This window comes from Zootoca vivipara, chromosome 13 (genome assembly GCF_963506605.1).
Source record: "Zootoca vivipara chromosome 13, rZooViv1.1, whole genome shotgun sequence".
In the NCBI taxonomy this organism is placed as follows: Eukaryota; Metazoa; Chordata; class Lepidosauria; order Squamata; family Lacertidae; genus Zootoca; species Zootoca vivipara.
In genome coordinates, this window is record NC_083288.1 from 14,900,710 (window position 1) to 14,971,859 (window position 71,150).

The following is a 71,150-nucleotide window of genomic DNA, read 5'->3' on the forward strand; positions in this document are numbered from 1 at the left end:
TGCCAGGGAATTCCCAGGTGTTAAGAAAGATTATTTATACATGCCACTACTGCAGGGGTCAGCAACCTTTTCCAGCCGTGGGCCAGTCCACCGTCCCACAGACCATGTGGTGGGCCGCACTATATTTGGGGAAATAATATGAACTAATTCCTAAGCCCCACAAATAACCCAGAGATGCATTTTAAATAAAAGCACACATTCTACTCATGTAAAAACACCAGGCAAGTCCCACAAATAACCCAGAGATGCATTTTAAATAAAAGGACACATTCTACTCATGTAAAAACACGCTGATTCCTGGACCGTCCATGGGTCGGATTGAGAAGGCGATTGGGCCGGATCCGGCCCCTGGGCCTTAGGTTGCCTACCCCTGCACTATTGCATCTGGTGTTTTGTTAGCCCCCAAATGGAAATTGAGCAAAGTCCCAAGTGAAGACGAATGGCAACTTAAAGACTTTCCTTTTTCAATGAGCTTTCTAAGAGGAGATTTCTATTTGTGTCGGATCTTGAAGCAGTTCTGTACATGCGATTGTTTTAACTGTTTTTAGATAGGTGTTTAATGTTTATTGCCTGGATAAGCTTCAGATGAAATGATTTGTAAATCGAAAAGGACACTAACGACTCTGAAGTAATTTACTGCTGAGTAGTTTGGCCGCACACAAACGCAACACAGAAGCTGCCTTATCTCTGTGACTCTCGTTTATCTCATTTGTTTCCGTGTCCTCCATGCAGGGAGTTCTGCGAGGTTTCAAAGAGCCCCTCATCCACACCTACAACAAGAACAACACGGTCCTGAAGGATACAGAATATTTCCAGCAGCTGTGCACAAGGACGAACATCTTACTCCTTGGAGATTCCATGGGCGATCTCACTATGGCAGATGGCGTAGTTGATGTGGAGAACATCCTCCGGGTTGGTTTCCTGAATGACAGGGTGAGTTTGGATTACCCAGCTGGACACAGCTGGCTGTGGAAGGGCTGGGAGACAAGGTGAGATGGCCCTTTTGGGTGGCAGACTTGGAGAGTTGGGAAAGTGGCCAGCGGACCATGGAAAAAATCTTGCCCCACCCCTTCTTGTGCTGCCAACAGAGGCTTGATCTACAGAAATTAGCAGAACGAACCATGGATATATATATATATATATATATATATATATATATATATATATATATATATATATAGGGGCCCCTGACCATCAGGTCCAGTCGTGTCCAACTCTGGGGTGCGCTCATCTCGCTCTATAGGCTGAGGGAGCCGGCGTTTGTCCGCAGACAGCTTCCGGGTCATGTGACCAGCATGACAAAGCTGCTTCTGGCGAACCAGAGCAGCGTACGGAAACGCCGTTTACCTTCCCACCGGAGCGGTCCCTATTTATCTACTTGCACTTTGATGTGCTTTCGAACTGCTAGGTGGGCAGGAGCTGGGACCGAGCAACGGCTCACCCCGTCGCGGGGATTCGAACCGCCGACCTTCTGATCAGCAAGCCCTAGACTCTGTGGTTTAACCCCACAGTGCCACCTGGGTCCCCATATATATATATATGGTGCTGGAGGAGACTCTTGAGAGTCCCATGGACTGCAAGAAGATCAAACCTATCCATTCTTAAGGAAATCAGCCCTGAGTGCTCACTGGAAGGACAGATCCTGAAGCTGAGGCTCCAATACTTGGGCCACCTCATGAGAAGAGAAGACTCCCTGGAAAAGACCCTGATGTTGGGAAAGATGGAGGGCACAAGAAGGGGACGACAGAGGGCGAGATGGTTGGACAGTGTTCTCGAAGCTACCAACATGAGTTTGACCAAACTGCGGGAGGCAGTGCAGGACAGGAGTGCCTGGCGTGCTCTGGTCCATGGGGTCACGAAGAGTCGGACATGACTAAACAACAACAACAATTATTACCTGCAGATCAAAATTGGTGCTAAAGGCATTGCTGCGGTGGCTGATTATAAGACAAAGCAGTAGGCAAATATGAAGATTCATTCAAGTGGCTAAACAAAGGAAGCATACAGTTTTCTTGCAAGCCTGCAGTTCTCATTCTCAACTGTGACACCCCCTTTTCTTGGATCTTTTGCTGTTGATATCTGAATGCATTCCGGAATTTGTGAGAACTGCAGACTTGCAGGAAAACGGCACACTTTGTAACAAACAGTAAATCTAACCTTGCGGATTAATTTAAACCACCCTTAAAACACATGTTCTGGTGCAAGGCTGAACTAACAGTTAGGTTAGAGGTTACTGGCTCCTCTGGGATCATTTTGGGTGATGAAGACCAGGGTGGAAGCAATAGCTGATCTCCTGAGGATCTTTGAAGTAACTTCAGGCTAGAACACCGCTTGGAAACCACTGTGCTAGCCAATGCTGAGTGCCTGTAAGACCTATTCATCCTCCCTATGAAGATGACCCAGAAACTACAACTAATCCAAAATGCAGCAGCTAGACTGGTGACTGGGAGCGGCCGCCGAGACCACATAACACCGGCCCTGAAAGACCTACATTGGCTCCCAGTACGTTTCCGAGCACAATTCAAAGTGTTGGTGCTGACCTTTAAAGCCCTAAACAGCCTTGGCCCAGTATACCTGAAGGAGCATCTCCACCCCCATCGTTCAGCCCGGACACTGAGGTCCAGCTCCGAGGGCCTTTGGGCGGTTCCCTCCCTGTGAGAAGTGAGGTTACAGGGAACCCGGCAGAGGGCCTTCTTGGTGGTGGCGCCCACCCTGTGTAACGCCCTCCCACCACATGTCAAGGCGATAAAGCAACTACCTGACTTTTAGAAGACATCTGAAGGCAGCCCTGTTTCGGGAAGTTTTTTTGTTTGATGTTTTATCGTGTTTTTAACATTCTGTTGGGAGCCACCCAGAGTGGCCCGGGAAACCCAACCAGATGGGTGGGGTATGTATGTATGTATGTATGTATGTACCATGTTTCTCCAAAAATAAGACACAGTCTTATATTTATTTTTCCTCAAAAAAAACACACGGTGGCTTATTTTCAGGGGATGTCTTATTTTTTAAAATTAAGTATGGTACAGTTTAACCTACAAGGTTAAACTGCCTATCACTTTGGCTTATTTAGGGAGGCTTTTAATGTTTAACAAATTCGTGTATTTTAATGTTTCTGTTGGAAGCCACCCAGAGTGGCTGGGGAAACCCGGCCAGATGGGCGGGGTATAAGTAATAAATTATTATTATTATTATTATTATTATTATTATTATTATTATTATTATTATTATTATTTTCGGGGTATGGATTATTTTCGGAGGAACACGGTATGTATAAATAATAAAATAAAATAACAACAATTCCTTCCATGCAGGTGGAGGAACAGCGGGGGAAGTACCTTGAAGCCTATGATATTGTGCTGGAGAAAGATGAAACACTGGACGTGGCAAATGGCATCCTTCGTTTTGTTTTGGCCGAAACGGCCCAAGCTACACAGCCTACTTGCCCTTGATGAGAAGCTGCCAAGAGATGCTCCGTATGTTTACACTGCGGCAAGATCCCTCCGTTTCTTACTGCCCTTTCCTATGCCATAGACACCTACCAGTTCTCCCCGTTTCTTGCCATTGTCAGTATCATAGATCATTAAAACTGAGCCGAGCTGACATGTAGCCCCTCCTCTCAACCACCCTGTTCCTTACTTAAAACCCAACCCTGGCTGCACATGTGGAATCGCCTTGCGGTACATTTCTCTGCGGACCAAAATGTAGAATTTGCGAGGAAGCAATCGGGACTCCAAAAGGCAAGCCCAACGCTTGAAGTTTCTCCTTTCGGGTACTGCTAGATTTAGTTACGAGGACAAATTTCCAGAGCGAACCAGCTGCATTTTGAATCGCGCCAGGTCTGTGGCAACTTCCAGGTTTGAGTTCCTGCTGGTTTCTTGTTTGCAGCAGGCTGATGATGTGAAGGGGTTGTGGACTCCAAACTGGGCTGTTTCCACCTCCTTGTGGCTTTGCCGCATTGTGCAATCCGATTGTGCGCATAGCGATCGCTTCATATAAGCAGAGAACACCCAGATTCCATGTTCTGGCAGTGGATTCTTGCAAAGTTTTGCTGCTGCTGTCTGCTAAGTGTGGGCCAATGCAATTTCAGCCACTCTGTTTCTCTGTAAGCCACATCATCCCTGGCTCTCCTATGGCTTTCTCTGTTGCAGCAGCACTCGGACAGTAAGGGCATTGTCTTATTGTTTTAAAAGGACACAATTTGTGTTTATTCATATGCCGTGTTCCCCTGCCCCGCTGCATGCGAAACATCTCTTTAAATGAAAATCTAAACAGAATAGGGGGTGCCACTGGTGAAATTAACTTTTCAGTCAAAGCACAAGCCAGTGATTTAAGAGGACATGAATGTTCGTCTGCTGTATTGAACCAATCTGATAAAGTTGGAGGTCTTTGGCAGAAACTCAGGCCTGTAAAGTTGGGTAAAATACATTGGCTATACTCTTGGCAGGTGTTCAACAGCCTAGCTGGAATCCTACAAGCTTGGGGTAAATGTTTTGTTTGGGTGGAACTGGTGTGAGCTGGTACAGTTTCAGTTTCCTCTAGGAGTGTTAACTGTTGTTGCACGCTGGACGAAACAAATGTTTACCTTGGGTAGTTTTGCCCTTCAAATGCCAGTTCAAATGTGTGGTAAATCATCTTTTCAAAAGATACCTTGTTTGTTACCGGGGGGGGGGGGGGAGCTTAATATGATTGGAAGTTTGAAAGCCAGGTTGAATATTCATCATTGAGACAGCACAGTAGAATGGGATATTCTTGTATGAGTCATACAAGACAGTTTTAAATAAGAGCAGGGGAATGGCATCTTCTGAGCATTCAATCCACCCCTTAAAAAGAGATACGTTTTGACAGGGTTTCTTTTGCACTATTTTTGGTTTCACCTTTCACCTGCCCAATTTTTTTTTTTACAAAGAACAAATCACCCCTCCCAGTTTTCTGCACAGAATCCAAGAACATTGAATTGTTTGGGTGTGTTTGTCTTTATTATTCAAAGGACATGTAAAGATAATAAAACAGAGATTTCCTATTTTGGAAAAAAAAAATATGGTATGCATATTGCTTGCCTGGCTGCTTTAATCTAAATTCTTTTTTCTTTTTCAAATACAACCACCACCACCACAATATGCAAGGAAGCTATGAAGCACTCTGTAACCTTTGTAAGATGGGATCTTTGACCAAAACTTTCATGCCTCCTCCTTCTCCTTCAAGAAACCTGGATCCTGTCGGTTTGAGAGGGAGCTTACAATTGTGCTAGGAGTTCCTACCCATTGTCACAGAGCCACGGGTCCTGGAATGCTTTGAGCCGGGTTTAGGATATGACAAAGCAATTAAGCTCATGGCCTAGTATGACGATAAAAATTTCTTCAAGCTCTTAAAATGGCCACACGGTTAAAACTATGCAGCTAAATTGCTCCATTCACAAGAGTTGCTGGCTTTTTATCCGGCACGGCCTCTGTGTCTTCAAGGCCTGACTGAAGTGCAGAAATTCAGCAAGCCAGGCTTTGCATTGAAAAGAAGAGCTTTGCCTGCTGAATAGCTGAATGTCCTATAGCTATTCTGAGGCATAGGAGCCCTGCCCAAAGAAGAAAGGGCTGGCCAACTTGCCAACACTCTTTGTTGCTTCTACTTCTCAGGCTGAGCAACCATACTCCTGATTTAGCAAGGGCACAGTTGCCCTGACCTTACACCTTCATCAGAGCAGTAGCAAAACTTCTTAAGAGCTCTTATAACCTACAATAGTTCGGGATAAAGTGAACGGATCTAGTTGCAGAACGCAACCAAAGTGGCTAAAGGGGACAGCAACAAGGCACCTAATTGCCGTCTTTACTGCAACTGCACACAATATACTTGGTTGTATATTGCAGCCAGGATTCCAAGATGGCAGTAGGCGAAGACAAAATGGCCGCCACTGTTGCCTGAAATCTCCCTTGCTCTGCTGCCCCCGTTATAAAACGCGAGGTGCAGGTGTGTTTGGAATAGGGAAATATCACAACCGAAAGAAAGCCAGCGGTCTCACCACCCTGTTCCTCCTTAACACTCAATCCTTGCAGTTAATTTAGTCAAGAGACAAATCGGAACAAACCAACCCCTCACTTCAATGGAAGGGTGGTAATGTGCATGTCTCACAAGCTGTTTTTTAAAATAGTAAAACGGGGTCTACTCATTTCTAAAGTTGGGGGTCTTGCGGCCCCCATGGTATTGAGGCTTTCACCAATACCATGTGCCCACGATGGTGTTTGCTTCCCAGAATGGAGATTAGCCGGGGGGGGGAGGGGAATAGCGATAGGCTATGCAGAGCTAGTCATCTCTCTCTTGGATAGTAACCACCACAGCAGTTTGGGGGGGGGGCTGGTAAGGCCCAGCCCTGTGTTTCAGATTTAAGGTGTTTTGCAAGCCTTGAATGACCCCATTCCTTCCAGAGGTTTTGGGAGACCCAGGATTAGAGTCATAACAAAACAAAACCACCAAAAGGAGAAGCAATGGGGAATGTTTGCAGACGGAAATGTGCTACACTCACCTAAGATCCAGAAATGGTCAAGCCTTTTCTGGAACCCCACAATTGCCAAAAAACCCCACTGACATGCCACATGATGCAACGCTGAACAAGGTTGTGGGGCTGTAATCTCTTCAGACTGCAGATGGAGGGCAATGGTTTTTGAATGCTCTCCCCCTGTAAATTCACTGGGGACAGCTTTACTACATGCAGGGTTGTTTTTTAAAATTTGTTCTTTAGTGTGGGGGAGTATTAAAAAAAAAAAAGCATTTCCCCATCTTCCCTCAATAGGTATTGCAGTCCAGAATTTTTTCCACCTCATTTATCTCCACCAGCGCATAGGGCAAATGAAACAAACTGGTTGCAGTGAGAAAAAAATGAAGATGCAGAACTACTAGGAAAGGTACAGGCAGGAAGGATGAGTTTGTTTAATGTTCAGGTTGAAGTAGATGGTATGTTTGTATTCATTGGTGGCTCTGTAAGAAGAGTTTACTGCAAAAAGGCAGCTGGCGTGGTATGTGGTTTGCAAAGCAAAACAAGGGCATTTTTCTTACCTACTTTATATCCAAAGTAGTCAGCTGGTCTGCTCTCCTCTTAGACCTTTTAACAGGAGCTTGTCCGCAAAACCCCCCCACAGCTGAGCATTTTCACAACCTGAAGAGAAAACCATCATCACCTGCTATGCTTCTATTATAGAGGAGGGTGAAAGGTTGTTTGTTTTCTGCTGCTCCAGAGAAGCGGACCCGGAGCAATGGATTCAAACTACAAGAAAGAAGATTCCACCTAAACATCAGGAAGAACTTCCCGACAGTAAGAGCTGTTCGACAGTGGAATTTGCTGCCAAGAAGTGTGGTGGAGTCTCCTTCTTTGGAGGTCTTTAAGCAGAGGCTTGACAACCATATGTCAAGAATGCTTTGATGGTGTTTCCTGCTTGGCAGGGGGTTGGACTGGATGGCCCTTGTGGTCTCTTCCAACTCTATGTTTCTATGCTATTGTCTGCCGCCGAGCAAGCTAATGTTGAAACGCACAGATGCAGTGGGAAAGCCGAAAAGTTGGCAACCCCTTGCATGCTTTGACTAGCAAGGCAGGTGATGGAAGGCTGCTCCCCCCTCCCCCACCCTCCTTGCACTTAAATCTCCAGTTTCTATCTCAGCCTAATCATCTGAAGTAGGGCTTGTGGAAACAAGAGTGGGCATCATCTATGAATTCAGAATCCTCAGAAGTAGGACAACACTTGTTGGAAGGCTCATGAAAATGGAAACCCAGGTGGCACTTAAAAGAAACCCTGCAGTGTGCGTGATTGTGTGCGAGAGAACAAGACTGCAAGTAGCGGTTATGTGCACTGCACATTTTTTGGGTGGGGGCCGGGAAGGGAGAAGTAGAGCTTGGAATAAACGGTATTTGCTTTGCTTATGTTATGCTCCTTCCAAGATTTGCAGCTGAATGAACTTGGGATTTTGTTGATGTACGCAAGATGTCAAATCAGTGAGGAGGAGGCAAGCAGGACTAGTATAGGGAAAGAGCAGTGCTTATTCCCTACCCTTTTGGCTGCAGGGAGCCCAGACTCACTCATCTTAAAATTCCCAAGTCTGTCCTTTTAACATCTAGCAGTTGCTAAGCCATCTTAAAAAATACCAGTACAGTGGTGCCTCGCTAGACGAATTTAATTTGTTCCACAGGTCTTTTCTTATAACGAAAAATTTGTCTAGCAAATCCCATAGGAATGCATTGATTTTTTTGATATTTTTTTTGCCCATAGGAACGCATTAATTGAATTTCAATGCATTCCTATGGGAAACCGCGATTCGCTAGACAATTTTTTCGTAAAATGAATTCGTCTAGCGAGGCAACCTCCACTAGAAAAAACCTTTCGTTAAGCGGAAATTTCGTTAAGCATGGCATTCGTTAAGCGAGGCACCACTGTACCAGTTGCTGCAGAAATCCAGCAGGTATTTCTGAGAGTGTCGTTGCACTCTGGTCCTCCCTGCCTGTAGGCATCTTGCGAGAACAGGATGCTGCGACTAAATGGGCCACTGGCCTGATCTAGCCGGGTTCCTTATGTAGGCACAAGCAGCAATGAGGGAAAGCTGCACCTATTAAGAGTCCCGCCATCACAACTTGGTCACAGAGCTCAGCAGCCCCTTGGCCTAATCTCATGTAGTCCTTGAACTGATTTCAGAAGCCCTCAGGGGGCAATACGGGCAGCTCAGAACCACTACAAGAGTGAGCAGTCCTTTCCTCAGGAGCCTGCTGGGTGAGGAGGGAGACGGAGAGAGAAGCAGGGCCAGAAAAAGGAGGAAAGAGGGACAGAAAGAAAAGGATGTGGCAGAAAGAATGGGGGAAGCAGTGTGCCCACTTTGGCCACACCCACTCCTGTCTTCTGCTCCGCCCACTGCCACTGCAGTCTGATTACATCAGAAGCAAGGCATCCCTTGACAGATTAAAAGGCTGCCCACGCACCTGCCATTCAAACAATATTGGAGCAGATAGGTAAACCTTATCTCCACGTTTCCGCTCCTCTCCTTTCTAGTTTTGCCCGAAAGAAAAACTTAATGCCCCATTCTTGGAAATACACTTAAGCAATGCATTTGTTTCGTTCCCGTCACACGTTTCGGGAATCCTTAATATAGAATTCAGCTTCCTCGATTTGGCAAGAGAACACACAAAAATCCAACGGGGTGTCTGTGTAATGGCACGCCTCCTGCTCGCGACAATTTTGTTGCAGATCGGATGCCTGATGAAAAGGAAGGGCTTCAATAAATGGTGTGGGTGTGTGGTGGTTGCCTGGAAAGGCAACCATAGCAAGCGCTAACTCCCTGATTTTGGTATGTCCAAACAGGATCTCAGTTAAATAGTTCTCAAAAAAAGGGGAGAGGGGGGAAAAAAGAGCAAAGGTACAACATGTGGAACAAAATAGGTTTGCTTCTGTAGGTTCAGTCTCTTTAACTCAGGAAAGGGAGTTAGTGAGCATCTGGCCCTGCAAGGTAGGGGAAGAGGCACCAAACTGGAGTGCTTTTTAAAAAAACAAAACAAAAAACAACAACAACAACGAAGCCCAATCCCAGAGTCTTTTAAAGTTCCTCGTGTTTAACTTGATCCTCATCTGATTTCAGCTTCAGTTCCTCCGCTGTGATCTTCCCATCCTTATTCCGGTCTTGGTTTTGGAACATGTCAGTGACCACTTTTTCTGGGTCAGGGCCTGGCATGAGACGACCTTTGCCTTCAGCGATCTGAGCTTTGATGAACTCTGAGAACTGCAAGGGGGTGGGGAGAGAGAAAGCACGGAAAGGATAAGCCATTTCCACGGGGGGGGGGCGGGGGCGGCAAATGCATCCAACAACATGGAAAACACAATTTCAAGATACAGTGGTACCTCTACTTACGAATTTAATGCGTTCCAAACGCACATTTGTAAGTAGAAAAAAATTGTAAGTCGAATCCCATAGGAATGCATTGGGAGAAAAAAATCATAAGTAGAAAAAATCCTACCTAAAAATTCGTAAGTAGAAAAAATCCTACCTAAAAATTCGTAAGTAGAAAAAATCCTATCTAAACCGCATCCAAGATGGCGGACGGAGCTCCATTCGTATGTAGAAACATTCGTAAGTAGAGGTACCACTGTACCCAGCTCCTATGTCTGGCTTCCTTTATATCAGTCTCTTAACTTTCCTTTGCCTACTGCTTGCCATTTTTTTCAAGGTTGAGCAAGATGCTGGACTGATGGGGGGGGGAACATTGCTAAAGGGGCATTAACCTGAGTGGCTGTGGATGACAATGCAAGAGAGGGACAAGGCAACTAGAAATGGGCTGCAGTGTTCACAGGCTGTGTCCTCTGCAGCAAGGCGAAGGAAAACCAGGTCCTTAATTGTGCTGTGAGTTTCCATGAGTATATCTCTACTGCAAGTTTCATGGGAATGCAGAGAAGCCAGAAGGACCCACCAGATGATGGGGTGGAGTCTCCTTTGGAGGACTTTAAGCGGAGGCTTGACAGCCACCTGTCAGGAATGCTTTGATGGTGTTTCCTGCTTGGCAGGGGGTTGGACTGGATGGCCCTTGTGGTCTCTTCCAACTCTATGATTCCATGATTCTATGAAATGCATGGACCCAGGTGGCGTTGTGGGTTAAACCACAGAGTCTAGGGCTTGCTGATCAGAAGGTCAGCGGTTCGAATCCCTGCAACGGGGTGAGCTCCCGTTGCTCGGTCCCAGCTCCTGCCAACCTAGCAGTTCAAAAGCACATCAAAGTGCAAGTAGATAAATAGGAACCGCTCCGGCGGGAAGGTAAACGGCGTTTCCGTGCGCTGCTCTGGTTCGCCAGAAGCAGCTTTGTCATGCTGGCCACATGACCCGGAAGCTGTTTGCGGACAAACGCCGGCTCCCTCGGCCTATAGAGCGAGATGAGCGCCGCAACCCCAGAGTCGGACACGACTGGACCCGATGGTCAGGGGCCCCTTTACCTTTTTACAACCCTTTTCTACCCAAGTTGCTCCCCTCACATCTGTAACACCTTAAAAGGGCCCCCATCTCACTGCAGGTTATGACCAAAATATTTAGCATCGGCTACACATAGCTGCCCTGGCTTCCTCTAGCAACCCAGTAACGTACAGATTGTTTTTGGGTGTGTGATGTAAAGTTGCATTTTTGATTTCACCATCGTTGCAGAAGGGAAAGGACTTCTATATATGATTTGTTAATTGTCTTATATGATTTATGCTGTATTTGTGATGTTCTGTTATGTTTTATTACACTATTGCTATGTCTTGTTTGTAAGCCACAGGTTCATATGAATGAAAAGCAGTATACATGTACAAAAAATCAAATCAAAACGAACAAACAAACAAGCAAACAGTCAATGGGAAGTTGGGCTACAATGTTTAATCAATTGGCTAGTTAGTTTCTTTTATGCTTTTCAGTTAACTGATACGATGCTCCTGATTGACCAGCTAACCAAATTTCTAAAAAGAAAAATATTTTCAGTGCAATGCTTATACAAACTGTAAATGGTGAGCACCATTGTATAGGCAGGGTTTCCTCTTCCAAGACAATGCCCCCAAGACAACACACGTGCATCTTCTTAAAATAAGAAAGTTTGCTTCTTGTTTCAAAGCTATTGTTTTTACCCGTATACAAATGGAATAAATTTCCCCTATTAATTTACTAAAACTCGAACTAACTACCGCATCGGCCTGAATATAAGCCACACTTTCCCCCCAAATTCTGCCAGTGAGAAGTTCAAGTATGGCTTATGTTCACAACCTTACGGTATGCAGCCAGGAGCCGCGAGGAAGGGAGCGGCTTATATTTGAGTATCCCCCCCCTCCAATTTTAAAGGTGTGGCTTATATTTGGGTGCGGCTTATATTCAGGCCAATACGGTATTGGGTAGATGCTCTTACTCAAGTGGAACAAACAGTTAGTACAAATGGATCCAGCCGTGGATCCTGTCTCCCCCCCACCCCACCCCCCAGTTCAGATCCTTCAGTACCAGTTGCACACTTTCTAATACGGAATGCAAAATCTCACCTCCTCAGGTGGGACTTCACCATCCTTGTTGAGATCCATGGCTTCAAACAGGTTTTCTGGTAGGTCGCTGTGCCAGACAAACAGGTATCCGTCTGGAACTCCTGGCTCCCGGTGTAGAAGCTCTAACTCAAAGTAGAGAACGGCACTGCCAGGTACACCCCGGGCTGAAAATGCAAGGTACACATATCAACAGGGCGAGGTCATCTATAGAGGCACTGGGTAGGCAGCATTGACCCGGAGTCAAAGCTAGGAGAAACCTATTGACAGGAAGTGACCTCGCTTCTTGACAGGAAGTCATATCAAGAGGGTTTAGCGACTATGTCTCCTCCTGCTCACTGTTTAATGGCATCACTAGGCCATATAAGGAGCTGTATTACCACCACCTACTGGCTATAATGTTATTACTCCTAAATTATAATCATGAATTCAATTCACATAGCCTAGTTTCTCACAAGAACTGCTATAAAACCTGGACCTCAAAATATTTTTGTCCTGAAGCACAGCTCCCATCATAAACTGACAATGCCCATGTTTGAACTACTCTTCCTTAGCATTCGGGCTCTGTAAATATTGGCTACTAATCATGGCTAGTGATGAGTAGCGAAAAAGTTTCTGTACGTTCTGTGCTAAAAAATGACAATGGTAAAACTCTACAAAAGGTGATGCAAATCATGCTAAGTTGCGCGTGTTGCCTTGCATCATTTATTTTCCTGCTAGCCATTGGGAAGACCACTCTGTCCTACTCTGGCTTCTGAGATTTTACCAGACTATGCATGCAGAGACTTCCAACCATACAGTGGTACTTCTGGTTGCGAACGGGATCCGTTCCGGAGACCCGTTCACAACATGAAAAGGCCACATCCTGAAGCGCCACATCTGCGCATGCACGTGATGCAATTCGGCGCTTCTGCGCATGTGCAAAGTACGATTTAGCGCTTCTGCGCCAAACCCAGAAGTAACCCGTTCCGGGACTTCCGGGTTCAGCACATCCATAACTTGAAAAGACGTAACCCGCAGCAGACGTAACATGAGGTATGACTGTAGTTCTGTAGCCTTTGGAGCTATAAAGTCGCTTTAGGGGAAAAAGAACAAAAAAAGAAGGGACTCTCCAGATGCTGAACTCTGAGCCCAGTATCCATTTCTTCTGCTGTCCCTGTGATGTGGACTCTGAAAACAGCTGCCAGGGGCATTGCCCACAGCCTTACCTCCACTTTCGCCGTGACCCAAATGGGGAGGAACGATGACGGAACGTTTTTCCCCCACGCACATGTTGAGCAGGCCGTTGTTCAGGCCTTCAATTATCTTGTTGGTCCCTAGTGTGGCTTCTTGAGGGTTTTCATAGTCGTGACTGTCAAGTGGGGAAACAGGGAAGACCATTGGAATCCTTGGAAATATGATCTCCAGGAATCTCAGAAGTGTGTCCGGGGACCTCTTCCCCAGAATCCTGCTCTTAAGAAAATATTTTTTATATATATGCACTGATTGGCATATATATTCATTTTGCGTAATTTACTTTGCTACTCCCAGTGATGGGAAGGGGGAAATGTGCTGTCAGGTTTCAGAGAATTTTGATCCTCCCCACTCTCATGGCAGACAGCCAAGGAAGTAGACAAGGAAGCTCTTACCGAGTCTTTATTCAATATTCACAGAGTGAGGCCTCTGTACGCTGCCTCTTAGGTCAATGCCGTTGCTCCAACCGAGCTCCTCCCCCTCCCTTCCCCTTACGGTGGCCGCCAGGGGCTAAATTGTCCCTGAGTCTTTTGCTCTTCCACTTTCAATGCATGCTGGGTTCTGGGAAAAGGAGGGTCAGAAATGCTCTCCAGTGATAACGCGTCAGCTGGCTGCTCTGGCCCTGTCTCCCCCTTCTCTTCTCCCAACACCTCCAAACTCTTCTGTTCACCTGTCTCTGAGCTGTGACCTTCCTCAAACCACTGCTGTAATTCAATACTGCCTTCCTCTTCTCTGGAAGGTTCAGGAGTTTCATCCCCCTCAGTCCAGTCCCTGACATGTGCTGATGTGGCAGCCGTGGACCCAGGTTAGGAGAATTCCCTAAGGAGGCCCACCTTAGTCTTAGAACAGGGGTCAGCAACCTTTTTCAGCCGTGGGCCGGTCCACCGTCCCTCAGACCATGTGGTGGGCCGGACTACGGTGAAATGGCCCAAGGGAGGCCAGAGGAGTGCTGCTGCCCCATCAGGTCGTCCACTACTTCCCTTTAGGTTACTTTGTGATAAGGCAATGTGGGTATTTGTTGACATTTAAATTCCTGCATTGCAGGGGGTTGAGAGCAGGTGACCCTTGGGGTGTCCCTCCCAACTCTACAATTCTATGAGATAAGCTGAACTCTTAAGCAAAAGACTCACGAGGAGAAGAGCTTGGTGCCATCCAGGAGGGAGCAGTTGTAATGGTAGCGAACAAAATCCCTGTCTTGGGTGGTGACGTTGCAGTCCGCAGGCCGGTGGATAGTCTGTATTTCCACAGGGTCTGTGGGATTGTGGAAATCGATGACGTGGACGTCGAAGATGAGCACAGCCGAGCCAGGGATCTTGTTCCCTAGGGGACAAGAAGGACAGACTTGGTTTTTTTGGGAGGTTTTAAAGAGTGAGGATGCATACACATTAGGCAAAAGTCCTCCAAGGGACACAGCTGACGAGGCAATTTGCAACCACTACTCGCAGCACGGAGTATGTCTCTGACAGTAAGAGCTGTTCGGCAGTGGAATTTGCTGCCAAGGAGTGTGGTGGAGTCTCCTTCTTTGGAGGTCTTTAAGCAGAGGCTTGACAGCCATATGTCAAGAATGCTTTGATGGTGTTTCCTGCTTGGCAGGGGGTTGGACTGGATGGCCCTTGTGGTCTCTTCCGATTCTATGATTCTACATTTCAGCAGTTTGCATGAGAGATATATTCCCCCTTCTAGGCACTTATTAGCAGTGTAGAAGGAGCACGGAGTATGTCTCTGGAATCTCTTGCCAGTGTCCCAGAATACATTTGGGGGCCATTACCTCCGTTTCTTTATGTTTCGTTGTTTGGCCCTGTGGTTTTCAGCCTTTATACCTTCTGGGAGCCCTCCCCAAATCAACCTTTGTTTCCTTTGCATAGGAAAACCAAAGCAACATTGGTGGATTTGTGTGGCCACTCAAACCTAGCAGATATTTCAAAGCCGGGGGGCTGGTTTGTAGATATAAGCCTTCGTAGGGTCCCGCTGAGGGGCTCCCCACCCACCTCAACCTGTTCGGTCCACTTACCTGCCCCCGTTTCTCCATAGGCCAAGTGGGGTGGGATAATGATTCTTCTCCTTTCGCCAATACAGACTCCTTGAAGCCCCTGGTCCATTCCTGGAATAATGTAGCCTTTCCCAATGTAAGTGTCGTAGGTGTGGTTTCGTGAATAACTGGAATTGGAGAGAGAGAGAAACCGTGGGGAAGAAGTGTCTTACAAACTGGCGTTACAGCAGAGCCTGAGGTTTCCCCCTTCAGATTTCTTAAACCGTGGCTGAGCCCAGCCAGAGACAGACCGAAAGAGCAGGGCGAGACATGAGCTCCGTGGCTCTGATCGGCTAGAAAGTGAGAATCTGTCATCTTCCCACTCCGGCAAAAACTTATTGGGCAAGGTAACCTAAGTAACAGAAGGACTTCCAAGTCTCTCTGCTCAGCCTGCGCTTTGAGCTGGCTCTGTTCACACTTCCTCTATATTTTGATTCTCCTCTCACCTTCCCCTGTTCTGTTCTGCCTTCGATAGACTCCTTCTGGGCTAGGGATGTAAAATGACGTTGTTTTCTGTTCTGCCTTGCATCTGTTGCAAGGCCAGCCTGTGATAGCTCAGTCGGTAGAGAATGAGACTCTTAATCTCAGGGTTGTGGGTTCAAGCCCCACATTAGGCAAAAGATTCCTGCATTGCATGAGGATTGGACTTTGTAGTGCCTTCCAACTTTTCAGTTCTATGATTCTATGCTTTCTGTTCCACTGCTATTAAAGTTCAGTGAAAACGACATTATTCAGCTCACTGTTCACTGTGGCCAAATATAACAATGTAATTAACAATACAGTGGTACCTCTACTTACAAATAACTCTACTTACGAATGTTTCTACTTACAAACAGAGCTCCGTCCGCCATCTTGGATGTTGTTTAGATAGGATTTTTTCTACTTACGAATTTTTAGATAGGGTTGCTTCTCCTTACGAATTTTTTCTCCCAATGCATTCCTATGGGATTCGACTTACAATTTTTTTTGACTTACGAATGTGCGTTCGGAACGCATTAAATTCGTAAGTAGAGGTACGACTGTATAATTAACTACATTATTATTGAATCGTTTCAAGAGGGAGGAGGAGATAAATAAATAAGGGGGGGAAAAATAATTATAGAAAATTGGAGACTGGAGAATGGCGGCTGTGGATACCGATCATAATCACCTGCCTGATTCCTGTTTCTGTTTGCAGGTGGCTATGCAAATCGACTCAATTTCAGGTAGAGCTTCCCATTTTGACAGAATTTCCAAACAACCCTATTCTAGAAAAAAACCTGAACTTCTGGTTACGTTAGCCATGCAAAGAATACCAAGGAATGACAGCATGGTGGAGAAGGGAAGATGGTAGCGCTTTCTTATCAGTGACAGCTGCATTTCTGTTACCTGGAATCAAAGAGGGTCCCGTCCATCAGGGTGCCATTATAATGGTACCGCACAAAGTCTCCGGTCACGGCCTTGCGCTTGCAAGACGCTGGCACTTCCAAGTGCTCCAGGGAGATGCCATCTTTTGGGTTGTGTAGGTCCACCAGGAGAACATCAAAAACGAGGGAGGCTTGAGGCGGGATGACAGTGCCTGAGAAAAGGAAAGGAGAAGCAGCTCAGCTCAGCTCAGGCAGCCACATGGAGCTAGGTCACGTGGAGGAACACTTTAAACCACCCCATTTTTTAGAGGGGACACCAGCTGCTCTGCTTTTGAAATACAGTGGTACCTCGGGTTAAGAACGGACCTCCAGAACGAATTAAGTTCTTAACCCGAGGTACCACTGTATTTCAAAAGCAGATTAGCTGGTGTCCCCTCTAAAAAATGCTTTTGAAATACAGTGGTACCTCGGGTTAAGAACTTAATTCGTTCTGGAGGTCCGTTCTTAACCTAGAATCATAGAGTTGGAAGAGACCACAAGGACCATCCAGTCCAACCCCCTGCCAAGCAGGAAACACCATCAAAGCATTCTTGACATATGGCTGTCAAGCCTCTGCTTAAAGACCTCCAAAGAAGGAGACTCCACCACACTCCTTGGCAGCAAATTCCACTGCCGAACAGCTCTTACTGTCAGGAAGTTCTTCCTAATGTTTAGGTGGAATCTTCTTTCTTGTAGTTTGAATCCATTGCTCTGTGTCCGCTTCTCTGGAGCAGCAGAAAACAATGTTTCTCCCTCCTCCATATGACATCCTTTCATATATTTGAACATGGCTATCATATCACCCCTTAACCTTCTCTTGTCCAGGCTAAACATACCCAGCTCCCTAAGCCGTTCCTCATAAGGCATTGTTTCCAGGCCTTTGACCATTTTGGTTGCCCTCCTCTGGACACGTTCCAGCTTGTAAGTATCCTTCTTGAACTGTAGTGCCCAGAACTGGACACAGTACTCCAGGTGAGGTCTGACCAGAGCAGAATACAGTGGTACTATTACTTGCCTTTATCTAGATGCTATACTTCTATTGATGCAGCCCAGAATTGCATTGGCTTCTTTAGCTGCTGCATCACACTGCTGACCTGAAACTGTTCTTAACCTGAGGTACCACTTTAGCTAATGGCGGCTCCCGCGCGATTTTCGTTCTCATCCTGAGGTAAAGTTCTTAACCCGAGGTACTATTTCTGGGTTAGCGGAGTCTGTAACCTGAAGCGTCTTGTAACCCGAGGTACCACTGGGTACCATTTCTTTCTTCAAGAGCACTGAATGGCAAAGTGTGCTAAGGCTGCTGTTTCTGCCATTTGTGATAAATCCACAACTGAATGTAGCTGACTTCAGTCCACAGAAGTTGTGGCTTTGAGGCTTTTAGTTCTGGGGTCCCCAACACGGTGCCAGTGAACATCATGGCACCCTCAGACACCCCTCTTGGTGCCCACCACAGCCCCCTACCAGTAAATTCTTTTTTTATATTTGTAGGGTTTCGTTTGGCTTTGTGAGGTGGTTTATGGTTGGGAGGGGTTTGTCTGTGTTTTGGAGGTGTTCTCTTGTGTGTGTGTGTGTGTGTGTGTGTGTGTTCGTGTGCCTTGCAAGGAGGGGGGTCTGGTGCACCCACCTACCCTTGCATTTCCATATGTGCCTCCAGGCCTTGAAAGATGGAGGACCCCTGTTTTAAACATTAGTGCGTAGCCCCTTTGCAGATGTCATGTTTTTAAAGACATCTCTGTGTGTGGATGCTTTAGCTTAGATCCCTGCATCGCAGGGGCTTGGACTAGATGACCCTCGGGGTCCCTTCCAACTCTACAATTCTACGAATTCTTGCCCCTCATCACCAAGTGTTTGTACGGGAGCCCCTTGTATGTATGCACAAATGTACGTACATTTCTATTTAAGCGGGACCCTCAAGATCTCTTAGCAGGTATAATCCTATTTTCCCCTCCAAAAGATATTTATTTCTAAATACAATAAAGTCTTATTGTCCTTTTTTTAAAAAAAAAAGAAATAAAGAAAGAATTTATTGGTGAAATTTGTGGATTTCTTTGATACATAATTTGAGGTGATTTTCACATATTTTCATCATCATCATCATCATCATCATCATCATTATATTTAAATTTAAATTCTTCTGCAGATACGTAATAATATAATAATAATAATAATTTATTATTTATACCCTGCCCATCTGGCTGGCTTTCCCCAGCCACTCGGTGCGGCTCAAAACAAAATATTACAAATGCGATAAAATGTAACACATTAAAAACTTCCCTAAACAGGGCTGCCTTCAGATGTCTTCTAAAAGTCAGATAGTCGTTTATTTCCTTGACATTTGGTGGGAGGGCGTTCCACAGGGCGGGTGCCACTACCGAGAAGGCCCTCTGCCTGGTTCCCTGTAACCTCACTTATCGCAGTGAGGGAACCACCAGAAGGCCCTCGGAGCTGGACCTCAGTGTTCGGGCTGAACGACAGGAGTGGAGACACTCCTTCAGGTATACTGGGCCACGACCATTTAGGGCTTTAAAAGTCAGCACCAACACTTTGAATTGTGCTTGGAAATGTACTGAATGAATTCAGTTCACCTTGTGGTTCAGATTCACAATTTCTTGAACACCTTACCGTAGCCTTTCTCTCCATAGGCCAGGAACGGGGGGATCACTATTTGCCGTTTCTCTCCAGCACACATGCCTAGCAGGCCCTCGTCCATCCCTTTGATCAGCCAACCTGAACCCACGTAGGTGTCATAAGTACTGTCTTTTCCATAGCTGGGAGACAGGTGAGGATGGAGAAAGGGAAAGAGACATCAGGCAAGGAAACGGTTTCGGCGAAAAGAATGCCACCTTAGAGGCACCCACTAAACGGTTAAAAAAAAAAAAGGTAAAGGACCCCTGCAAGGTTAAGTCCAGCCAAAGGCGACTATGGGGTTGCAATGCTCATCTTGCATTCAGGCCGAGGGATCCGGCGTTTGTCCACAGACAGCTTTCCTGGTCATATGGCCAGAATGACTGAACCGCTTCTGGCACAACGGAACACAGTGACGGAAACCAGAGCACACGGAAACGCCATTTACATTCCCACCGCGGTGGTACCTATTTATCTACTTGCACTAGCATACTTTCGAATTCCTAGGCTGGCAGGAGCTGGGACAGAGCAACGGGAGCTCACCCCATCGCGGGGATTCGAACTGTCGGCCTTCTGATCGGCAAGCCCAAGAGGCTCAGTGGTTTAGACCACAGCACTACCCGCTCCTCACCTTATTCTTATTCTAAAAGGTAAAGGTAAACGGACCCCTGACAATTAGGTCCAGTCGTGACTGACTCTGGGGTTGCGGCGCTCATCTCGCATTATTGGCCGAGGGAGCTGGCGTACAGCTTCCAGGTCATGTGGCCAGCATGACAAAGCCGCTTCTGGCGAACCAGAGCAGCACACAGAAATGTCGTTTACCTTCCCGCTGAAGCGGTACCTATTTATCTACTGCACTTTGACGTGCTTTCGTACTGCTAGGCTGGCAGGAGCTGGGACCAAGAAACGGGAGCTCACCCCGTCGCAGGGATTCGAACCGCTGACCTTCTGATCGGCAAGCTCTAGGCTCTGTGGTTTAACCCACAGCGCCACCTGCGTCCCCTATTCTTATTCTACATCATTCTTAATCACTACATTCTTAATCACTACATTTAACACCACTACCAGAGATCCAGCATCTTTGACCGGATAGCTGCTCTACCTATTATACAGAATGAGAGTCAACTTAAAACATAACGCAAAATGCATCTTTGAATCCAGCGGCTTGGATTCTCCTTCTGTTTTTTAAACCAGCAGCAGCCTTGGAAGGGTAGGGGTCAATCCAGTTTGGGAGTGTAGCCAAGGGACTGCTATACAGTAATTGCAACTGCAATGACAATAATGATTATTTTGCTGTTTTTTCAATCTCTGTACCAAACCCCTGAGCCCAAACACGCCATCTCCCTTTCAGCACATCCTACCTGGAGTCAAAGGGGGTGCCGTCGAGAAGTGTGCCGTTGTAGTGGTAGCGCACAAAGTCTGAGTTCTCCACTGTGCGGTTGCAGCGTTGTGGCTTGGAGACGGTGGTGATCTGCAGCTTGTCTTCTTTGTTCCAGATGTCAAGCAGAATGACATCGAAGTAGAGGGTGGTGTCCGGGGGAATCAGGCCAGCTATGGGGTTGAAAACGGGGAACGACCATGGAGACCGAAACGACAATTCTCAGGGGGACTGGGAGGACACCACAACCATTGCCCCTCCACCAATGGCACCAGGCCATTCAGTATTATTATTTATCTGTTTTTTATACTGCCATCCATCTGCGTGGCACTTTACCGAGTACAGTACAGGAAATGCACAAAAGGGAGGAGAAAAGAGTGATGGATGGGGAAGCCATGTAATGCAAAACGGGTGGAACCAGAAACGACAAGAAGTAGGGAAGCTCAAGCCTATTTGGAGGCGGGAAACAACTTCTCAGTACAGAAACCTGCTCTTATTATCTCAGGGCCTTCCAAAACCCTAAAATGTATTTTATATAATTGGCTTTTTATTTCTATTCTTCGTATATCGTATCGTCGTTTTATTGCTATGGCCGATGGCTGATGCAAATAAAGATTCATTCATTCATTCTCAGGGCCTTGCAGTGCAGTGCAGTGCAATCCTTGCTACGGCTAGCTCAGTTGGTTAGAGTGTGGTGCCGACAATGCCAAGGTTGCAGGTTCAATCTCCGTAAGTGACAGCTGCTTGTTCCTGCATTGCAGGGGGTTGGACTAGATCAGGGATCCCCAAATTAAGGCCCGGGGGCCGAATGCAGCCCAATCGCCTTCTAAATCCAGCCCACGGATGGTCCGGGAATCAGCATGTTTTTACATGAGTAGAATGTGTCCATTTGTTTAAAATGCATCTCTGGGTTATTTGTGGGGCATAGGAATTCATTCAATATTTTTTTTCCAAAATATAATCCGGCCCCCCACAAGGTCTGAGGGACAGTGGACCGGCCCCCTGCTGAAAAAGTTTGCTGACCCCTGGAGTAGATGATCCTCCTACCCCCATGCTAGGATCTAGTTGATCAGATCACTGTGCACACTCCCTGATATTTTTGGGTTTTTTTTAATGCGCCCTTAAAGGCACAGATATGCAGCTAACATATTGTCAGGCTCAGGCCATGCCTGTCAACCCTGGACTCTTGCCACTCACCCACGCCAATGCTGCCGTAGCCAAGATGAGGTGGCACAATGAGGTGCCTTCTCTCGTTCACACACATCCCCTGCAGGCCTCTGTCCATGCCGGTAATGAGTCGCCCCACGCCAGCCACACCGGCCACGGTGGCACCTCGATCATAGCTGGAAGGGAAAGAAGGCATTGAAGAGATGAGCAGAAACAACAACCAAAAAAAATGGAGCAAAGATAACTCTAAAATGGCCAGTTAATAGATAATATGATGTGTGGTCATGGCGACTGGCTTAGATTGCTTTAAAGGGGACTGGACCAATTCACGGAGGATGAGGTGATCAATGTCTACTAGCTATGGCTACAGGCAAGCTCCAGGTTCTCAGGCGGCATGTTTGCGAGTGCTATTTGCTGGGGAGCAACACCACATAAAGGTAAGGTAAAAGGTAAAGGACTCCTGGAAGGTTAAATCCAGTCAAAGGCGACTATGGGGTTGTGGCGCTCATCTCGCTTTCAGGCCGAGGGAGCCAGCGTTTGTCCACAGACAGCTTTCCGGGTCATGTGGCCAGCAGGACTAAACTGCTTCTGGCGCAACGGAACACTGTGACAGAAACCAGAGCGCACGGAAACGCCGTTTACCTTCCTGGCACAGTGGTACCTATTTATCTACTTGCACTGGTGTGCTTTTGAACTGCCAGGTTGGCAGGAGCTGGAACAAAGCAACGGGAGCTCACTCCGTCACAGGGAATCGAACCGCCGACGTTCTGATCGGCAAGCCCAAGAGGCTCAGTGGTTTAGACCACAGCGCCATCCGCATCCCCTGGAACACCAGGAGAGGGCTGTGGCTCTCATATCCTGCCTACAGGATCCATGTGGTTGGGTGGCAACTGTGAGAAACAGGATGTTGGACTAGCTGGGCCAGCCTTGGCCAACTACCAGATGTCTGGCACTACAATTCCCATCAGGCCCAGCAACAATTTTAGCCAATTCAGAGGCAAAGGAAGTTTGTGTGGCGTGGTGGAAGCAGAAACACGTCTCGCTGAGTTCACTCTGGGACCTGGCCAGGCCGTTCCCTCCTCAGAGTGGACCTCGTGGAAAACTATTTGAGAACCAGAGCTTAAGGTTGAAAAGCAGCATTGTACAGTACTATAAAAAACCCCCACAAACTCTTCCTGTAACTGTTGCAGTAGCAAAAAGGAAAAGAAATCTTGCTGGCTTCAAGATGCGCTTGGATACATTTCTGAAAACTATTTTAGGACTGATTCAATTATTTACCCGAATTGCACAGCAACAGCAGAAACCATCTTTTTTAAACAAAACTGTGCCCTGAAGCAAGGAACGTGGGTGTATACCCGTTTTAGTAAGGCAGAGATTCCGTAAAGTTTTGCTGGGGAGGAAAAACACCCCCCAAACTACTAGCATGGAGAGCAGCAAATGAAACCTGATCTCCAACTTCCTTTCAGTCGGAAAAGGAGGAGCGGAATAGCCTGATCCTGCACTCTGAATTCGCCCAGAGGATCAGCCTGCATGTCATGATATGGGGGGAGGAAAGGCAGTTAGCACCGAGGTTTCAAATCAAGATCAAGTTTTCTTCCAGATCTCAAGAAAACTGGATCCAGGCCTTTTATAGGACTGCTGCTTCCAGTGTGTGGATTTTGGACGGGAAAAGGAGTCACCGTCCTAAGTTGCAATATGCATAAGTTTTAAAATGCATAAGCAGCTGCAGCCTCATGCAGATGACACGTCTACAGCCGAACGGCAGATCCCATCATGGACGCCATCTCCACCCACAGCCTATAGCAGCTCACTGCCTGCCCCCTTCCTTCCGACACACCTCTATCTTGCTTCGTAGCAGCTCAACGTGGGTCCGTGGGCAGTGAAGTTTGATGCTCAAGACACGATTTCAAAAATGCCCCAATAGTTTTTTTTAAGGTTCACTCTAACATACCTTAGGATGTGCCAGCTAAATTACACATAGATTCAAGCGATGCTGAACCAAGGGATAATGTAATAGCAAAGTAAAAGGGTTGTTGCACCCATTTCTCAGTCAAACAATTTGTCTTTTGACGCAAGGGAAAGTGAGTGAGTATTCTTTATTCATTAAGGGAGTTTGGACACATGTAACTAAAAGTTCCACATCTTTATTTTTTCAGTTTTTAAACAAAGCCTGCAGAAGTTCAGATCTAAAATATCCTTACGTGAAAACGTCCTGCTCTAGATGTGTTTCCTTCTCCCTCTTGAAATTTATTTTATCAATTTTGTCCTTATTTGAATTTCGCTTTACTATATCATGTAGAATGTTGGACTGTGCGATTTGGTTTGATCCAGCAAAGGCATGACTTTAACTTTCCTTTCCTCTGATTCCCGCCCCCTCATGCACCCTCAAATTCTGCTCCAAAAGGTTGGGAGAAGATTTTGGGGACATGGGGGGGGGAGGGAGAAGAGAAGGGAAGTCTGATTGCCTGAATGGAACTCCATGCATGCAACACTGGCTACAATTCTATGTTCAGAAATTCCAAGCTTGCAACCATAGAAAAAGAGCCCTTCCTTTAAAAAAACAACCACCAGCCATCCAGCCAATGATAATCTTTCCTCCCCTCTCTTTCCCTTGATACCTATTTACCTGGGGGAAAGTACAGTACCACTGAATTCTATGGGACTTATTTCCAAGGATAGCACGGATGGAGAAGGGAGTGTCAAGGAGAGGTGCAAACTGAAGGTTTATTATCCTTCGAGATGATCTGATTTTCTCATCTGTGGAGTTGAGGAATGTGGGTTGCTCTAAAGTTTTCACAAGACCAGCCTACAGCAAAAACAGGCCAGACCTAATAGAACGACGTCCATTTTGTCTTATTTCAAACACTTCCCCCAAAACACTCCTTGCACCTCCTCCTTACCCCCCACAATCTAGTGAAATAAATAATAACAACTGGGTTTTTAAAACAAGTTCCTGGGACTAAATCTCATTGAGTGTGGCCAGATTCAGCAAACGAATTCTATTCTAGAATGATATATCCCAAATTTAGCCGATGGGAAGAAATTATCTAAAGTATGTTTGCTAAGGCAAGGGTTTGTGGCCTGAGTTGCCCCCGCTACCCTCTCAGAGATATTAAATGTCCCTTTCCTGAATATCCAGGTTTTCTGAATGGAAATCCCTAACTCAGATAAAAAGAAAAGCATGTCAACAGTATTCTATCCAGTTTCCCCCAAACAAACAAACCTCTTTCCAATGCTCTGGTCACAGAGTCCTGACCAATAGGTACTTTAAAATATTTTTTAATAAATTAATTTAATTTAATTTGAAGCATCACATGCATTTCGTGTCCACCCTCACCCTTGCTTTGCTTCTCACCCCAGTACAACGCAGGAAAGCGCCCCCACAAAATTTATTGCAAGCCTGCCCACGTTTCTTCCAGGGTGGACCCCTTCTTTTTCCCCCAGACCTGGCTCTTTGCAAAGTCCACCCTGCACCCTCCTAGCCAGAAGCTGGCTTTGCAGCTGCAAACTGCTGTGCAAAAGCATCTGAAGTTATGTGAGGGATCAGCGAGGCCCCAAAGAGGCAGAAGATAGAAGGCACATACCGCCAGAAGCATGAAATTCCTCTTGCAAGGGAGAGAGAGAGGTTGCTGGCTGGCTGGTGGTTGTTTTTTTAAAAAGGAAGGGAGGGCTGTTTTTCTACGGTTGTATGCACAAAGATTAAACATTAAAACACGGTCTCCCGTCTCTCAACTTATGGGGGAATCTCCTAAGTGGAGGGGCAGGGACTGGACAGTGTTAGAAACTGAGATACGAAAGCTAGGCACTAAATGGCACTTTAAACCTAGGTTATGGACGCAACAATGGAATGTCTAGGCGCACTTTTTTGATAACAAGAATACAAAGCTGAAAATGAATGAACTGCAGCTAAAATATTATGTTCCTTTTTCACATGGTCTCGTCCTTCCCCTGCACACCCCCTTAATATTCTTAAGAGGGTCTCTTCTCCAGTCCTCAGAGAGTAGCTGGAAGTAGGGGAGGCGAAAAAATGTCCTCCTTTCCGTCCACTCTGCAGTTTTAATTTGAAATCTTGGCCGGGAGCTCAGAAACTGCTTGCGCTCATGAAATAATTCCCTGTGGCAAAATGCGCCTAGAACAATGGGAGTTTCGAACACGGGGGCGGGGAAGATATTTTGCCACTCCTTAATTCCAATTTGCCAGGGACTGCAGGTGAGCCGCCGCTAGTCACCCTAACCCTTTGTCTCTGGATCAAAGGCAGTTCTGCCCTGGACGGAGCTGCTGCGCATTTCTCAGCGAGGGAAATGAGAAGGAAAGTACCTAGAGTCGAACTTGGTGCCGTCCTGAAAAGTGCCATTGTAATGGTACCGGACGAAGTCTCCCATCTGGACTTCTCGCAGGCACACTTTGGGGATGTAGTATCGGTCGATGACGACGTCTTCCAACGGGCCGGGGTCTCCCAAGCCGCGGACCCCGAGCAGGCACAGCGCAAAGACGACGCACAGCAGGCTCATCATGATGTTCTTCGACGGTGCGCCCTCGGGCAGGAAAAGGAAGGCTCGGCAGCTGCGCCTGGCGCTTGAAGCAGCGAAAGGGGGAGCGGACGGGGGGTGGGTGGGAGGGAGAAGAGAGCAGAGGAGGCGCTTTCCTAAAAAAAGAAAGAAAGAAAAAACCCGAAACGGAGGCCTGGAGGATTGCAAGCAAGCCGCTCCGATTTCTGTAGACGTGTAAAAAAAAACGGCCTGCGGTTGGCTTGCAAAAAAGGGACCCAAAGCGCTCGTGGCGGGATCCGATCGCTCTCAGCAGGCAGGGATTGTGCGCGTCCACCCCCCCTTCTTTTAGGCTTTTGCAGCAAAGACTTCTGGAAACTATTTCAAAGCGTGTCCGGGCAGCCAGAAAAGTCCTGAGAAGAGGCTTTTAAAAAGTTTTTTTTTTGCTTTTTTGTTCGCCAGGTCCTAGTGCTTGTTGGCTACCCGACTGGAGAGTCAGAAAAAAGCCATGCTTACGTGGTCCCCGAGGGTGCGGTGGGACAGGAACTGACATTTTCTGTACAACATCCCATGGAGAACCCTCCCCCGGGACTGGTGGTTTTTTTGTTTTTTTTTTACACAAACTTAACTTTTGGAATGCGCTGCCTCAATATGAACTGATGGCTTTGAAAGAGGTTTAAATAACTTTTCAGTGGCTATTGGGCATGAAAGCTAAATGGACAGACTATACGTGTTCAGAGAATCAGCATATCAGATGCTGTTAGAAACAGTCTGGAGGTGTTGGGTCTTTATAACTGCTTGGCCTGGTTTTTATTTATCCCCCCCCCCCCCGACTGCAGAGTTACTGCATTTCTCAAACCTTTAAAGTGCCACGGACCGGATTTGTGCGCGTTTTTGCCTAACGATTCGCCCGTGCAAATAATAAAACCTATGTGAGCTAGGACAGACATTTGATTTTAAATCGGCTCCCTTTTTATCCGTTATAAACCGTATTAACAAAGCTGTATAAGCAGGGGGGAGAGCGACTCCCAAGCTGCTTTTCTAAAGCTTTCTAAACTACATGGTTGCATTCTTGATTTTTAGATGTTTATTTTGTTGCTTCTCACAATGCCTTACAAATACCCTAAAGCAGGGGTTCCCAACAAACTTTTCTCGAGGACCCCTCATCGAGCCGCTATTGTGACAAGGACCCCCATTAATTCCTAATCCTAAAATTAAAAAGTGAGAGCCAAATTAAGAGTCTTTTTATATTTTTAACCAACGGTCCATTTTTAACTACGCGAACTGTAGCTTCCGCGAAAAACAACGCTTTGTTTACAAACACTACTGTTTTGCAAAGAGGCAGCGCGCGCCAGGGAGGAGGGAGGGGAATGGAGAAGACAGGGTACCTGCGCAGTAGCGCACAAATGAAGCCGACGCGCGCAAAGCATCTTGGGGAGGTGAGCGTTAGTAGAATGCGCGCACTGCCTCTTTGCAAAACAGTAGTGTTTGTAAAGCGCCACCTAACGGCATACAGCAAAACTACTGCCTCTATCTAATTCTAGTTTTGCGCTAGACTCTGCTCATGCAGGAAGCGGCCAGAACAAAAAATCTGTTATCATATGAAATATATTTAATATATTTTTTATTCTAATAGCATCTTGCGGACCCCTCTGGCATAGCTCGCGGACCCCTGGGGGTCCGCGGACCACCTGTTGGGAACCACTGCCCTAAAGCAAATCCACGTTCAAAAATGCACTGTACAAAAGAAAACCAGCATAAAACCAACACAAGGACACTCCAGTCCAGCAAGTCATCCTCAACTATGACCCCACCATTCATGAACATAGACAGAATTTATGTTGGGGGGGGGGGGGAGGCATGCTTAATGTTGGGGGGGGAATAACCAGTTAGTAAGTAAGTAAGTTTTTTTATTGATTTAGGGGGGCCCCTCTCCTCCCTGCCTCCCCCCCCCGGCTATGCCCATGCCACAATTGAAAGCCAGCATAAAGAGGTAAAGTTGTAATGGTCTTTTTAAAAAATCCTTTTAAAAACATCTGTGAGAAGAGAGTTCACCCAGAGTCTTGCTGAAAAGGCCTCTTTCAAGCTCTCGCCAGCCTGATTTTCTTCATCAGCTGGCACTACCTCAGACCCACTGATACTCATCTAAGGCAGAATGATTTAATTTTATTTTTGGCCATTTTTAAACTCCTGACCTGAAGGCCATGGGATTAGGGTTGTTGTTTTTTGACCATTTTTTTGGCTCCTGACCTATGGGTCATTTTTGCAGCCATATTTCAGGTTTTCAGGACCAGGTTTTCAGCCTTTGTTTTTTTTTCTTGAGCTCCTGCCACAGTCACATTTTTGGCCATTGTTCAGCTCCTGACCTATGTGCCATGTTTTCAGGCATTTTTGGTCTCCTGACCTGTGTGGGTCACTTCTTGGAAAATGAGCGAAAACGTGAGCCACAGGTCAGAACTCCCAAATATATTGTTGTTGCTGTTTATTCGTTTAGTTGTGTCCGACTCTTCGTGACCCCATGGACCAGAGCACGCCAGGCACTCCTGTCTTGCACTGCCTCCCGCAGTTTGGTCAAACTCACGTTCGTAGCTTCGAGAACACTGTCCAACCATCTCGTCCTCTGTCGTCCCCTTCTCCTAGTGCCCTCAATATATAATAATGAGTGGAAACAGGACCTGAGGGTTATGATGACATGAAAATAATTTTTTTTGGAAGGGAGACACCGAATTTTGTCCTTGCTCAGGGTGCCATATTACAAAAGTCTGCCCTCGCCTTTGTACTTTTCTTTCAGCCAATTACAGTCATATGAGTGGACAGCAAGGAAGAGCCTACTGGACCTGCCCTATGCATCATATCCTTGTCACTTGTGTCACCACCTTCTGTGAGCTGTAAGGGGAAGAAGATGTCTACCTGTGTAAGTTCCAGGCATGAATTACAACCCCAACTTTCCAGGACTCTGAACAGGGCCAGATTTAGGTTTGAGGAGGCCCTAAGCTACTGAAGGTAATGGGGCCCTTATATGTCCAGCTGTCCTTTGCCAACGACAAATTGTCACTGTTTTTTTGTGTTGAATATATGCTATATGGTCATTTATGGACCTAATAGGTATCTAAAGCCATTTGCACCTAACAAAACATGCATTTTTATCAAAGTCATTGATATAGAAACTAGTGTATTTCAGCCCGTTTAATAACGGGCGCTAGAACATCCTGGAGTTCGGAGAGGCGCTTGTGCAGCGCTTCTCCGAACCCTGGGACCTGTCCTTGCTGTCGGCGGCACGGGGACAGGAACGGAGGAGGAGAAAGCGCTGCGTTCTCCTCCTCCGTTCCTCTCCCGCAGCCGCCGACAGCAAGGAGACATCCCAGGGTTCGGAGAAGCGCTTGCGCAGCGCTTCTCCGAACCCTGGGACCTGTCCTTGCTGTCGGCGGCACGGGGACAGGAACGGAGGAGGAGAAAGCGCTGCGTTCTCCTCCTCCGTTCCTCTCCCGCAGCCGCCGACAGCAAGGAGACATCCCAGGGTTCGGAGAAGCGCTTGTGCAGCGCTTCTCCGAACCCTGGGACCTGTCCTTGCTGTCGGCGGCACGGGGACAGGAACGGAGGAGGAGAAAGCGCTGCGTTCTCCTCCTCCGTTCCTCTCCCGCAGCCGCCGACAGCAAGGAGACATCCCAGGGTTCGGAGAAGCGCTTGCGCAGCGCTTCTCCGAACCCTGGGACCTGTCCTTGCTGTTGGCGGCAGGGGGACAGAAACGGAGGAGGAGAAAGCGCTGCGTTCTCCTCCTCCGTTCCTCTCCCGGCAGCCGCCGACAGGAAGGACGCGCACACTCTCCCCCCCCCCGCCTCCTCCAACCGCCGCTCCTCATGGCCAGGGAGGGTTGTGAGGAGGCCTTCACCGGCCTCCACCCTCGCTTCCCTGACGTGCCCTGCAGTGAGGCGGTGTCCGGCAGGAGAGGCGGTTGGAGGAGGCAGAGGGGGGGGGAGAGTGCGCGCGCGCAGTCTCTGCTGTCCAATCCCTGTATCCCTGGGGCACATGCGCAGTGACCCAGGGACACACGGGACAGCTTGGACGCAGGGACATCTTGGACATTATTATATAGGATGAGCAAACCAGTGATATTTTAGGGAGCAGGCTAGCAGGCAGGGCCCATTACTTATATCATAGGAGCCTACACAACACAAAACACTGTTGCTGTATGTATTTTATTTGTTTTTTTATCTTGCACAGTATTTTGGAAGTGTACATCCAGTTCCCCCCCCATTTATTTATTTATTTATTCCCCCCCCAAGAGAGTGGGGCCCTAAGCTATAGCTTGTTTCGCTTACACAGTGGACCCTCGGGTTACGAACGTGATCCGTGAGGGAGGCACGTTCGCAACCCGCAGTGCCGCGTCTGCGCATGCGCAGGTCGTGATTCAGCGCCCATGCGCAAAGCATGATTCAGTGCTTCTGCACATGTGCGAGCGCCGAAACCCAGAAATAACCCTTTCCGGTTCTTCTGGGGTCAGCACGGTGCTAACTCGAAAATGTGCAACCTGAAGCGTCTGTAACCCGAGGTATGACTGTACAGTATGTAAATCTGGCACTGGCTCTGAACCGCACATAAAACCTATATGAGCTGAGAACAAAGTTCATTTCTGAACACTTGGTAGGTGATGGAGCTGATGACGGGGATGTGATGGACACCTGAAGATGGCTACTGTGGTTCTTCATGGGACATTGCTGCTTCACAAAGGCAGAGAGGCCACATCTGGTAAGATTTAACAAACATGTTGTCTTGGTTTCTTCCAACCGACCGCATGATGCAAAGGGATCATTAGTATTTTCCCTGTCATTATCAGTCTGCTTCTGATTAGACCTCCAAAGATTTGCAGGGAGCAACGTCAAAAGCCTAAAGGCATTTATGAAAACCCTCTATGCCACCCCAAATGCTAGAGCAGAAGACGAGGCAGTGTTCATTAGTTCGGTGCTACTTTTTCTCTTGAGTGTTTAAGGCAGACCACTCTACTGCTTCTGCTCCTAATGCTTTTGGGTGGAATTTGGGGAGCTGCTGTCTAGGAAAAGGTGTTTTCCCCCCTGAGTATGGCAGTGTTGGTGATGTTAATATTCTTGCTGCCACAAACGGTGATCCAGTCACATGTCAATCATTGCACCACCAGTGGTCTTCTCTACATCCCACACAAGTACTACCAGCCAGGTGACCTTATCATTGGTGGACTTGCCTCTCATCTTCTGTCCTTTCTTGACTATGAAACCTTCGAAGAATGCCAGGCCATCTATCAGATTCTTAATCTCTTGTAAGGATTCGTTTTTCTTTCCTTCCCACCCCCTTTTCCTTTTTAAAAAGAGTTTTTTAATGCTTTATTGAGATTAAAAAGAAATCACAAACATAAAAGTGAATGACAAAAAATAAGTGAAACAATTTGTTACATCATTTTATTATACTGTACATTATTCTCGGATTTCTAACGACTTCCCGTCACCACATTGTATATTTACCACTTAATCTAGTGCACTGTTAATCTTCATTTACGGTATATCATGGAGTGCAACTGAAACAAAAGCTTCCTAATATATTGATTTTAATCCATATTACTATTTCTCATAGTTATTCATCCTATCACAGAAGTTACTCGAGTCATATTGTCACAATATTCAATAAGGTATTTTTTAAAAATACATGTCCCATTTCCTAATAAATGCCTGGTCAGTATTACGGTACCTCTCAATTTGTCTGTCATTTTTGCCAACTCAGCGTACTCAAATAATTCAGTTTGCTGCTCCAGTTTTGTTGAGATCAGTATCTCTCCTTTCCAATTTGTGGCAATTAGTATTCTTGTGGCAACTGTAGCATACAATAATATTTCTCTTGCATTTTTAGGTATATCTGGGCTGAGTTTCTCCAGGAGAAAAGCCTCCGGGGTTTTATTTAAAGACGGATACCGTAAACATTCTTTTAAGGTCATTGTAAATAACATTCCAAAATCCCTTAATTTTGTTACACGTCCACCACATGTGCAACATTTAGCCCCCCGCCTCCCCACACCTCCAACATAGATTTGAAATACCGGTATTCTTATACATTTTTGATAACTTCAGTGGTGTCAAGTACCAACGGAATTCCATCTTCATAAAGTTTTCTTTTAGAGTGTAACATGCGGTAAATTTCATATTAACCTTCCACAGATTTTCCCAGGCGCTCACTGGAATGTTATAGCCAAAGTCTTGGGTCTGTTTGATCATTAACACATTTAACCTCCTCCTCCTTGACTTCCCAGTCAAGGAGGAGTCGGTACATTTTTTCCCCTAATTCCCCCCCCCCCCCCCAATTTTAATTAATGCCTAACAATATCTGCTAAAAGGTAAGTCCCATTGATTTCAGTGATATAGGGCAGGGTGCGAAATATTTCCTTCCAAAAAGATTCAGATCATTCTTAAGAGTTTGCTCCTCCAAGTGCCATTCCCCTTTCATCATTTTTTAAATGTATGTGTGTGTGTGTGCGTAATTTAATTTTTTTAATTAAATTTTCTGTTTTACAATTTAGAATATTCATGTAACCAACCTTAAAACATCAATGACTTCCCTTCTTCTCCTTCCATGGTTCATTTTGCATAACATACCTGTAAATCCCTCCATATTTTAACTAACCAAGTCATTCAGTATTCCATTATTACATCCATCAAAACTTATTTACACTGTTGAATTTATCTCAACATAGCTGCCAAGTTTTCCATTTTCTCGCGAGGAAGCCTATTCAGCATAATGGAAAATCCCTTTAAAAAAGGGATAACTTGGCAGCTATGTATCTCAATGCTGCCAACTTTTTCAAGTATACACAATTTCCCCCCATATATTCAGTAAACATTTTCCAATCTTCTTTAAATGTATGTTCTTGCTCTCTAATTCTGTATGTTAGATCCGCAAGCTGATATTCCATCAGTCGAAGTTGCCATTCTTTTTTAGTTGGGACCTCGCTCGTTTTCCATTTTTGGGCTAACAAATTTTTTAGCTTAAATGAGAGTTTTAACATCTAAAAGGATCAAAGACTGCTGATGAATCTCCAATGCCTGATGAAGTCAGGTCTGTAGGAATGAAGCAGATTTTCTAGGATCTAGCTCGAAAACAGAGATCAGTCTGCCAAGTGAGATTGCTTCCAATCTGTGCTGCTCAATGAGCAATCATTCAGATTGGCTTGCACAAGTTTTGCAGGAAAGTTAAGACGATGTCGACTTGGCTTTTTTCCCCCTTGCGGTGTGATAGCAGCTCAATATATCTGAATATATGCTATAATAGCAAGTCTGGAAGCACCAAAAAATGTGAGGTTGTGTTCAGAGTGATGTGCTGTCCTCTCCCATCTCTACCTCACTTTTAAAAGCAGTGCTTAAAAGAGAGGTAGTGTGGAACACAGCCTACCTAACCTGGAAATCTAAGACTCCCAGTGCAACTTTATACATGCCTACTCTGTAGTAAGTCCTATCAAGTTTAACAAATAAATGAGCATAGGTCTGCAGCCCAAGGGGGCAGAGCTGATATAATGGATTTAAGCCTCTTGGGCTTGCCGATCAGAAGGTCGGCGGTTTGAATCCCCACTACAGGGTGAGCTCCCGTTCCTCTGTCCCAGCTCCTGCCAACCTAGCAGTTCGAAAGCACGTCAGTGCAAGTAGATAAATAGGTACCGCTCTGGAGGGAAGGTAAATTGCGTTTCCATGCGCTGCTCTGGTTCGCCAGAAGCGGCTTAGTCATGCTGGCCACATGACCCGGAAGCTGTCTGCAGACAAACGCCAGCTTCCTCGGCCTATAGAGCGAGATGAGCACCGCAACCCCAGAGTCCTTTGTGACTGGACTTAACGGTCAGGGGTCCCTTTACCTTTACTTTTAATATGCTTTTATGTCTTTTAAAATCGAAAAGAATAGATTATGGATTTCCTTAAAAACAGAAATGAATGTTTCACAGCATATCTCCCTGATGTCTTTCTTTCTTTCTTTCTTTCTTTCTTTCTTTCTTTCTTTCTTTCTTTCTTTCTTTCTTTCTTTCTTTCTTTCTTTCTTTCTTTCTGATAATTTTTGTTAATTTTTCAATAACAATAATCCAATAATAGCCTCATTATAACAATGCCAATTTATAATACAATTCCTAATACAAATAATTCAAATACCAAATTATATAATTTAGATGGCCCCCTAAACTGCAAGCGAATATCTCGTACTGCATCATAGTTCTTCCTGTGTGTGACATTTATTCTGTCCATGATGTTTCTTCCTGTCCTTGTATGTCAATCTTTCCCCGGTTGTTGCTGCAATCTGTCATGCCTTGAGCGGAGCTGATATCCCCATGTTGTTCCAAAAATTTCTCCCTCACTCAGTCCCATGCTCTTTGTTTTTGCAACTTTAACAATAGCTGCAAAAGTCACTCTATCACAGTCAGTAGCAGTATAACAGTTGCTGTTGTTTAGTCATTTAGTTGTGTCCCCATGGACCAGAGCAAGCCAGGCACTCCTGTCTTCCACTGCCTCCCGCAGTTTGGTCAAACTCATGTTAGTAGCTTCGAGAACACTGTCCAACCATCTCGTCCTCTGCCGTCCCCTTCTGCTTGTGCCCTCCATCTTTCCCAACATCAGGGTCTTTTCCAGGGAGTCTTCTCTTCTCATGAGGTGGGGAAACCATTGGAGCCTTAGCTTCAGGATCTGTCTTTTCAGTGAGCACTCAGGGCTGATTTCCTTAAGAATGGATAGGTTTGATCTTCTTGCAGTCCATGGGACTCTCAAGAGTCTCCTCCAGCACCATAATTCAAAAGCATCAATTCTTCGGCGATCAGCCTTCTTTATGGTCCAGCTCTCACTTCCATACATCACTACTAGTAAAACCAGGGCTTTAACTATATGGACCTTTGTCGGCAAGGGAATGTCTCTGCTTTTAAAGATGCTGTCTAGGTTTGTCATTGCTTTTCTCCCAAGAAGCAGGCGTCTTTTAATTTCGTGACTGCTGTCACCATCTGCAGTGACCATGGAGCCTAAGAAAGTAAAATCACTCACTGCCTCCATTTCTTCCCCTTCTATTTGCCAGGAGGTGATGGGACCAGTGGCCATTATCTTAGTTATTTTGATGTTCAGCTTCAGACCGTATTTTGCGCTCTCCTCTTTCACCCTCATTAAAAGGTTCTTTAATTCCTCCTCAATTTCTGCTATCAAGGTTGTGTCATCAGCATATCTGAGGTGGTTGATATTTCTTCTGGCAATCTTAATTCTGATTTGGGATTCATCCAGGCCAGCCTTTCGCATGATGAATTCTGCATATAAGTTAAAAAACAGGGAGACAATATACAGCCTTGTCGTACTCCTTTCCCAATTTTGAACCAATCAGTTGTTCCATATCCAGTTCTAACTGTCACTTCTTGTCCCACATAAAGATTTCTCAGGAGGTGATCAGGCACTCCCATTTCTTTAAGGACTTGCCATAGTTTGCTGTGGTCGACACAGTCAAATGCTTTTGCGTAGTCAATGAAGCAGAAGTAGATGTTTTTTTGGAACTCTCTAGCCTTCTCCATAATCCAGTGCATGTTTGCAATTTGGTCTCTGGTTCCTCTGCCCCTTCAAAATCCAGCTTGCACTTCTGGAAGTTCTCGGTCCATATACTGCTTCAGCGTGCCTTGTAGAATTTTAAGCATAACCTTGCTAGCGTGTGAAATGAGCGCAATTGTGCGGTAGTTGGAGCATTCTTTGGCACTGCCCTTCTTTGGGATTGGGATGTGGACTGATCTTCTCCAATCCTCTGGCCACTGCCGAGTTTCCCAAACTTGCTGGCATATTGAGTGTAGCACCTTAACAGCACCATCTTTTAAAATTTTAAATAGTTCAGCTGGAATACCATCACTTCCACTGGCCTTGTTATTAGCAGTGCTTTCTTAGGCCCATTTGACTTCACTCTCCAGGATGATGTATGATTTTAATTGCAGGGTTGTTCCAAAGAACTACCAGCATGTTCTGGCCTTGGCGTTTGCTGTCAGTGAGGTCAATGAGAACCCTCAGATATTGCCCAATGTCACATTGGGATTCCACATCCATGACAGCTACTTCAGTGAAAGGATGACCTACTGGGCCACTCTGGACATACTCTCCACACCCTATAGATTTGTACCCAACTACCAGTGTGATGTACAGAAAAATCCGATTGCAATCATTGGGGGACTTGACTTTGAAACTTCCCTCCACATGGCAGCCATCTTAATAGGCTACAAGATTCCCCAGGTAAGAGACAAACATGGTGTCTTCATAACTCATCCTTCCATGTTCTGTTGAGAAAGCTTCATATTTCAGAAAGATATAAGCCCTGCTAACAATTTCAAATTGCATTCAGTGATGAACTTGAGGAGGAGAGGGACTGCATTGATTTGTTGATCATAAAATGAGACTCATGCTGTAATTCTGATGTTTATTTTATTTTTAGTTGCTTATTTGTTAATATTGTGATTGTAATAATAATAATAATAATAATAATAATAATAATAATAATAATACTTTTATTATTTATACCTTGCCCATCTGGCTGGGTTTCCCCAGCCACTCTGAGCAGCTTACAGCATACAGGGCTGCCTTCAGATGTCTTCTAAAAGTTACATTTACCTCAAAAGTTATATAGTTCTTTATCTCCTTGACATCTGAAGGGAGGGCATTCCACAAGGAGGGCACCACTACCAAGAAGGCCCTCTGCCTGGTTCCCTGTAACCTCACTTCTCGCAGTGAAGGAACCGCCAGGAGGCCCTTGGCGCTGGACCTCAGTGTCCGGGCTGAACGATGGGGGTGGAGGCGCTCCTTCAGCCATTTAGGGCTTTAAAGGTCAGCACAAACACTTTGAATTGTGCTTGGAAGCATACTGGGAGCCAGTGAAGTTCTCTCAGGACCGGTGTCATATGGTCTCGGTGGCCACTCCCAGTCACCAGTCTTGCTGCCACATTCTGGATTAGTTGTAGTTTCCGAGTCATCTTCAAAGGTATCCCTGTGTAGAGCGCATTGCAGTATTCCTTTTTTTAAAAAAAATTTTTTATTGGTTTCAAAAATAAAAATTGTTTACAGGTAAATAAAACAGATACAAATGGATGCAGATGTTACATTGTCTTGAATTTCCCCATTCCCTCCCGCCCCTCCCACCATACCCTCCCTCAATACCCTCCCTACTTCACGTCCTGTACTAAGCTCGTCCCTCTTATATGCATTAATAATCTCCATTGTATTTCCCCCCCCTCCAATATAGAATCATTTATCTTTCTGAGATAAGGTTTGGTTTTTCTATTTTATCTTTAATATACATGTTAAATGGTTTCCACAATCTGATTGCTTCTTCTAGACTTGTTCCTTTGGCTTCTTCGTATCTAATTGCTAAATTATAATAATGGAATAACTTAATTTGCCAATCTTCTTTACTAGGGCACATTGCAGTATTCCAAGCGGGAGATTACTGATAATTTCTTAATAATCTATGCTGTACTTGTGATGTTCTATTATGTTATTTTTATTTATTGTTTGTAAGCCACTTTGGGATTCATTTGAATGAATGAATCCCAGCATAGAATGAAACAGCATAGAAATACAAGAAATAGAAATCATTCTTCCACTCAACCTCTGAGTGTGTATCAGAAGATATGACTGGAGTTTTATGCACATGCATTGTGTATGTATGCACAATAGCTTGTATGCCAATCCTATATGGGGTGAAACCAAGTTCGGGGGGGGGGGCAGTTTGCTCATCAGTTCCTTTAAGTACTTTGACCTGCACAGTTTGGGGCCTTGCAGGGAGGTGGGTCCCAAACACAATTAGTTGGTCATTGCTACCCAACCGGATCAATCATTCAACTACCGGTACTTTTATATTAAAAATAACTATTTATTTTCTTCTAGCTCACTTATGGCTCCTTTGCTCCAGAGGATGCCAGTCAAAGCCAATCCACTCCCTTCTACCGGATGGTGCCCAATGAAGCCCATCAGTACACTGGGATTGTTGAGTTACTTCTGCAGTTTGGGTGGACATGGGTTGGGTTGCTCGCGGTGGATAGTGAGAGTGGAGAGAAGTTTATGGAAATCCTGCAAACTCTGCTTTTCCAGAAAGGCATTTGCTTGGCCTTTTCAGAGAGAACTCCAAAAGGCACATATTTAGAAGAGTATTACAACTTGCTTTCCCCGTGGCTCCAATCCTATCACATTATTGCGGAAAGCAAAGCCAATGCTGTCGTTGTCTATGGAGAAGACAAGTCCATGTTTTATTTGCAATTATTGCTAGCGGCAGGGGAAGCGGAAAATGTGACATCTTTGGCCAAGGTATGGATTATGACTGCTCAACTGGATTTCTCAGCAGTGGCCTTTCGAACGAGCCAGGATATGCGACCGTTTCATGGCTCCATATGCTTCACCGTGCACTCAAATGAGGTGCAAGGATTCAAGAGCCTTCTTCGCTCCCTAAATCCTTTCACGGCAGGTGAAGATGGTTTTCTTCAGCAGTTCTGGCAACAGACATTCCATTGTTCCTTTCCAAATTCTGTTGCTGAGTTCAGTGAACCCTGCACAGGACAGGAGAAGCTGGACAGCCTCCCCTCGTCTGGCTTTGAGATGAGCATGACTGGCCACAGCTACAGCATCTACAATGCTGTCTATGTTGTGGCACATGGTCTTCATGCCATGTTCCAGTCCTGGTTGAAAGACAGAGGAGTTGTGAGAAGATGGAGACCGCAGCTTCAGAATTTGCAGCCTTGGCAGGTAATGGCTCTTTCATACACACACACACACACACACACACACACACATATTTATTACTACTTCATTTTATATTGTTGACCACGCATTGCTGTGGCTCATCCCTGTGACTCCCCCCACCACATCCCGACCCCGTCCTCCCCCCCCACCAAGGCGAGCCCCCACCTCCACTCAGCTCAGTCTGCAGTTTTGCTCTTGTCGAGCAGGGGTTCCCTGCAAACATGAGCTGAGCTGCTTTGGAGAGGGAAGCTTTGATAGCTGCAGTACCAGTGGAGTAATCACTAGAGGGCGATGTTTTGCAACCTCTCCTGTTCCTGTTTTTCTGTTTTCCCAAAAAAGCATGTTTTTACCTGTGACAGGTGTGACATCTGTATAATCTAAGTATATGCAAACACTCCCACATTCACATGGAGCATTGTGTCAAAATTTCAACGCAATCGGTTGAGCGGTTTCGGGGGTAGCTGAATGTGTACGAATGGGGACCTTTTACATTTTTATTTATATAGATAAAGCAAAGACAATTTTAACAACAGACAAAAATTGAAAGATGAATAACCAAACTGTAAAATAGGCAGGTAGAATGTGTAGTTGCACATGAGTTAAATAAAGACTTTAAAGTCCAAATTAAGTCCAATTTTATCAGATTACCATGCATAGTTCCAGATTTGCCAGGTTTGTGGGGATTGTTTTGAAAATGTTGGTTCTGCTGTATATGCCAAATCATATAAAAGGGGTCTGGAGGTTCTAGTCCTCGTCAAAATCTCAAATTATTTGTGATTATCCCTGTTATAGCTAAAAGCTATATTCCAGAGTGAGCGGTACAAAGTGTCCAGCATTAGATTTTGGCCAGTTCTATTGAGTTGCAATTACTATTAATGCTGCCAGTATAATCTTGCCAATTCTTTTGGCAATATATTTACGTTTGTATCATCAAAAATACACAGTAACATTCATTTTGGACAACAAGCAATAGTTTTTATAGTAATATTTATCATTTCTGTGAAAATGGGATACAACCCACTCACCTGAGCTTCAGCTCTTCAAAACTAGGCAGCTAGTTTTGACAATATTGTCAATGGCACTTTCCCTCTCAACTAGAGTCTTAACAGGAACACCTGTTTTGCCTGTTCCTCCCTCAGTCTCACCCTCTCTCCATTTTCCTGTTCTTTCATTTTTACCCTTTCTGCATTAAACTTCATGGATGTTTGCATGATGATTTTGGAAGTCCCGTTTGAGCTTTGAAATAAATATACCTGTACAGTGTGGCTTAGTCTTATGCGGAGGAATCTACAGAGAGATCAAAATTTGCCGTTATTATTGCTATTGTTATTGTTTTTTAATTATATGAAATCTTGTATACTGCCTTGAAAGAGGCAATGGCAATTTAAAAGGTGATGCTGAACGTAAGACAAGTTTGGGTTTTAAACAATTGTCCTTTTCCTGCCCTCTCGATGCAGCTCCACCCTTTTCTTAGGAGTGTCTCATTTAACAACAGTGTGGGAGAAGAAGTGTCTTTTAGTGAGAACAGGCAATTAGAAGGCGGATTCGATATTACCAACTTGGTCACTTTCCCAAATAACTCCTTCCTCAGAGTCAAGGTCGGAAGGGTGAATCTCCAGGCTGCTCCAGCCATGGGATTTCCCATCAATGAAGGCAAAATGGTGTGGCACAGAAGTTTTCAACAGGTGGGGCATGATTTCAGCAAATTGCAACTCCAGTGTGTCCTAAATGTGATGCTTGCATCTTTGAAGCATAGCAGAGACATGGACCCTGTATTCTTTCTCGCTTGCTGTTTATGTTTTATGCTTGCTGTATTTTAATGTTTTGTTGGAAGCCGCCCAGAGTGGCTGGGGGAACCCGGCCAGATGGGCGGGGTATAAATAATAAATTATTATTATTATTATGAAAACCTCTTGTGAATGTTGTGGGGCTCTGATGCCCTGAAGCAGGCCAGGCCATTGTTCATTATCATATGCTTGTTTGCTTATTGCATTTTTATTCCACCTTTCCTCCAAGGAGCTCAAGGTCATGTGCCTACTTCCCATTTTATCCTAACAACAGCAACCCTGTAAGGTAGGTTAGACTGAAAGAAGCAGTGATTGGCCCAAGGTCACCCAATGAGTTTCATGGCCAAGTGGGGATTTGAACCCTGGTCTTCCACTTCCCTGTCTAGCACATTCTTTAAAGATTTCTAGGCCAGCAGACAGTGTCCTAAGCCTAACATCCAACAAACGTCTTTGGTGAGAAAGCAAGGGGAGCTGAGCCTGGAGACAAACTAGGCAGACTTCTGCAGAGAATGCCTGGCTTGGAGGCTAGTCATACTAAAGATATAGCAGCAGAGGTCTGGCAGAGTCCAAGACTATCCTTGTTTTTGAGGCTTTTAAACTCGTGTTACAATTGTCTCTAGGCCCAGTGTATTTAGTCTGGGGTTCTCAGCCCCTGTAATGATCTTAGGCAGGCAAGCAAGCCCCGATAATAATTAATGTCTCTCCAGCAGTTTTATGTTACGTTTATTTACAAAAACACATCCAGAGCACGGCTTCTCGCCTGCTCGCATTGAAGGGAGTTGGTAAGTCTGAAACTCCACCCCGCTCACAGCAGGAAGGACTCCAGATTTTCCCCCTTCCCCTTTTGACCTTCCGTTGCACTCTGACCTTGTCCAATCTCCAAGCACGAGGACTGAGAGACTGGCCTTCCCACTTCCACTAGACACGCTGCCTGTTCTCTGGTTCTTTGCTGGTTGCCTAGCAGCACTCTGACTGTCTTCTAACTCTCCCACTTCTTGAAGGCTTCTTGTGTCCTCTTTGTGAAGGGGGGGTCAAGTTCCCCCTTTCTAGCTCTACCAGCCAGCTTTCGCTCGCAGAGCTGGCCTCTCTCTTACTTAGCTCAACTTCCAAGTAGCTTTAGTCTGCAGAGCTGACTACTCTCAAACTTAGCTCAATTTCTGAGTCTGAGTCTTCCCCTGTGTTCGGTTGATCCACGTTTCCGACAGCCCCCGGTATTTGTTTTTTTCAGGTGGAAAAACTAAAGGAACCTGACATTGTTTATGGTAGCTGCTTATTTAAATCACTTAGTATGTCAAAACATCCTTTCAACTCTACTTTAAAACCTTTTGAGTTTTATAAGAAGCGTATTCTTCCAAATAATTCCCTAATAATAATAGTTATGTTTAGGTGGACTCCCTCCCTCCCTTTTATTTCTATTTTTAAAAAATATATTGAAATAGCCATAAATTCATTTTCAGAGTCACAAAAACATATTCTGTCTCATTAGATGCCATTAATGGCTGTTGATAGCTCATTGCTTTCAACATTCTCTTAATATGCCATTTCTCCCACCCACTTGATCCCTTTCAGCCCAGAAAATGGAATTCAGGTTCTCCCATTATTTCCCCTGCACTAAACATGCCTTTATGGTTAATTCAAATTCACAGGTGCCACCCCTCTCTCAATGCAACAAAAATTGCCCTTCTGGTACTAGGAGAAAAAAGAAGGAAGGGGAGAAATTCTGCTGCTATGACTGTGATCCATGTTCAGAAGGCAAGATTTCATACCAGAAAGGTAGGAGACATTAGGTAGCTTTCAGATATGTGTCATATTAGATTTCCTGTGAAGCATCTATAGCCGTGTGAAAGGTGTCACAATCGCTGATATTGGTGTAGTTCTGTTTTCCATGGCCATTGAACTTTACACACTTGGAGCTCTTCATTGCAACCAGCTGATGGCACAGCAACGAGGCACAGTGTTTTCAAAGAGGTGCTTTGCAAGCCTAAATGATCAGATGATGGTTGGGGTTTACAAAGCACACTTTTACCTGCCCTAACATCTGGGACGCATGTGGCGCTCTGGTTTAAACCACAGAGCCTAGGGCTTGCCAATCAGAAGGTCGGCATTCCGAATCCCTGCGATGGGGTGAGCTCCCATTGTTCGGTCCCAGCTCCTGCCAACCTAGCAGTTGGAAAGCACATCAAAGTGCAAGTAGATAAATAGGTACCACTCCGGCGGGAAGGTAAATGGCATTTTCGTGCACTGCTCTGGTTCACCAGAAGCGGCTTAGTCATGCCGGCCACATGACCTGGAAGCTGTCTGCGGACAAACAGCGGCTCACTAGATTACCTGGGTGGTGATGGAGATTAGTTGCACCGGTGCACTCCTTACTGTCCAGGCAAGCGACTATGAGATCATTGTCGGTGGGAGGGGGGGGGGGGTCCACAGCACTTTCTTTCCATGCTAGTCACTCCTGTGTCTGAAAAGGATCGTCTCTCTCACACCCAACTGAAAAGCCCCATACTGCCAGTAGGATACATACCTACTCTCAAGTGACACCTTTAAATGGAATCCTTCCTTCTTTTCAGACATGAATGACTGTGTTGGATGCTCAGAAGATCACTATCCAAACAAGAACCGAACACAATGCATTCCAAAGTTAATCAGCTTCTTGATGTTGGAAGAACCACTTGGGATGAGCTTAGCTTTTGGGTCCGTTTTCTTCTCTTTGCTCACAATATTGTCCCTCACCATCTTTAGGAAGCATCAGGACACACCGATTGTCAGGGCCAATAACCGGGACCTCACCTACGTTCTCCTCATCTCTCTCCTTCTCTGTTTTCTCTGTCCCCTCATCTTCCTCAGCCGACCAGACAGAGTGAGCTGCGTTCTCAGACAAATGGCTTTTGGTGTGGTTTTCACAGTGACTGTTTCTTGTGTGTTGGCCAAAACCATTACCGTTGTTCTGGCATTCATGGCCACCAAACCAGGATCCAGAATGAGGAAATGGGTGGGGAAAAGATTGGCAAGCTCCATTGTGTTGACTTGTACTATTATCCAAGCTGGTATTTGCACTGTGTGGCTGGGAACCTCTCCCCCATTTCCCCATTTTGACAAGCGCTCTGTGATGGGAGAAATCATTCTGGAATGTAATGAAGGGTCAGCTGCCATGTTTTACTGTGTCCTGGGCTACATGGGCCTCCTGGCCATTGTCAGTTTCATTGTAGCATTTTTAGCCAGGAAACTTCCCGACAGCTTCAATGAGGCCAAATTCATCACCTTCAGCATGTTGTTGTTTTGTAGTGTTTGGATCTCCTTTGTTCCGGTCTACCTGAGCACCAAGGGAAAACATATGGTGGCTGTGGAGATCTTCTCCATCTTGGCCTCCAGTGCTGGCTTACTGGGCTCCATCTTTGCTCCCAAATGCTACATCATTGTGTTGAGGCCTGATCTGAACAGCAAGAAGCAGTTAATAAAGAAGAAATAAAAATATATCTTGTTGTCACTATTTTTTGTTATGGGTAATGATTTTGCTGCTGACTCCGTGACATAATTTTATTGTATTTGCTTGTTGAACTTTCTGTTTGCATTAAAATAAATAAATAAACCATGTGTCGTCGTCCCCGAGATGTAGTCCTCACCTTTGGGGGCCCAAGGGCACATTTGGATAACTCAGGAACTCTTGTGGACACAAATACCCCCCCCCCCAATTTCACAGAAGAAAGTGATGCCCAGAAACTCCACCTCCATCCTTTCTTATAACTTGAATCCATTGGTTTGGGGCCTACTCTCTGTAGCAGGAGACAAGCTTGCTGCATCTTCCATGTGACAGCCCTTGAAATATTTGAAGTTGGGTATCATATCTCCTCTCAGTCTCCTTTTTTCCAGGCCAAACATACCCAACTCCCTCAACTGTTGCACAGAAGGCTTGGTTTCCCACCCATCATCTTCCTGGTTGCCCTCCTCTGCACATGTTCAGCACACATATTACCAGCTTCCTCACGAAAATATAATTTGTTGAAAGCCTGACTGAAATCAGGATAGTTAAAGGTAGGTAGCCGTGTTGGTCTGAGTCGAAGCAAAATAAAAAAATTCCTTCAGTAGCACCTTAAAGACCAACTAAGTTTTTATTTTGGTATGAGCTCCCATCACTCCCATCAGCCCATCACCCATTCCCACCCACCCCCACCACCCTCTGTATATATATAAGGGTCTGACACTTCTGTTTCCAGTGTATCCTTCTTCAAAGTGTGCATGCACACGAAAGCTCATACCAAAATAAAAACTTAGTTGGTCTTTAAGGTGCTACTGAAGGAATTTTTTAAATTTGAAATCAGGATAGATTATGACCACAGCACTCCCCTGATCCACCACATTTGTAATTCCATTAAAAAAAAAAAGAAAATAAATGAGGTTGGTCTGGTATGACAACAGCAGGCCCTTTGGCACCCTTGTGGCATCAAGAGATAATATCCCTATGCTATGAGGAGAAAATGAAAAGGAGGGAAATAGCCCTCTTCCCAGAGAGAGTGAGAAATGGCACATATTCCTATTCTGAACTCAGTCTTGTACATTCAGCTCTCTGCGTGTATGAAGGAGTACTTCAAGAAGAGCCAGGAAAGAAATTCCTTGCCTCGAGTTTTGCTTCAGGTTTTGCTGCAAAGCAACAGACCTCCCTTATAGACCTGTGTCTAGTACTGCATCCTTGGAATCGTAGAGTCACAGCAGAGCTCCAAATACCCTTTGAGTCTCCAACTCTGCTCTTAAATGCACTTTCATCTTCACAAATCAGCCTGTGAGAAAAGAAGGTTTAGGTGAAATCATAAGGGGGGGCGTGTGATCCTATGAGGGGAATGTATATCTGCTTACACTTTGGGGTGGGAACTTGTTTTACTTTCTGTCTGGAATAAAACATTGTTTAGTCTGCTTGGCTGAAGGGAGCTCTGCTAAGGAGGCAGAGGCAAAGTATGGGCAGAGGCCGGGCAAGGGTGGTCATTGCCCTGGGCACAGTTTTTCCCAGGGCACGTTTCTCTCCTCACACCACCCAAGTCAGCCCTGCTCTGCTTTGCAAGTCCCATCCCACATCCCAGCCTCTCAAAGCAGTGTGGGGCCTCTAGGGCATCAGGAGGATGTAACAGGCATGTTCCCTTCCTACTGCATCCTCCTCATGTCGCCCACCCAGCCTGCCAGGGATGCTTTAGTTGTGATTTCCTGCATTGCAGGGGGTTGAGCTGGATGATCTTTGAGGGTGCCTTCCAACTCTCCAATTCTCCAATTCTATGTTTATTCAGGTGAATATATAGGGGCCCTAAAAAGGCCTGCAGACAGGGCCAAGCGGACTGTTTGTCCACCATCACAGCCATGACTTGAAGTCACTCAAAGTCTGTTCATAAGTGTTCCTTTCCAGCCAAATTCTACCAGTGGCTACAATATCCAATTTGGCCCCATGGGTTTACCTGCCCCATGCCTGGCCTCACATAACATCAGCGGATGGACATGTGAATGTAGTTTGGATCACGAGCCCAATGGAGAGGCTTAGTTGGCTTAACTGCTGCAGGCCAGAGGTCCTTGTTGATTCCCAGCAAGGAGCTTTCTCTACCTGTGTAGACTCTCTTGAGTGATTTACAACTTTTAGGGTTCTGGATTGTGTAAGAAAGTAAGTAGAGAAAGCTGCAGAGGCTCTCCTCTGACAACACAGTAAGTGATGAAGATAGTGGCAGGGGTGCAATGAGGGGGGGGGAGGTGCAAAATGCTTGTTCCTGCTCCCCCCTCATTGTGAATTGTTTGAACGCTTGAAGGAGGCTGCTGAGGGATTATTCTGTGTGGATCATTGCAGCTTCACAGAGGATGTTGTCTTTGCTTCTTCCAGTGGACCAGCTGATGCAAAGGGAATCATTATTCTCTCCCCTGTTATTATCAATTACATGGTAATAATCTGCTTCTGATTAGGCCTCCATAGATTTCCAGGATTCAAGTCTAAAAAGAATTATAACCCTCTCTGCCATCCCAAGCAGATGCTAAGGTGCTTCTGACTCGTTTAGTGAGCTTTCCCCTGGAGTTGTATCCTACGTCCTGGTAATTTAGCTGGTGCATTTGGAGAGTGCCATTTAAGGCAAGCTGCTGTGCTGAGGCTGTTTCTAGTGCCAATGCTGATTAGATGTCAACAGGGAAGTCTCTGTCTAGGAAAAAGTATGGCAGCGTTGATGCTGTTAATTTTCTCGCTGCTGCAAATGGCAAATCTGTCAAGTGTCAATCGGAGCATCAATCACCTCCATATCCCACACAAGTACTATCAGCCAGGTGACCTTCTCATTGGTGCCCTTACTTCCCACATCCTGTCCTCCGTTGACTCTGAAACCTTCATACAATGGCCATCCATCCATCAGATCCTTAATCCATTGTAAGTATTTCAATTTTTCAATTCTCATGTGATATTAATTCCTAACCAAGTGGGCTCAGAAATACACCCTATTTATTTTAGCTATGGGGATTTATTACTTATAGGGAGGGGTGCAAAATATCCCCCCCCCCGCCCCCAGAACATAGGATCAGTCTTAGACTTAACCCTCCCCACCACCTGAATTTTAACATCTAAAATGATCAACGAGTAACAATTAATTTCTAGTCTCTGGTTTATTCCAGTTTGTAGGAATGAGGTGTATTATCTGGGATCCAGCTTGGAAGCAAAGAAAGAATAGTCTTCCAGTGAGATATGACATTATGTTCTGGGTGGTGTGTTTCTCTCTCACCCCCAAGCTCCCCCAGCCCATTTTCCAGAGCAGTGCTTAACAGAGAGGAGGAGCCATGGCCACAACCAGTCAAATGGGTGTCATAATCTAGAGAGCCCAGCATTCTGATGCCAACAGGAAATGGGTGCATGGCCAGTAGGAACCATTGGTCTACCTAGCTCCGGCCTCTCTACACAGAGTAGCAGTGGCTCTCCAGGATTTCAAAAAGGGGTCTGCCCCAGCCCCACCTGTATCCTAACCAGATGCTCTACTATTGGGTTTTACCGAATCTTTAAAGAAAAGGTACACAGAGTAATTGTCAAAACATTGCAGGCAACAGAAGGTTGCCTGGTATCAGGGGCAATATCTTCATTGATGCCTGGGAAACTGAGGTGGTGTTCCAGAAACCTGCAAAAGGGCAACAAACTACAAGAAGGAAGCAACTGGAGGGAATGACTCTTAGTTTCAGTTGTCTCTACACAATGACACAGAGTATGGGAAACAAGCAAGATGAAGTGGAGCTTTTAATACAGGATGGCAAATATAACCTAGTAGGCTAGTAGGCATTACTGAAACCTGGTGGGATGACTTGTCACTGGAATGTAGGACTTGAGGGGTAACCTGTTCTAATGGAAAACAGGAAGGGAGAAGCAGGAGCATTATATGTAAAGGATGTGTACACTTGTGAATAAATTTATGACCTGGAGCATGGAAAACAGATTGGAAGTAAATGGGTTAAAATAGTAGGAGAAAGAAATAACAGTGACCTTACTGTGGCTGTCTGCTATAGACCTCCAAGCCAGATTGAAGATTTAGATTATGCCTTCCTAGAGTAGATTATGAAACAAGAGATAAAGTGGTCATAGGAGACCTCAACTTCCCCAATATCTATTGGAACTCAAACTCTGCCAAGAGTGTAAGGTCCAAGAAATTGCTCCATTCCCTTGGGATTCAAGATTTCTTTAACAGATTGGAGAACTGGGTTAACAAAATGAATTTCAAAAGGGACAAATGTAAGGTTCTACACTTAGGCAGGAAGTACCAACTTCACAAATATAAGATGAAGCACACCTGTCTTACTAGGATCTAGCAATTATAGTGGAACTCAAGCTTCACTTGAGTGAAGAATGTGATGCAGTTTTTGCTGTGTGTGTTTAAACCAAATTCTTTATTGGTTTAATTAAATCTGTCTGTAAATTGCCTTGTTATTCCCTAGCACAGAAAGACAGGGAACATAAAAAATGCTACACAGCACAACGGTTTGATGTCCAACTCTCATTGCAGTGTTGTACCAAAATACTACCAGCAAATTCTGGCCTTGGTGTTTGCAGTCAAGGAAATCAACAAGAATTTCAATATATTACCTAATGTCACATTAGGATTCCACATCTTTGATAGTTACTTCAGTGAAAGGATGACCTACTGGGCCACTTTGGAGCTACTCTCTACACACTATAGATTTGTACCCAACTACCAGTGTGACAAACAGAAAAATCTGATGGCAGCCATAGGAGGAATTGACTTTGAGATTTCCCTCCACATGGCCACCATATTAGGTGTCTACAAGATTCCCCAGGTAAGAGACAAACATGGTGACTTCCCCTCATTCTTTCCTCTGTCCTGTTGAGAAAAGTTTTGCATTCCATAATAGCCCCCTTGACAATTTCAGATTGTATTCAATAAAAGCTTAAGGAGATGAATTGCACCACCTTCATCCATTTCCCAACCTGTGCATGTTATTCAGAGGGCATGAATGGAGCATTTTGCAGATATACCGTTGTACACACCTAGTCTATGTATGTAAACAGCTTGGTCTGCCAGCCTCAGGTAGACTCCAACCAGGATGAATTATGGAGGCTGCTCATCAGTCGCTTGTACATTACCTTAATTAATTTGACCTGGACAGTTTGGGGCTGTTGGGTGGCCTCAACGCAGAGAGAGCTTTTACATTGGTACCTCAAGTTACAAACGCCTCAGGTTACAAACTCCGCTAACCTGGAAGAGTTACCTTGAGTTGAGAACTTTGCCCCAGGATGAGAATGGAAATCGTGTGCCGGCAGAGCAGCAGCAACAAGGGGCCCCATTAGCGGAAGCACGCATCTAGTTAAGAACAGTTTCAGGTTAAGAACAGACCTCCAGAACAAATTAAGTTCATAACTAGAGGTACCACTATATTTTTTTATTTTATTCCACATGAAAACATGAAAGTACACTCTCACCCTTGAGCTGCCACCCAACTGGCCATTACTCCCTAGAAATCAGACTCCTCCTGCTGCCTATGGTGGCTGCTAAGAACAATTCTCTTTTGGGTTCTGCTCTGAGACATGCAGAACACACCTGGTCCTTGGGGAAGGAGGGGGCTCTGGCAAACTGTCCAGAGACAGCATGTCACTTGGCTGCTGTACTGTTTCCAACACATCTGACTCCTGTCTCTCTTCACTGCTACCTTGCTCCGGTTCAGCACCACCTGTTATTTCCCAGCTCCTTTTTCCTTCTCGGGTGTGACCTGTTTCAAACTACCCCACCATACTCTCCCCCCCCTCCTTCTCTCTGGAAGGTTCTTGGTTTGCTGCTCTCCACCACTTCTCCTCATCTGCCCAGCCCCTGACGGGCTTACAAAGCACAATTGTTTCGTCATTACTACCCACACATAATCAATGTTTCTACTGCATTAATGGGAAATCTGTTTCCTTTTAGCTCACTTATGGCTCATTTGCTCCAGAGGGTGCCAGTCAAAGCCAATCCACCTCCTTCTACAGGATGGTGCCCAATGAAGCCCACCAGTACACTGGGATTGTTGAGTTACTTCTGCAGTTTGGGTGGACATGGGTTGGGTTGCTCGTGGTAGAAAGTGAGAGTGGAGAGAAGTTTATGGAAATCCTGCAAACTCTGCTTCTCCAGAAAGGCATCTGCTTGGCCTTTTCAGAGAGAACTTCAAAAACCACATATTTTGAAGAGTATTACGACATGATACCCCAGTGGCTCCAATCCTATCACATTATTGCGGAAAGCAAAGCCAATGCTGTCGTTTTCTATGGAGAAGCCAAGTCCATGTTTTATTTGCAGGTATTGCTAGCGGCAGGGGAAGCGGAAAATGTGACATATTTGGCCAAGGTATGGATTATGACTGCTCAACTGGATTTCTCAGCAGTGGCCTTTCGAACGAGCCAGGATATGCAACCGTTTCATGGCTCCATATGCTTCACCATGCATTCAAATGAGGTGCAAGGATTCAAGAGCCTTCTTCGCTCCCTAAATCCTTTCATGGCAGGTGAAGATGGTTTTCTTCAGCAGTTCTGGCTCCAGACATTCTATTGTTTCTTTTCAAAATCTAGTACTGAGTTCAGTGAACCCTGCACAGGACAGGAGAAGCTGGACAGCCTCCCCTCGTCTGGCTTTGAGATGAGCCTGACTGGCCACAGCTACAGCATCTACAATGCTGTCTATGTTGTGGCACATGCTCTACATGATGCCATGTACAGATCCAGGGCAAAAGACAGAGGAGTTGTGAGAAGATGGAGACCGCAGCTTCAGAAATTGCAGCCTTGGCAGGTAATGGCTTCCTTTGGGGGGGGCAGTATATCTTTTAATTATTATTTCATTTTATATTGTTGATACAGCAAAGAGAACAATTTTAACAACAGACAAAAATCGAAAGATGAATAACCAAACTGTAAAATAGGCAGGTAGAATGTGTAGTTGCACGTGAGTTAAATAAAGACTTTAAAGTCCAGATTAAGTCCAATTTTATCAGATCACCATGCATAGTTCCAGATTTGCCAGGTTTGTGGGGAGTTGCTTTGAAAATTTGGTTCTGCTGTATTTGTCAAATCATATAAAAGGGGTCTGGAGGTTCTGGTCCTTGTCAAAATCTCAAATTATTTGTGATTATCTCTGTTATAGCTAGATTCCAGAGTGAGCGGTACAAAGTGTCCAGCATTAGATTTTGGGCTGTGTTCTATTGAGTTGCAATTACTATTAATGCTGCCAGTATGATCTTGCCAATTCTTTTGCCAATATATTTACGTTGGTATCATCAAAAATACACAGCAACATTCATTCTGGACCACAAACAATAGGTTTTTTTTAGTAATATTTATCATTTCTGTGAAAATGGGATACAACCCACTCACCTGAGCTTCAGCTCTTCAAAACTAGGCAGCTAGGTGCGATTATTGTCAATGGCAATTTCTATCTCAACTAGAGTCTTAACAGGAACACCTGTTTTGCCTGTTCCTCCCTCAGTCTCACCCTCTCTCCATTTTCCTGTTCTTTCATTCAACTTCATGCATGTTTGCATGATGATTTTTGGAAGTCCCGTTTGAGCTTTGAAATACTCACATATACAGTGTGGCTTAGTCTTATGCGGAGGGATCTACAGAGGACAGAGAGATCAAAATTTGCCATTATTATTGCTATTGCTATTGTTTTTTTTAATTACAGTATATGAAATATTGTATACTGCCTTGGAAGAGGCAATGGCAATTTAAAGGCGATGCTGGATGTAAGAGAGAGGGTTTACAGGGAGCAACCCCCCATCATAACGTTCACCTCTTCGGAGAGCAACAGTGGGAGCAGCGAGTCAGGGAGGGAGAATCAGGAAGTTCAGGAGGCAGTGCCAGGGCTTGACAGAGTCCCGGAGGCCCAACTGCAGCCGGAGACCATGGAAGGAGAGGCGGAGCTGAGTCCTTTGGAGGTTGAAGGGAGACGCGTACCCTCAATGCCAGAGTTGAGACGGTCCAGCACCCGTAGAGCCAGGGGGAGGCGCTTTGGGTTACCCCGTCTTAAATGCTGGGCTAGAAACCGCCAGAAGCCATTGCAGGCTTCTGACTCGGATTAAGCAGACATGATCACAGACATTTTTGCAGTGTAAATAGCTTGCACAATAAAACTCATAAAATCCAGACGATGTGGAGCGTGTTTACTTGGGAGTAGCCACCAACATCTCTGACACTGAACATAAGATAAGTTTGAGTTTTAAACAATTGTCCTTTTCCTGCCCTCTCGATGCAGCTCCACCCTTTTCTTAGGAGCGCCTCATTTAACAACAGTGTGGGAGAAGAAGTGTCTTTTAGTGAGAACAGGGAATTAGAAGCCGGATTCGATATTACCAACTTGGTCACTTTCCCAAATAACTCCTTCCTCAGAGTCAAGGTCGGAAGGGTGAATCTCCAGGCTGCTCCAACCAAGGGATTTTCCATCAATGAAGACAAAATGGTGTGGCACAGAAGTTTTCAACAGGTGGGGCATGATTTCAGCAAATTGCAACTCCAGTGTGTCCTAAATGTGATGCTTGCATCTTTGAAGCATAGCAGAGACATGGACCCTGTATTCTTTCTTGCTTGCTGTTTATGAAAACCTCTTGTGAATGTTGTGGGGCTCTGATGCCCTGAAGCAGGCCAGGCCATTGTTCATTATCATATGCTTGTTTGTTTATTGCATTTTTATTCCACCTTTCCTCCAAGGAGCTCAATGTCATGTGCCTACTTCCCGTTTTATTCTAACAACAACCCTGTAAGGTAGGTTAGACTGAGAGAAGCAGTGATTGGCCCAAGGTCACCCAATGAGTTTCATGGCCAAGTGGGGATTTAGACCCTGGTCTTCCACTTCCCTGTCTAGCACATTCTTTAAAGATTTCTAGGCCAGCAGAGAGTGTCACCAACTTCTTTGGTGAGAAAGCAAGGGGAGTTGAGCCTGGAGACAGACTAGGCAGACTTCTGCAGAGAATGCCTGGTTTGGTGGCTAGTCATACTAACAGGCCCGGCTCTAGGTGCAATCCCGGTGTCGGCGCCGGAGCGATCTCCGCGCTTCAGCGCCAGGGCGCCCGACCTGCTCGACACAGCCCGGCATACTAAAGATATAGCAGCAGAAGTCTGGAAGAGTCCAGGACTATCCTTGTTTTTGAGGCTGCTTAACTCGTGTTACAATTGTCTCTAGGCCTAGTGTATTTAGTCTGGGGTTCTCAGCCCCTGTAATGATCTTAAGCAGGCAAGCAAGCCCCGATAATAATATTAATTATTATCCGGCAGTTTTATGTTACGTTTATTTACAAAAACACACCCAGAGCTTGGCTTCTCGCCTGCTTGCATTGAAACTCCGCCCTGCTCACAGCAGGAAGGACTCCAGATTTTCCCCTTCCCCTTTTGACCTTCCGTTGCACTCTGACCCTGTCCAATCTCCAAGCACGAGAACTGAGAGGCTGGCCTTCCCACTTCCACTAGACACGCTGCCTGTTCTCTACTTCTCTGCTGGTTGCCTAGCAGCACTCTGACTGTCTTCTAACTCTCCCGCTTCTTGAAGGCTACTTGTGTCCTCTTTGTGAAGGGGGGGGTCAAGTTCCCCCTTTCTGGCTCTACCAGCCAGCTTTCGCTCGCAGAGCCGGCCTCTCTCTCACTTAGCTCAATTTCCACGTAGCTTTAGTCTGCAGAGCAGACTACTCTCAAACTTAGTTCAATTTCCAAGTCTGACTCTTCCCCTGTGCAAAAGCTGAAAGAACCTGACATTGTTTATGGTAAGGTAAAGGTAAAGGGACCCCTGACCATTAGGTCCAGTCGTGACCGACTCTAGGGTTGCGCGCTCATCTCGCATTATTGGCCGAGGGAGCCAGCGTATAGCTTCCAGGTCATGTGGCCAGCATGACAAAGCCCCTTCTGGCAAACCAGAGCAGCACATGGAAACACCGTTTACCTTCCCGCTATAGCGGTTCCTATTTATCTACTTGCATTTTGATGTGCTTTCGAACTGCTAGGTTGGCAGGAGCTGGGACCAAGCAACGGGAGCTCACCCCGTCACAGGGATTCGAACCGCCGACCTTCTGATCAGCAAGCCCTAGGCTCAGTGGTTTAACCACAGCGCCACCTGGGTCCTGGTAGCTGCTTATTTAAACCACTTAGTATGTTAAAACATTCTTTCAACTCTACTTTAAAACCTTTTGAATTTAATAAGAAGTGTATTTTTCCAAATTCCGAAATAATATTAGTTCTGTTCACGTGGACTCCCTCCCTGCCTCCCTTTTATTTCTATTTAAAATATATATATATTGAAATTGCCATAAATTCATTTTCAGAGTCACAAAAACATATTCTGTCTCATTGTTGTTTAGTCGTTTAGTCGTGTCCGACTCTTCGTGACCCCATGGACCATAGCACGCCAGGCACTCCTGTCTTCCACTGCCTCCCGCAGTTTGGTCAAACTCATGTTCGTAGCTTCGAGAACACTGTCCAACCATCTCGTCCTCTGTCGTCCCCTTCTCCTAATGCCCTCCATCTTTCCCAACATCAAGGTCTTTTCCAAGGATTCTTCTCTTCTCATGAGGTGGCCAAAGTATTGGAGCCTCAACTTCACGATCTGTCCTTCCAGTGAGCACTCAGGGCTGATTTCCTTAAGAATGGATAGGTTTGACCTTCTTGCAGTCCATGGGACTCTCAAGAGTCTCCTCCAGCACCATAATTCAAAAGCATCAATTCTTCGGCGATCAGCCTTCTTTATGGTCCAGCTCTCACTTCCATACATCACTACTGGGAAAACCATAGCTTTAACTATACGGACCTTTGTAGGCAAGGTGATGTCTCTGCTTTTTAAGATGCTGTCTAGGTTTGTCATTGCTTTTCTCCCAAGAAGCAGGCGTCTTTTAATTTCGTGACTGCTGTCACCATCTGCAGTGATCAAGGAGCCCAAGAAAGTAAAATCTCTCACTGCCTTCATTTCTTCCCCTTCTATTTGCCAGGAGGTGATGGGACCAGTGGCCATGATCTTGGTTTTTTGGATGTTGAGCTTCAGACAATATTTTGCGCTCTCCTCTTTCACCCTCATTAAAAGGTTCTTTAATTCCTCCTCACTTTCTGCCATCAAGGTTGTGTCATCTGCATATCTGAGGTTGCTGATATTTCTTCCGGCAATCTTAATTCCTGCTTGGGATTCATCTAGTCCAGCCTTTCGCATGATGAATTCTGCATATAAGTTAAATAAGCAGGGATACAATATACAACCTTGTCGTACTCCTTTCCCAATTTTGAACCAATCAGTTGTTCCATATCCAGTTCTAACTGTAGCTTCTTGTCCCACATAGAGATTTCTCAGGAGACAGATGAGGTGATCAGGCACTCCCATTTCTTTAAGAACTTGCCATAGTTTGCTGTGGTCGACACAGTCAAAGGCTTTTGCATAGTCAATGAAGCAGAAGTAGACGTTTTTCTGGAACTCTCTAGCTTTCTCCATAATCCAGCGCATGTTTGCTATTTGGTCTCTGGTTCCTCTGCCCCTTCGAAATCCAGCTTGCACTTCTGGGAGTTCTCGGTCCACATACTGCCTAAGCCTGCCTTGTAGAATTTTAAGCATAACCTTGCTAGCGTGTGAAATGAGCGCAATTGTGCGGTAGTTGGAGCATTCTTTGGCACTGCCCTTCTTTGGAATTGGGATGTAGACTGATCTTCTCCAATCCTCTGGCCATTGCTGAGTTTTCCAAACTTGCTGGCATATTGGGTGTAGCACCTTAACAGCATCATCTTTTAAAATTTTAAATAGTTCAGCTGGAATATCATCACTTCCACTGGCCTTGTTATTAGCAATGCTTTCTAAGGCCCATTTGACTTCACTCTCCAAGATGTCTGGCTCAAGGTCAGCAACCACACTACCTGAGGTGTACGAGACCTCCAGATCTTTCTGGTATAATCCCTCTGTGTATTCTTGCCACCTCTTCTTGATGTCTTCTGCTTCTGTTAGGTCCTTACCACTTTTGTCCTTTATTATGGTAATCTTTGTACGAAATGTTCCTTTCATATCTCCAATTTTCTTGAACAGATCTCTGGTTTTCCCCATTCTATTGTTTTCCTCTATTTCTTTGCATTGCTCATTTAAGAAGACCCTCTTGTCTCTCCTTGCTATTTTTTGGAAATCAGCATTCAGTTTCCTGTATCTTTCCCTATCTCCCTTGCATTTTGCTTGCCTCCTCTCCTCCGCTATTTGTAAGGCCTCGTTGGACAGCCAACGAGGCTGTCTGTCTCATTAGATGCCATTAAAGGCTGTTGACAGCTCATTGCTTTCAAAATTCTCTTAATATGCCATTTCTCCCACCCACTTGATCCCTTTATGGTTAATTCAAATTCACAGGTGCCACCCCTCTCTCAATGCAACAAAAAATGCCCTTCTGGTACTAGGAGAAAAAAGAAGGAAGGGGAGAAATTCTGCTGCTATGACTGTGATCCATGTTCAGAAGGCAAGATTTCACATCAGAAAGGTAGGAGACATTAGGTAGCTTTCAGATATGTGTCATATTAGATTTCCTGTGAAGCATCTGTAGCAGTGTGAAAGGTGTCACAATCGCTGCTATTGATGTACAGTCATACCTTGGTTTAAGTACGGTTTGGTTTGAGTACTTTCAGTTTAAGTACTCCGCGGACCTCTCTGGAACGGATTAATCCACTTTCCATTACTTTCAATGGGAAAGTTTGCTTCAGGTTAAGTATGCTTCAGGTTAAGTACAGATTTCTGGAACCAATTGTGTACTTAAACCGAGGTACCACTGTATTTGTGTTTTCCATGGTCATTGAACTTCACAGACTTGGAGCCCTTCATTGCAACCAGCTGATGGCACAGCAACGAGGCACAGCATTTTCAAAGAGGTGCTTTGCAAGCCCGAATGATCAGATGATGGTTGGGGTTTACAAAGCACACTTTTACCTGCCCTACACCTAACATCTGGGACGCATGTGGCGCTCTGGTTTAAACCACAGAGCCTAGGGCTTGTTGATCAGAAGGTCGGCGGTTTGAATCCTCACCACTGGGTGAGCTCCCATTGTTCGGTTCTAGCTCCTGCCCACCTAGCAGTTCAAAAGCACATCAAGGTGCAAGTAGAGAAATAGGTACTGCTCTGGCGGGAATGTAAATGGCATTTCTGTGTGCTGCTCTGGTTCACCAGAAGCGGCTTTGTCATGCTGGCCACATGACCTGGAAGCTGTCTGCGGGCAAACGGCGGATCCCTCAGTCTATAGAGCAAAATGAGCGACGCAACATCAGAGTCGTTCTCGACTGGACCTGGGTACCCTTACCTTTACCTTACACCTAACATCGGATATGTCATCAGATACAGGACTGGTAGGTGTAACTTGTTAAAATGGCCCCATGAACGAGAGGTCGTTTATCACTAGATTACCTGGGTGGTGATGGAGATTAGTTGGACCAGTGCACCTGCAGAGCACAGGCCTCCTACTGTCCTACACTTTCTTCCCATGCTAGTCACTCCTGTGTCTGAAAAGGATCGTCTCTCACACACCCAACTGAAAAGCCCCATACTGCCAGTAGGATACATACCTACTCTCAAGTGACACCCTTAAATGGAATCCTTTCTTCTTTTCAGACATGAATGACTGTGTTGGATGCTCAGAAGATCACTATCCAAACAAGAACCGAACACAATGCATTCCAAAGTTAATCAGCTTCTTGACGTTGGAAGAACCGCTTGGGATGAGCTTAGCTTTTGGTTCCGTTTTCTTCTCTTTACTCACAATTTTGTCCCTCGCCATCTTTAGGAGGCATCAGGACACACCGATTGTCAGGGCCAATAACCGGGACCTCACCTACGTTCTCCTCATCTCTCTCCTTCTCTGTTTTCTCTGTCCCCTCATCTTCCTCAGCCGACCAGACAGAGTGAGCTGCGTTCTCAGACAAATGGCTTTTGGTGTGGTTTTCACAGTGACTGTTTCTTGTGTGTTGGCCAAAACCATTACCGTTGTTCTGGCATTCATGGCCACCAAACCAGGATCCAGAATGAGAAAATGGGTGGGGAAAAGACTGGCAAGCTCCATTGTGTTGACTTGTACTATTATCCAAGCTGGTATTTGCACTGTGTGGCTGGGAACCTCTCCCCCATATCCCCATTTTGACAAGTGCTCTGTGATGGGAGAAATCATTCTGGAATGTAATGACGGGTCATCTGCCATGTTTTACTGTGTCCTGGGCTACATGGGCCTCCTGGCCATTGTCAGTTTCATTGTAGCATTTTTAGCCAGGAAACTGCCTGACAGCTTTAATGAGGCCAAATTCATCACCTTCAGCATGTTGTTGTTTTGTAGTGTTTGGATCTCCTTTGTTCCGGTCTACCTGAGCACCAAGGGGAAATACATGGTGGCTGTGGAGATCTTCTCCATCTTGGCCTCCAGTGCTGGCTTAATGGGCTCCATCTTTGCTCCCAAATGCTACATCATTGTGTTGAGGCCTGATCTGAACAGCAAGAAGCAGTTAATAAAGAAGAAATAAGAAAATATCTTGTTGTCACTATTTTTTGTTATGGGTAATGATTTTGCTGCTGACTCCATGACATAATTTTATTGTATTTGCTTGTTGAACTTTCTGTTTGCATTAAAATAAATAAATAAGCCATGTGTCGTCGTCCCCGAGATGTAGTCCTCACCTTTGGGGGCCCAAGGGCACATTTGGATAACTCAGGAACTCTTGTGGACACAAATACCCACCCACCCCCATTTCACAGAAGAAAGTGATGCCCAGAAACTCCACCTCCATCCTTTCTTATAACTTGAATCCATTGGTTTGGGGCCTACTCTCTGTAGCAGGAGACAAGCTTGCTGCATCTTCCATGTGACAGCCCTTGAAATATTTGAAGTTGGGTATCATATCTCCTCTCAGTCTCCTTTTTTCCAGGCTAAACATACCCAACTCCCTCAACTGTTGCTCATAAGGCTTGGTTTCCCACCCATCATCTTCCTGGTTGCCCTCCTCTGCACATGTTCAGCACACATCTTACCAGCTTTCTCACGAAAATATAATTTTTCAAAAGCTTGACTGAAATCAAGGTAGACTGAGGGATTATTCTGTGTGGATCATTGCAGCTTCACAGAGGATGTTGTCTTTGCTTCCAATGGACCAGCTGATGCAAAGGGAATCATTATTCTCTCCCCTGTTATTATCAATTACATGGTAATAATCTACTTCTGATTAGGCCTCCCTAGATTTCCAGGATTCAAGTCTAAAAAGAATTATAACCCTCTCTGCCATCCCAAGCAGATGCCAAGGTGCTTCTGACTCGTTTAGTGAGCTTTCCCCTGGAGTTGTATCCTAGGTCTTGGGAATTTAGCTGGTGCATATGGAGAATGCCATTTAAGGCAAGCTGCTGTGCTGAGGCTGTTTCTAGTGCCAATGCTGATTAGATGTCAACAGGGAAGTCTCTGCCTCGGAAAAAGTATGGCAGTGTTGATGCTGTTAATTTTCTCGCTGCTGCAAATGGCAAATCTGTCAAATGTCAATCGGAGCATCAATCACCTCCATATCCCACACAAGTACTATCAGCCAGGTGACCTTCTCATTGGTGCCCTTACTTCCCACATCCTGTCCTCTGTTGACTCTGAAACCTTCATACAATGGCCATCCATCCATCAGATTCTTAATCCATTGTAAGTATTTCAATTTTTCAATTCTCATGTGATATTAATTCCTAACCAAGTGGGCTCAGAAATGCATCCTATTTATTTTAGCTATGGGAATTTATTACTTATAGGGAGGGTTGCAAAATATCCCCCACCCCCCAGAACATAGGATCAATCTTAGACTTAACCCTCCCCACCACCTGAATTTTAACATCTAAAACGATCAAAGACTGACAATAAATTTCTAGTCTCTGGTTTATTCCAGTTTGTAGGAATGAGGTGGATTATCTAGGATCCAGCTTGGAAGCAAAGAAAGAGTAGTCTTCCAGTGAGATATGACATTATGACCTCCAAGCCAGATTGAAGATTTAGATTATGCCTTCCTAGAGTAGATTATGAAACAAGAGATAAAGTTGTCATAGGAGACCTCAACTTCCCCAATATCTATTGGAACTCAAACTCTGCCAAGACTGTAAGGTCCAAGAAATTGCTCCATTGCCTTGGGATTCAAGATTTCTTTAACCGATTGGAGAACTGGGTTAACAAAATGAATTTCAATAGGGACAAATGTAAGGTTCTGCACTTAGGCAGGAAGGACCAACTTCACAAATATAAGATGAAGGACACCTCTGGCTAGGATCTAGCAATCATAGTGGAACTCAAGCTTCACTTGAGTGAAGAATGTGATGCAGTTTTTGCTGTGTGTGTGTGTGTTTAAACCAAATTCTTTATTGGTTTAATTAAATCTGCCTGTAAACTGCCTTGTTATTCCCTAGCACAGAAAGGCAGGGAAGATAAGTTTCCTTAAACAGATCGATAAAAAATGCTACACAGCAAAACGGTTTGATGTCCAACTCTCATTGCAGTGTTGTACCAAAATACTATCAGCAAATTTTGGCCCTGGTCTTTGCAGTCAAGGAAATCAACAAGAATTCCAATATATTACCTAATGTCACATTAGGATTCCACATCTTTGATAGTTACTTCAGTGAAAGGATGACCTACTGGGCCACTTTGGAGCTACTCTCTACACACTATAGATTTGTACCCAACTACCAGTGTGACAAACAGAAAAATCTGATGGCAGTCATTGGGGGTCTTGACTTTGAGATTTCCCTCCACATGGCCGCTATCTTAGGTGTCTACAAGATTCCCCAGGTAAGAGACAAACATGGTGACTTCCCCTCATTCTTCTTTCCTGTGTCCTGTTGGTTAAAACTTATCTTCTTCCCGGCCGGGCTGGCACCTTTAACATTGTTAGACTCCTATCATTCTAACTGGAAAGTCTCCCCGTTTGAAAAGATAAGAAGCCTTGGACTCTCTCCGCAGATCTTGATTGAGGCAGGATACGAGAGAGCCAGGACTTTAATTCGCCAGCGTATCTGGGACGTAGAATTACAATGATGCCACATGAGCGAAATGATCAAATATTCAGTAATAAGGGACTATGGGAGAGGTTTCTCTCCAGCTAACTACCTATCTGTCAGAAATTAAGATACCCAAATACCCTCGTCAGATTAAATGTTCTCCCTTCTGCCTTACTACAGGGCAGATTTGAGGGTAAACCATATACAGCACGGGTCTGCCCTTGTGGCTCGATGGAGGTAGAAACTGCTTCACATGTACTATTACGTTGTCATCTGTATGAGGATATACGTTTGACTTTTATTACACCTGTTTTGCAAAAGTCCATGAAAGAATCCGAACACCATAGTTTAAAACTACTGCTAGAGGACAAGAATCCCAAGACTGCATTAAATGTAGCCAAATTTTGTGTGTCTGCAATCAATCGCAGGAAGCTAGTGGTATCCCATAATGATCAAACCCCTAAATGTTAATTACAGGGGGTACGCTAATAAGTAATTTCAAATTTTATATTTAAATCCTTGTTATATTCACACTGTCCTTGTATTTTTGATATGTTTTATGATCTGTGATATTGTGCGTGTTGATGCTGGTCTGCAACCGTATTAATAAAATCATTCATTCATTCACACCTGGTCCTTGGGGAAGGAGGGGGCTCTGGCAAACTGTCCAGAGACAGCATGTCACTTGGCTGCTGTACTGTTTCTAACACATCCGACTCCTGTCTCTCTTCACTGCTACCTTGCTCCGGTTCTTCACCACCTGTTAATTCAATTCAATTTTATTTACGGTCACAGACCAGCTCACATACAGAATAAAAAAAATCATAAAACTCAATGGTGTTGCATTAAAATTTACACGGCAGGGACGGTACACGTGTATATATTACAGCATTTAGAATATGTAAATTAAAACTGGGTCACTAAAATATAGCCTAAAATTGCCGTTGGGGCCCTTTATCATTGTGGTGACACCGCTTGTTCCCTGAGTTTTATGGCAGTCGCACAAAAATTGGCTACTTTTATTGTAATCTCAGGGTCCTTATCTTCTACAAGGAATTTTAGGCATTGGGATTCGGAGTCATTTGAGAAATTCTGCATAACAGGAGAAATGAAAACCCGGCGTTTGTCACTGTAGAAACGGCAGCGTAATGAAACGTGGGAGGCAGTTTCTACCTCCGACATACCGCAGGGACAGACTCGTTCCACATACGGTGGAACCTCAGTTTATGAACACCTCGGTTTATGAATTTTCAGTTTACGAACGCCGCAGACCCATCTGGAACGGATTAATTCACTTTCCATTACTTTCAATGGGAAAGTTCGCTTCAGTTTATGAACGCTTCAGTTTAAGTACTCTGCGGACCGTCTGGAACAGATTAATCCACTTTCCATTACTTTCAATGGGAAAGTTCGCTTCAGTTTATGAACGCTTCAGTTTATGAACAGACTTCCGGAACCAATTGTGTTCATAAACCGAGGTACCACTGTATGGTTTACTTGCGAATCTTCCCTGCAGTAAAGCAGATGGCAGTACATTAAATCTAACAAGGGTAAATGCCCATCTGTATTTAGGTACTGTATTTGTAATTTTGACAAATACTTTGCTGGGGAAAATCCTCTCCCATTATCTTTTATGGCTGGATGTTTATTCATCTCGCTCACATGGCATTGCAGTTCCACATCCAAAACTCATTGGCGGATTATTGCTCTTGCTTTCTCGTATCCCAGTAATGGCAAACCTATGACACATGTGTCAGACGTGACACGCAGAGCCCTCACTGCTGGCATGCGCCCCATCAGCCCATTCACACTGTTGTTGTCCCCCCCCCCATTTGTTCTCCCGCTCCTCCTACAGCTCGTCTCCACTAGAGCTTGTCTCCACTACAGTTTGTCTCCGCTGTTAAAACCCGGATCCTTTGTTGTTGCTGGTAGCCAGTGATTGGTTTTTAACCCTTTCTGTGCTGTTTTTTCTGGTGCTTTGGCAGACTATGATTGGGTGTAACAGTGTTAGTTTTTTAACCCGTTCTGTGCTGGGTTTTTTTTTGCGCTTTGGCAGACTATGTCGGTGCTGTGTGTTAGTTCCAGCGAAGGTATTATTCATCATTTATTTCTGTTCTCTTCCCCCCCCTAAAAGCTCAGCAGCTTTGGGGCACACACCCTAAAAACCTCCAAAACTTTGGTCAGCAGCTCCTTCCAAAAAAGCTCAATAGCTCTGGGCACTTTGTGATAAATAGGGGGTTTTTTTGTTTGGTTTGGTTAAATAATTAGTTTTTGGTTTATTAAATACAGTTATATATTACAATTATACATTTTTGTTATTTAAACTATATCGCAAAATTATGGGTTTTTTTCTCAAAGTGACACACCACCCGAGTTATGCTCGGTTTTTTGGCGAATTTTGACACACCAAGCTCAAAAGGTTGCCCATCACTGTCGTAGCCTGCAGCTATCAAGGCCTGTGGGGAGAATCCCAAGTCTCACCACCTGTTATTTCCCAGCTCCTTTTTCCTTCTCGGGTATGACCCGTCTCAAACCACCCCACCATACTCTCCCCCCCCCCTTCGTTCTCTCTGGAAGGTTCTTGGGGTGCTGCTCTCCACCACTCCTCCTCATCTGCCCAGTCCCTGACGGGCTTACTAAGACAGTGGGTCCAAAGCACAATTGTTTCATCATTACTACCCACACATAATCAATGTTTCTACTGCATTAACGGGAAATCTGTTTCCTTTTAGCTCACTTATGGCTCATTTGCTCCAGAGGGTGCCAGTCAAAGCCAATCCACCTCCTTCTACAGGATGGTGCCCAATGAAGCCCATCAGTACACTGGGATTGTTGAGTTACTTCTGCACTTTGGTTGGACTTGGGTTGGGTTGCTTGCGGTGGATAGTGAGAGTGGAGAGAAGTTTATGGAAATCCTGCAAACTCTGCTTTTCCAGAGAGGCATCTGCTTGGCCTTTTCAGAGAGAACTTCGAAAGGCACATATTTTGAAGAGTATTACGACATGATACCCCAGTGGCTCCAATCCTATCATGCTATTGCGGAAAGCAAAGCCAATGCTGTCGTTGTCTATGGAGAAGCCAAGTCCATGTTTTATTTGCAATTATCGCTAGCAGCAGGGGAAGCGGAAAATGTGACATCTTTGGCCAAGGTATGGATTATGACTGCTCAACTGGATTTCTCAGCAGTGGCCTTTCGAACGAGCCAGGATATGCGACCATTTCATGGCTCCATATGCTTCACCGTGCACTCAAATGAGGTGCAAGGATTCAAGACCCTTCTTCGCTCCCTAAATCCTTTCACGGCAGGTGATGATGGTTTTCTTCAGCAGTTCTGGCAACAGACATTCCATTGTTCCTTTCCAAATTCCATTGCTGAGTTCAGTGAAACCTGCACAGGACAGGAGAAGCTGGACAGCCTCCCCTCGTCTGGCTTTGAGATGAGCATGACTGGCCACAGCTACAGCATCTTCAATGCTGTCTATGTTGTGGCACATGCTCTACATGCCATGTTCCAGTCCTGGTCGAAAGACAGAGGAATTGTGAGAGGATGGAGACCGCAGCTTCAGAATTTGCAGCCTTGGCAGGTAATGGCACTCCCCCCGTATATCTTTTAATTATTATTTCATTTTATATTGTTGATAAAGCAAAGAGAACAATTTTAACAACAGACAAAAATCGAAAGATGAATAACCAAACTGTAAAATAGGCAGGTAGAATGTGTAGTTGCACGTGAGTTAAAAGACGCCTTTTTGGACACCACGAAGATAAAAATTTCTGGGTTTTCCTACTGGTTTCCCCGAGTAAAAGCAGTCAAAATCTGTGCCAACTACTTGGTGGAGATCACTGATCCCACCCTTTGGAGAGCTTTTACTATGGCGCGGTTTCAAACATTGCCAACTGCATATCTGACCGGTAGATTCACAAAAACCCCAGTAGAACATCGTTTATGCCCTTGCTTATGAAAATTAAAGAGGATCTTATACATTACCTCCTCTATTGCCCCATTTGATCGGGCTTTAGAGACGCAATGCTGCAAATTATACCCAACTCTATAATCAATCCTGAAGATAGAGTAAAATTTTTGTTAGTTGATGCAAACCCACGAATTAACCATGCGGTAGCGGTTTTTGTGATGAAGGCCATGAAAGCCAGGGAAAGATTTATGGATGACAATGTAAAGACCCCTTCATCGTCTGTTTAACTCGTTGCTTGTTTTCCTTCTCTTCCTGTTTTGTGGGATGAAGGTTTTGTTGGGATAGTATGCAATGAATTTTAATATTTTTAATTATTGTTGTGTTGATATTTGTGTACAGGCATGGTCCTCACAATAAACAGATTTGTTGTTGGGGGAAAAATAAAGACTTAAGTTCAATTTAATCGGATCACCAAGCATAGTTCCAGATTTGCCATGGTGTTTTGAAAATGTTGGTTCTGCTGTATGTGCTCTCTATTTTGTGCTGCATGCTCTACACCAGCGTTTCTCAACCGCTGTTCCGCGGCACACTAGTGTGCCGCAAGACGCTGGCTGGTGTGCCGCGACGTGCGGCGACGAGAAGGGCGATTTGCATTGTCACGTGCCTGGCGGCCGCCAATACACAGCACTGACCCACCGGAAAGCAATATTTCTCCTCCTCTTTCCCAAAGCTCAGTGCAAACGAGCCTGGCGGCCGCCAATACACACCACTGACCCGCCGGAAAGCAATATTTGGCAAGTGTTTCTTACAGTCATAATTACAATATAGGGCGGCACAGAGTTAAATTTTTTAACTTTTTTAATGGTGGTGTGCCTCGTGATTTTTTTCACGGAACAAGTGTGCCGTGGCCCAAAAAAGGTTGAGAAACACTGCTCTACACGATCTCATGGACAGACTCAGGGCAAAAGACAGGAATGGTGAGAGGCGGGAGACTTCAGCCTTGGCAGGTGGTAGCTTTCTTGAGACATTGTTCTTGCATTGTCATAAGATCTTAGAAATGAAATCAGGGGGCATGTCGAACAGTGTCCTGCAACCAAGCGAAGAAGATAACTCCCCAGGTATTTTTTTCTCTTCTAATTTTTTCAAATAGAGCAGAAGAAACACCCTCAGCTGTCCTTAACAATAAAGACAGGGCTTTTTATTTTTTCCAGTTCTGGCACCTCTCAGGTAGGCGCCATTGCCATTCTAAGAGAACGAGGGAAGTGTTCGTGGTGATTTCCAGCACCCTTTTTTTTCTAGAAAAGCAGCAATGAATAAAGATATTCCATTTGATCTTGTCTTAAACCTGTAAATTAATATAGGTTGTCCACTGTTGAAATAGGTAGCCAAATCAGATTGGTATCCAAATGTAGAAGGGGCCCTGATTCTACAATTCCATGAGTAATAATTACTAAAATTTAAATTTTTAAAATAGCAATGCAAACTATCTTATTGTAGATGGTGACGAGGTGGACCAATGAATTTGCTCAGTCTGCTCTCCAGGGGCTATCGGTTGGTGGGCAACTTTAAGGCCCCTGTTACTTTTCCTTCCACAGTGGACAGAAAAATATAAGAGAAATTTGAGGAGGAGGAGGAAGAGAGGAGGATTATTGCACTTTGTGAAATTTCTTTGTGGGAAGCCATGACTGTTGAAGTGATATAAAATGCTATCACTGTATGGTGCTGATATCTTGCTGGTTTTATATGCTTGACGGAGAGTGGCATGTAAAATCGGTCTTGTACTGAAGAAAGAGGTTGAAAAGCCCAGAAATAAATTTGGATTAGTAGCATCTAGAGCTGCAAATACTGATTTTAAGGGAAACAAAAGGAATTCAAGCCTTTGAACTGAAAGAAGTATCCAGCTTGACTGGGCTCTCCCTTTGGAAGTTTGCTTTAATCCCAGAACAACTAGGGATTATTATTATTATTATTATTATTATTATTATTATTATTATTATTATTTATACCCCGCCCATCTGGCTGAGTTTCCCCAGCCACTCTGGGTGGCTTACAACAGAACATTAGAATGAAACAATCTATTAAACATTAAAAGCTTCCCTAAAGAGTTTTAAAGGGTCCAATGCCATATATTTTGCAATAGGAAAGAAGTGTAATAACAAATCAGTTATTGTCAACTTAAATTATGGTTTTATATTGATATCTATGTGTTTAGTTCACTGATGAGCTATGTACCATCAAGCTGCTGGTTGCTTAATTAACATCTGGCGTGTAATTGCAAAAGTTAGATATTTAGGGAGAAAGGAGGCAACAACCATTGCTGTCGCTTGTGGTCTATATTTGGAATTGAAGTAATTCATGCTGGGTGAACTGATTACATTGATCCTTCACCAGAAATTAATAAGTGATATTCTTTGCCTATGCACTTGTGCCTTTCTGCCCCCAAAGCTAAGCATGAAAGGCCTGAATCTCCTTTGCAGACGCTATGATGGAAGTCACCTGACTGGGAGCATTGTGAACATCAGCCACAGGGTGGCAGGCTAATAGGAGGCAATGAGAGCTGCCTTTGCCAAGCAGGTATCAATCTGAGTGCCTTGCCCCTGGCAGAGCAATCTCCTACATCTGGTCCTGAGCCGATGGGACCTACTCATATTGAAATACTGCCCCTCAAACTTAGATTCAGATTAGGCCAAACTTAGATTCACAAAATGTTTAGGGGTATGCGTACCCCTGCGTCCCACCAGAAAAAAGCACTGTTTATATTGTTGCCCAAAGTGTAAAGAACAATTAATGTATGTTAATTAAGAATACTATGATTGATGTATTGAAATTCAACTCATGTAAGGGAACGAATGATCTCCCTTCTTAGTTTAAATTGGCTATGCAACATATCTGGAATGACGATAATTCATGCCATGTTTCTGCTCCTAAGGCTTGCTTATATAAGAATGTAATTAATTTGAAATATACTCGGAGTCGAGAGTGAATTTCATGCTCTTTATTCAGCTCATAGTCATCAAGGAGAAGAAGAGAAGAATGGCTCTTTCCCCAAAACCATCTGCTTATATACATTATTTACACAATGGGCCTTGCGTGATTGGCTACTTCAGGGCTACACCTGTGGGCCAATCAGGTTGTGGATTGACTTCTGCCTGCAGCCTGATTGGCTGCTCCTACAGGCCAATCAGGTTGCAGATTCACTTCTGCCAACTGCCTGATTGGCTGCTCCTGCAGGCCAATCAGGTTGCGGATTCACTTCCACCTGGAGTTGGATTGGGTAGCTGCTGCGGACCAATCAGACTGCTGATTCTGAATCCTATTGTTCTAGGATTCACCTCAGTACATAACACCATTGTCATTTGCTTTTGCCATTAGCATGAAAAGTAATCAGCTGTATTAGTAGCCATCAAACGCGGAAAAGCACCAAGGGGTGGTGTGTATTGCCCGAAATATGCAGAAGGTGGTGCTTCTGGTTTTTGATGCTGCTGCATATATCTGCTGTAGCATCACGGCTGCCAAACACTTGCGTAGCCTGGCAAGGACAGGATGGCTGAGGCTTGAACTGAGCTCTGGCTCGGCCCCAAGGACAGAATACCTGCCTTGCTTGAGAACAGAGGAAGTACAGTGGTACCTCTGGTTACAAACGCTTTAGGTTACGAACTCCACTAACCCAGAAGTAGCTGCTCCTGGTTGTGAACTTTGCCCCAGGATGCGAATGGAAATTGCACGCCTCTGACGGCCCCATTAATGAAAGCACACCTCAGGTTAAGAACAGTTCCAGCTTAAGAACGGACCTCCGAAACAAATTAAGTTCGTAACAACCAGGGGTACCATTGTAACCTTGCTCCGAGCCACCCACATAGATAAGGAAGGATGGGAACATCTGCTGATCTTTGCATCGCCACAGCCCTAGAAGGGTAAAAAAGCGCTGCGTTGGATAAGATGGGATAATCTCACCTTTGAAACATCCCAGGAAGATGCCAGTGTTTTGGACTTGATCAGGATACCATCCTGTCAGGTTGCCAGCTTGCTGCTTCAGAGATCCCAGCAGCAGTGGGACATGTTGGGCCTTATCAGGGAGCTGCGCGGGACAGCTGTTCTTCAGAAACAGAAGGGGTGAATTGCTGAGCTTTGTTCCGTAAAGCATAGCTACTTTGCTTATCTTGGATGTTATTCTACAAATTATATATATGTTATTTAGCTGTTATATTCTATAATATTATTAGCTTTGTAGATAAAGGTATAGGGACCCCTGACTGTTAGGTCCAGTCGCAGACAACTCTGGGGTTGTGGCGCTCATCTCGCTTTATTGGCGTACAGTCATGTGGCCAGCATGACTAAGCCGCTTCTGGCGAACCAGAGCAGTGCACAGAAACACCATTTACCTTTCTGCCAGAGTGGTACCTATTTATCTACTTGCACTTGATGTGCTTTTGAAGTGCTAGGTTGGCAGGAGCAGGGACCGAACAATGGAAACTCACCCCGTTGCGGGGATTCGAACCACTGCCCTTCTGATCGGCAAGCCCTAGACTCTGTGGTTTAACCCACAGTGCCACCTGTGTCCCTATTAGCTTTATACATCATATTAATTATTAGATTGTGTTGTTGTTGTTGTTTAGTCGTTTAGTCGTGTCCGACTCTTCGTGACCCCATGGTTACCAAATAACAAAAGGGTCCTTCTTACACCAAATAGCTTGTCTCCCCCTCCATTCACTGACATCCAAGGAACCCTTTGCTTTCTTGGTGTTTCCATGGCTGGGTGACCACTAGGGGCAAGACAGGTGTATTTTATGAAATTCTACACACCGCATTTTAGAGGCATTGATAGTCTAAAAGATGGTGCATGAAATTAATTTGAGTTTTAAACAATTGTCCGTTTCATTTCAATGCAGCTCCACCCATTTCTTAGGAGCGCCTCATTTAACAACAGTGTGGGAGAAGAAGTGTCTTTCAATGAGAATCAGGAACTAGAAACTGGATTCGATATTACCAACTTGGTCACTTTCCCAAATAACTCCTTCATCAGAATCCAGGTTGGATGGGTGAATTTGGATGCTCCCCCAGGAAAGGGGTTTTCCATCAATGAGGACAAAATGGTGTGGCACAGGAGTTTTCACCAGGTGGGGAATATTTCAGCAAATCACAACCTAGAAGTGTCCTAAATTAATGTCATTGTAGCATAGTTGGGACGTGGATCCTGTATACTTTTGTACTTACTTCTTATGCAGGATTGCTCAAATGTAGTGAGGCTGTCAGCTAGATAGAGACATTACATTCTGTTCCAGTGCTAAAGAGAATTATTTAAAGTTTTGGAGATGAGCTGAGTGGTATCTAAGTCTAACCTGCAGCAAACCTCTTTAGAAAGCAGCCAAGGGGAAGCTGGGCCTGCGGATAGCACAGGCCGACTTCAGGAGAAAACACTTGGCTACTTAGGGATAATAATGTTAAAATATGAATTGATCGGCTTCTTCCTTAAATTACACTTAGTCATTTAAAACGGTTCCTTTTAACTGCAGGTTAAAACTCTGATAAGTTTGCAAAAATGTATTTTTCCAAGCAATTTGGTCATTAAAGTTACTATTCCAAGCAATTTGGTCATTAAAATTCTAATCTCTCCTTTTCAAAAAATATTCTTGTTGAAATGGCCATAACTTCAACTGGGATATAAGGACATCTTTAGTCACATTGGTAACAGATGCCATTATAAAAAAATTCCTTCAGTAGCACCTTAAAGACCAACTAAGTTTATATTTTGGTATGAGCTTTCGTGTGCATGCACACTTCTTCAGATACACTAGAAACAGAAGTGTCAGACCCTATATATATACAGAGGGTGGTGGGGGTGGGTGGGAATGGGTGGTGGGCTGATGGGAGTGATGGGAGCTCATACCAAAATAAATACTTAGTTGGTCTTTAAGGTGCTACTGAAGGAAGGAACCATAAGACTGAAAAACCAGT

The 71,150-nt window shown here is 45.0% G+C and overlaps 4 protein-coding genes across 4 annotated transcripts in view; 3 read left to right on the top strand and 1 right to left on the bottom strand.

Annotated features, from left to right (window-relative positions):
- NT5C3B (5'-nucleotidase, cytosolic IIIB) overlaps positions 1-4,053 on the top strand; it is a 12,838-nt gene extending 8,785 nt beyond the window's left edge. Inside the window, exons 8-9 of the mRNA XM_035134990.2 lie at positions 733-933; positions 3,312-4,053. Of these exons, the coding sequence (XP_034990881.2) occupies positions 733-933; positions 3,312-3,449 (339 nt within the window). The 3' untranslated portion in view covers positions 3,450-4,053. The remainder of the gene's footprint in view (positions 1-732; positions 934-3,311) is intronic.
- Positions 4,054-6,745: 2,692 nt separating this feature from the next.
- Positions 6,746-26,371, bottom strand: FKBP10 (FKBP prolyl isomerase 10). Its single transcript, XM_035134991.2, has 10 exons — positions 26,140-26,371; positions 21,853-21,998; positions 20,639-20,828; positions 19,275-19,420; positions 16,636-16,825; positions 15,250-15,395; positions 14,369-14,558; positions 13,214-13,356; positions 12,009-12,172; positions 6,746-9,741 (listed from the first exon to the last, which is right to left on the bottom strand). The coding sequence occupies exons 1-10, from the start codon at positions 26,334-26,336 to the stop codon at positions 9,559-9,561; spliced, it is 1,695 nt and encodes a 564-aa protein (XP_034990882.1). The 5' UTR covers positions 26,337-26,371; the 3' UTR covers positions 6,746-9,558.
- Positions 26,372-35,692: 9,321 nt separating this feature from the next.
- On the top strand, positions 35,693-44,405 carry LOC118095908 (vomeronasal type-2 receptor 26-like). Its single transcript, XM_035137237.2, has 5 exons — positions 35,693-36,547; positions 38,195-39,046; positions 40,501-40,728; positions 42,477-42,603; positions 43,398-44,405. The coding sequence occupies exons 1-5, from the start codon at positions 36,233-36,235 to the stop codon at positions 44,294-44,296; spliced, it is 2,421 nt and encodes an 806-aa protein (XP_034993128.2). The 5' UTR covers positions 35,693-36,232; the 3' UTR covers positions 44,297-44,405.
- Positions 44,406-57,893: 13,488 nt separating this feature from the next.
- Positions 57,894-58,790, top strand: LOC118094584 (vomeronasal type-2 receptor 26-like). The gene has a single exon (XM_035135113.2). It carries the CDS (start codon positions 57,894-57,896, stop codon positions 58,788-58,790), a length of 897 nt encoding a protein of 298 aa, XP_034991004.2.
- The last annotated feature ends 12,360 nt before the right edge of the window (positions 58,791-71,150 follow it).

Coding starts and splice junctions, on each gene's coding strand:
- LOC118095908 (XM_035137237.2), top strand. CDS start 36,233: ATGATGTATGATTTTAATTGCAGGGTTGTTCCAAAGAACTACCAGCAT. Junction 39,047..40,500: donor AGAATTTGCAGCCTTGGCAG/GTAATGGCTCTT, acceptor CTCTCGATGCAG/CTCCACCCTTTTCTTAGGAG. Junction 42,604..43,397: donor CAAGATTTCATACCAGAAAG/GTAGGAGACATT, acceptor CCTTCTTTTCAG/ACATGAATGACTGTGTTGGA.
- LOC118094584 (XM_035135113.2), top strand. CDS start 57,894: ATGAATGACTGTGTTGGATGCTCAGAAGATCACTATCCAAACAAGAAC.
- FKBP10 (XM_035134991.2), bottom strand. CDS start 26,336: ATGATGAGCCTGCTGTGCGTCGTCTTTGCGCTGTGCCTGCTCGGGGTC. Junction 20,829..21,852: donor CTACGGCAGCATTGGCGTGG/GTGAGTGGCAAG, acceptor TCAACCCCATAG/CTGGCCTGATTCCCCCGGAC. Junction 15,396..16,635: donor GGGACCCTCTTTGATTCCAG/GTAACAGAAATG, acceptor CTCCAATTCCAG/TTATTCACGAAACCACACCT.